Source organism: Opisthorchis viverrini, assembly GCF_000715545.1.
Source record: "Opisthorchis viverrini unplaced genomic scaffold opera_v5_574, whole genome shotgun sequence".
NCBI classification, from domain to species: Eukaryota; Metazoa; Platyhelminthes; class Trematoda; order Opisthorchiida; family Opisthorchiidae; genus Opisthorchis; species Opisthorchis viverrini.
The window spans coordinates 90,268-162,356 of NW_008752239.1; the positions used below are offsets into that span (position 1 = coordinate 90,268).

The 72,089-nt window shown below is 41.1% G+C and overlaps 3 protein-coding genes across 3 annotated transcripts; all 3 read left to right on the forward strand.

Moving 5' to 3' along the window:
• Positions 1–16,160: 16,160 nt before the first annotated feature.
• On the forward strand, positions 16,161–20,941 carry T265_15532 (hypothetical protein; the record flags this gene model as incomplete). Its single annotated transcript, XM_009178523.1, has 3 exons — positions 16,161–16,305; positions 18,248–18,595; positions 20,721–20,941. Coding segments are annotated over 3 exons (714 nt in total), but the record flags the coding sequence as incomplete, so codon positions are not given.
• A 19,373-nt stretch (positions 20,942–40,314) lies between these two features.
• Positions 40,315–46,732, forward strand: T265_15533 (hypothetical protein; the record flags this gene model as incomplete). The annotated part of the gene is made up of 4 exons (XM_009178524.1): positions 40,315–40,565; positions 40,661–40,803; positions 43,510–43,822; positions 46,336–46,732. Coding segments are annotated over 4 exons (1,047 nt in total), but the record flags the coding sequence as incomplete, so codon positions are not given.
• Positions 46,733–54,461: 7,729 nt separating this feature from the next.
• On the forward strand, positions 54,462–58,163 carry T265_11771 (hypothetical protein; the record flags this gene model as incomplete). The annotated part of the gene is made up of 4 exons (XM_009178525.1): positions 54,462–54,489; positions 54,653–54,842; positions 55,908–56,224; positions 57,811–58,163. The coding sequence occupies 4 exons, from the start codon at positions 54,462–54,464 to the stop codon at positions 58,161–58,163; spliced, it is 888 nt and encodes a 295-aa protein (XP_009176789.1).
• Between the last annotated feature and the right edge of the window lie 13,926 nt (positions 58,164–72,089).

Below are 72,089 nucleotides of genomic sequence, written 5' to 3' on the forward strand. Positions count from 1 at the left end.
AGGAAGCGCACACGCACCACATCATGTTCCAAACTCTCTCCTAGTTCTTTACACTTATTCCTTATTGTATGTCCCAGCACTGGCTTCTTTCACTGACCTTACAGTTAATTTACCACTTGATTATTCCAGAACTGAGTAAAACGTGATGGTTGTTAGCCTGGCAAAATTTTATAGCATGTCAATGTACGGGAAACATTGCATTAAGACGAGGGACCCTAATAAATGCACAAGTTTCATATTGTTATGTCGTTACCAAGAGTGGTAACGGGAACTCATGGAATATGGCTGTGAAAACGACGGTGAGACACGTGCATATAAACCACTGAGACCAACGGATCATTCAGTTTGACGTAGGCAATCTAAATATAAAGGTAGACTGATTTTTAAGGTACGGGATAATGAGATATTATGTTTTTGGGTCAGTCTCATTATATATGGTGGGAATATGCAGGGTTATTGATGATTTTGATGGCTTTCACTTTCTGCTAGACTCCTAACTTTAAAACAGAGACAATGAACCCCAGCCGGCACATGGCCCTTTAATCTGATCCTATTAGTGCACACAAACCTTTGTTGTACCGATTGAGGTGCAGCACATCGAAGGCGCAAACTCTGCGCTTATCTTTGTTCTCAATGCACCGCCGCAGAAGAATGATGATAATCCATTACACCAGTCTGTCTGCCGGCAGCATGTGTAGACAAAAGAGGGTGTTAACATCACGCCGGCAAAAGCTGCTTAGAATTGCTTTTTGTAGTTCCCCTGAGGTAAGTAGTTATGGTTGAGAAATGGCGCAACCGACTGCAAATTCAATCCACAATGCTGAAGAATTTACGGTTAGCAGGTCTGTAACTTAGGTGGTGTGAACGCATAATCACCCGCAAACGAACACAGACTGACTTTTAGATTTTTAGGGAACATCCTTGAATAGATGAATCCAAGTTCATAGTTTTCTTTCATTACTGTTTTTCATAAGGTTGAAACATTTGCAATACTCTCTCACCACAAACAATAGATGTTACACGGGAGAGTGATAAGGACCAATGAAATCGGACACCACCATATCCAAATACTGATCCAAAATGCTGAATAACTGTCTGAAGAATTACTTTACCGTAAATTTTTCCTGTGTCGCCGGTGTGCTCAGAGGATGCATCTGTTACTCACTTCACACGCAAAACCAGTGCAAGCTATAGAACCTTTGGAATTTATTTCATCCGACTGGTCGGACCAGGAAAAAGCTATGGTTGCGAAGTGCTAACTTCATACTTAGTTTCGTAAGCCACCCCATCTAATTAAGCAGGGCGATTCAACGGCATCCAGCGCTGCTAGCAGTACTGAGTGTAACGCGTTACATAAAAGTCAACAGAGGATGTAGCTTTTATTTGCTGGTAAAAAGCCTATCTTTACAAGACGCTGAAAATTCCCATTTGCTTCAGTGTGTCGCTGGAGTTGACCAACAAAGTTTAAACTACCAACTTTCTTAGTCTATGTGAAACCATTCGAGCCAAGTGATAACTTTCTCCGATCGGCATATCAGACACCAGACGCGAGGGCGATGGGACTACCACTTTCTGCTTTATCAAAACCAGAAATCCCAAACATCGTCAGGCAACCAAATGCAGATATACGTGGTAACTTTTGAGATGGGTTGCCCACATTAGTTTTCAAGTTAGAATCGATTTCACTCCACCGTTTTGTTTGCTTTTGTCCTTTGTTGTCACATCCTTTTTTGTGAAAATAGATAACAAATGTCAGGTAACACGCAATTTTTTCCTGGAACGTTCGCGTAAACAACGAAGTCCTGCTACGAAGTGATGGAGGCTGGGTAACAGGCGGTAACAGGTGTTAACACTCTGTTGTTGCCCTGGTGACGGCTTGGAAACATAATAGGTGTGCTATGCCACCTTGCGACTGACTCAGAAACCTACATATGCACCACAATTAACCAGATAGTACACAACGGTCTAGTGCAAATTACAAAAAAACTGGTGGAGATCATGTGACGGTTTTTTGCCATTAGCTAGCTGTGACTCTGAATGATTAACGTAAAATAACATTAAAAACACTTACCAATATTGGTTGTTAGTAATTTCACCATTATTATCATCGTTCGATAGAGGCCTCGAGAAAACCACTATGCAGCCATGATGCCTTGGCAACAAATTACTAATTAGACTACATCGTAATGTCGGCAAATTTATCGATTTCAGGGTAAAGATTTGGGACGGTGGTTACAGTGGTCATGGCCAGCCGCTAAGAGCATTGAGTTGTTTGGCTCTACGTGATTATACTCACATTTCACACCACTGGTTGTGGAACAGAAACTAACTTCATCAATTTTTCATTCTGACAGCGGTAAGTGTGTTGAACACTAATATTGGTGAATTAATGTCTAATGACGAGAACTGCTTGTGCTTTCAGGTACGGACTTATCATAGGAAGCCTTAGGCACATTTTGAATGTGAGTTTGCTTGGTTCAAATAATTGTTATTCACAAAAAACGTACATCAAATTTGTATATATTCTGTCGGATGTATGGGTGATACTCGTAAAATCGAGAATGCAAACCACTAGTTCAACTACCTTCACTCTTTTGAATTGTAGCACAATGATAAAAGATAGCACCTAATGGGCTAGAGTTTTCAGGGTCTGGAAGGACATTAAAGTGGTACCAAGGCCTTGAAAAGAAAAACAAGGGAGACCTTGCTATGCTTTCAAATAACATCTAACCAGACAGTGGAATACGCTCATTTGCAAACAAATTTGGTTCCGCGAGAGGCTCCCCTTGAACCCAACTGAATCTCTCGTTTAAAATGTAATGAATTCTGTTTTGGAACAAGTCAGCCTTGTCTGGAAAACCCCTAAGATCCCTAGGGAAATTAGCAAACGCAGCCTCGGTTTGAAATCCAAGGCGGAACTTTTCACGATATTCCAGCTAAGAACTGGAAACATGGTCTTAACTGGGTTCGGTTTGGGATTGTCTCATAGGCACGATGAGAACCAAGTATATCCTGTTCATATTGATGAACACGTCTCATCCTCGAAAGCAGAGACCTTTTGAACCGCAAAATCAACACTTCTACTTTGAAAGGCTTCCTGGTCCATCTGGCCTCAACTCCAAAGAGCTTTCAGCGTAAAAATCGCAACGCAAATATGAGGCCTGCACCAACGAAGGATCATTCTAAAGTTCCGTCTATAACTAGAACCTTCGACAGTGAAATCGTGCCATTTACCCGATGCCCAGTCATATAGGGAAAACAGAGTCACGAGGTTAATGTTTTCCAGCTAAAATGTGGAAGATAAAACTCTCCTATTTAGAGCATCTGGTAGATTTGGGGGGGGGTTAAAATGATAAGCAGCGTGCTTGTTGACAACAAGTTCGACATGCCCATCCACTGACAGTACAGGATGTCTGGAAGTGTAGTCCAGAAACCGCAAAGTGATTTAATGTCGTTTCTCAATTAGACCGGGGGATAATGAACGCCCAGTGGAAAGATATACAATGAGCAGATCCAAGATAAAGCCCTGCGGTATCTAAAGTATGCTGAGTTCGGTAGACGAAATACGAGCTGTTGACGCTTGGTGAAACTGGACTCGCCGTCAGCGAGACACCGGCTGAGACCTACGAGGTAATTTCTCCAATAACTTCACCCAGTATTATTTACAATACAAACCTCATCATTGCCAACTTTTGTCAAGAAACAGTGCTCGGATGATTCCATACGGTCAGATGAAGTGAAGCGCTTATTACAGCAAAATCAACACCCCATGGGACTCAGTACCCAACAGGGAGAACGCTACTAGTATTGGTGAGAGAGGAGAACGAAAACTAATGGTCACCATGGGAACACCTTATAGAAATGACATTTCAGACGCCATTCGAAGGATACTTCAGGATTATGACATTAAAACATTTTTCGAGTCGACAACAACTTAGAGTGACATGCTGAAAGGGTTAAAGACCCCGTCGAAGGAAACACTGCACAAATTGCGTCTGAACTATTCCCCATGCGCAGTATCCAGCTTGATACATAGGTCAGGCGGCTGCGAATCACGATATCTAATCGAATTCAGAAAACTCGAAGGCAGTTCAGCCACTGAATTCCAAGCACCTGATTCAAGCCATCAAATCAATTTCGATGGGACATGTATAGTTTAGTAAGGATTCAAGTCACGTGTGGAACTGGCGAACTTTGAAGCACTAGAGATAACACAACTGAACTGTCTCAACTGCAGGGATGCAACCAGCAGCTTGGAGTTAATTCACGCCTTGGTAGGCACGGTTGCCACAGTTCAAACAGGAGTCTCAACAATGACACTTCACGGCTTATCCCAGCCAAAGTACACAGACAATCACAACACACACCTACATACCCTGGTTACATTTGATCTCAGATTCTGATAGCGGACGTGCTAACGGAAACAAATAATGCTACAACTGACCCGTATTCGGTTGACTGCAGAAATCCCTGATAAAAGGTTGCCACAGCAACCGAAATGTGAAATTGTAGCGGTTTGTTCCACTGCGCTGTATTTTTATCCTAAGTAGCAAAACCCCGTGTACATACAGTAAGAGGCTGATGGCACAGACAAGCTAACAGTGCAAAATGAAAACGTTACGCACCCACCACGGACCTAACACGGAAAACCAGTCATAACACACGATGAGTAACTAGGGTTGAGTCGCGTCATCACCTTATTCTCTCATGTTCAGCGCCGATATCCGAACGACAGCGCGCGTCCCTGACCTAGGGGGGAAAGTTGCAGAGGTAATAATGAAGAAATGGAGTCGCCAGCGCTATGTGACTTGGATTACTTGCGTGTTGTGCACAGGAAGAACAAGGCAACCCATATGGTGGGGCCGTACCATGATTTATGTTGACTGCAGCTGTCTGACTGTGTTATTCGGGGTTTTAGCTGGACTAACTGTCAAGGGTCACACCGTCAAGGCACTCACACTCATACGGTTCTCAATGAAGATACAGACAGTCTTGCAAGAAAACCATTAGACATTGGCGAAGGCAGTTCGAAAACATCGAAGCTTAAATACTCTAGTGTTAATTAGTGTTACCAACGTGATGAGAGATGACCGGATGCGCTTGAGCGGAGTAGGCGCCTTCAATCATTCAAAACCAGAGCTCACTGGATCCGGTGTGTATCGGGTGAGGTAGGATGAACCCTGTGTAGTGAGGAAGAGAGTGTGGTAAAACGTAATCAATTAGCCCGTGACTTAATACTTAGACACATCTTCATAATACACCCAGCACACCAATTTGATTTTGATGGGCGTATCACCTGGAACCCTATTGAATCTCTCGGAGACTGCGCCCACCTGATGAGACCAAAGAAGAGCGAAATCGATCGTGGGCTGTCGAAGAGTTTTCAGGACCTTACGAGTAGTGTATTACATGCACACATCTTGCTTTTCGAGAATAACGACTTAGCCCGACCATGTGCACTCCACAACCGTCAATTTAGGGTCTCTCTTCAGTTGAATGGATCTGATCCTTGGTAATTTGTAAGTAATTTTGTAAGCGAAAGTTTCATCGCCAGGCTGGCTAATGTCACGAGTGTGCTGTATTCATCATTGAACTTACCAAGCCCAAGTTTCGTTGCTCATATCTGATGGAAATAAGGCACAGTTTATGGGACTGAGAACTGAACCTGGCATGAGAGAGACATATGCAGAAACACAATAGCCTAGTAACCTGAAAAAATAATATAACGGGAACGCAAATCTGTAAGTCATGCTGGTAGTGAATAACGTCCCACAGCGACAGCTAAAGAGACAAGTCGGACATGTAGAAGTTATTGTAGCTCAGCCCTTGTCGCCAAGTTTTAATACACGTTTGAGGCCATGGCTAAAATGCATTATGTGGACTAAGGAGACGCGCTCGCATTTGGTATAAACTGCGCATTTAGTGACAGGCAGCCAAGTTGAACCCCAAATAGTAGTGAACTGCACAATGTCACCCAGCTATTGGGGCAGGAAAAGGAACAGCAGAGCAGAGAAAGAGCACCCACTGAGACGCAAAAAGCCAGTTCAAATCGGGTATTGGTGTTTCAGAGAAGGGATCAGTAAATATAGATAAACCAGAATGGATGGCGCGGGAGTACTATGTAGGACCACAGGAATAATGGGTTGATTACCGCTCACAAAAGGTAGTTTGTCTTCCATAGCTGAAGCGCTGAGACTGCATGACACAAAAAGTGCAAGTCGTGTGGGAAAGACTACCACCTATCTGGTTAACACACGATAGATCGGTGAACTCCACTGAGGCAGCATCCAAGATGGTCATGCCAAATTAAACTTAAAACATCAGGTTTAATGCTTTCGACACTCATCCCGCTTCCTTGTAGCCGTACAGCAACAACGGCTAGTATACTTTAAGATTTAACAGTTCACTTCTGGCGTTCCCTTTCACAAGCCCTAAACAAAGACTAACGAAAGACTTTAGTGACATGTACTTTCTGTCCATATTTTGTGCCTTGGTGCCCCAAAGCCCTTCAAGGTCCGAAACTTTTCAAAATGGCCTGAATGTAATCACTGCTTAAGTTTCAAGCCAAATTGTTCTTCACACATGTAAAGACGTGTGGGACTTATAACTAATTGCTTCCGTAGTATGATCCCGCAACAAGTTATTAGTCTTAGTTCAAACAAAACAAAATGACTTTCGCTATGATTGTGTAGAGTGTGCCCACAGTTGAATGCATGATCCATTTAAGAGGCCTCAATATATGAGATGGAGATCAACCAAATACGGGCCTTTACCATACTCAGATACGAATCTGCTTGGCCCAGGGGTTACTTCAGGCCCTCGGAAAATTTTCAGTAGTCCGTATAGTTCACCTCAACGGAAGTAATTGATGGTACATGATCCGGACTGGCGTTTATCCAGAACGAAATGTGTATGATGGTCAGGCTAGATGAAGCTACTGGAATATTTCAGTCAATTTACGGATTGATGGTGACATTCAAGAATGAGTGAACCTTTAATCAGTTTTAATTACATCGAAAGTACCTGGTGATGCAGTGGGTATTTTAAGGCTGCTGACTATTTTGTGATATTTTGCGAGTGGTTATGGGCAGTTTCGACTGTCCTGCTTGGACTGTTCTCAATAGTTCAATCCATCCGTGAGGCAATAAAGGCGAGTGGCGACCCCAACTGCACATAATCAGTCAACTATTGATTTTGTTATGCCAGAAGAGTTGAAACAGAGGGAGGATTCAAGATGACGCGTGGCAGTTCGCCTCAAGATCCTACGTTTAAGCGTCGTCAATCGCTTCAAGCGTCATTGTGTGCACTGAAAAGTGACTGCAGCAAATAAACGAATGCAATCTAGTAAAATACTCAAGTTGTAGTTGACAAAAGTTCACGCGTAAGTTTTTGACCCATTTACCTTCTGACTGTACAAAATAAGCAATGTCTTGAAACATGAAGATTTTTTGGTGTTATGTAGTAGCCCTCTAAGATACGCACCCAAAATCTTCTGAGTTGCAACTTCTGAAATAAAGAAGATTGTTTTTCTCTGTTGGTAGATTTGATTATTTTCCAGAATCGGTCAGCTTATACTGAAATATATATATATATATATGCAAGTGGACATCCCTTTGAATTGTGCTTGATAAACTACGGAGTCGGGTGAAAACCTGTCTAAACATAGTAATAAATGGTCCGGACTCAGTGGACATCCGCCATTAACGTGGAGGTACGCCTGTCCATTTTTTTAAACGACACTAGTGTGTTGTTGGATTTTGAATAAGAAGTAGTTGGCAGGTGTCAACGTTGTGGTAACCGGGTTGCCATGACAGTGGTTAGTTTAGTTTAGTTATAGCAACAAGCGAAGAGAAAACTGGTTACAAAGCTGAGATAAAATCACCAAGACCTTATACTGAATATATATATATATATGCAAGTGGACATCCCTTTGAATTGTGCTTGATAAACTACGGAGTCGGGTGAAAACCTGTCTAAACATAGTAATAAATGGTCCGGACTCAGTGGACATCCGCCATTAACGTGGAGGTACGCCTGTCCATTTTTTTAAACGACACTAGTGTGTTGTTGGATTTTGAATAAGAAGTAGTTGGCAGGTGTCAACGTTGTGGTAACCGGGTTGCCATGACAGTGGTTAGTTTAGTTTAGTTATAGCAACAAGCGAAGAGAAAACTGGTTACAAAGCTGAGATAAAATCACCAAGACACTTTGTTCAGATTTAACTGCAAGCACATATTGGCAACACATCAAGGATTGCCACTGGTCCCTCGCTGAACTAGGCGATTTGACTGCAAACTTTTAATCAACCTTCAAGGCGATGCCGTCATTGTTTTGGGAATGGAATTGCGTACTTTCATTCAAAAGGCACGGACGATGTCACCCAGACCGGTGATGGAACGTTTGCAATCAGCTCAGCGGGCAAACCAGCGGCCATCACTGTGATTTGAGCCACCATTTTTTTAATGAAAAACTTCAAAGATTCATGTTTCCTTAAGAAAACTACGCTTAAAATATGTAACACTTTATTACTCTAGGTTTGCAACAATGCAACTTCCAAATGGTGGCTGTGACAGGAAAAAGCTGAAACTCTTCTTGAGGATGGCTGAATTCTTCTTGCTTCAAATTTAGGTGGTGACAATCAAGTTGCAGTGTTTATTTTCTCAAAAGAAAACTTAAGATACATTAAATTGTATGACGAGTCCACAGTTCGGCTACGAAGTAAAGTGTCATTCAAATATAAGACAGTTGTGACTGTAGCTTTTGCCGCCATCTTCGGCCTTGGATGCATACCATGTAGCACAAACTAGGGCGTTGTCTCGTTTGTACGAATAGGTAAAACATGCCGACGGTTGCTAGGGGTTCCAGCAAGTTAATTCTCTGAAAGTGAGACTGGAGTGTCATTCCACTTTGTTCAAATGTTTGTCACGCTGTCTGAAATTTTCTGTCTTTACATTTTGGGGAGGAATGTATGTCGCGTCGAGTTTAACTCAGTTGAGAGTTGTAACCAACTCTGAAAGCTTGATAACTTTCTCATTTAAACGACAAAATGTTGTACGCTCCCAATGTTTGGAGACGGTAGAGGGTCACCGAATCCTGATGAGGGAAGCTTTGTTTTGGAAACTTGAGATTGTGGACGAAAATCCTTACAGAGCAGTGTTTAGCTTATTTTAACCTGCCACGACTATTTGAAGCACTCTTAGTCTGTTCTTTCAAAAGCTACTTGATTTAAATATTCTAAACAAATTGTCAGCACAACATACGATCGCCGCCCACCTTTTGGTGTTTTGCTGTTGTGCGCACGCTTGATTTCCAACAATTCCTTTCCTATGTTTTGATCTCAACTAAGTTCGTTAGCCAGCCACTGCTAACCTTCAGACACCCAAAGAAAACAAGCACATACGTCTTACTTAAGAGGTTTACGAACCTAGGGCGATATGTTATTGAACAAAAGAGGAATAAGTATAGCGAACCACACCCATTTTTAAACCAATTTTGTTTTGCGGGAGACTCAACTGGAGCCCAGCTGAATCCCTCGTTTATAAGCAACTGAATGTGCTGCAACAGGCTACCTCATGCCGGTTCAAATGGAGCTTAAGGTTAACGGAAACTCGGGAACTGCGCCTACTTGATGAACCCCAAGAAGGGTAAAACGGGTTGTAGGCTATCGAAGAATTATTAGAAACCTCATGAGTGTTGCATTGCGTCTACAGAAATAAGTCTACTCTGAGGAATGGTTCAATAAGCTTGCACATGGGCGCAATCCGCTGTACTACTAAGACTTAGGGGTGGCACAGATAACAGTAATATAACGATGTAGCAAGATAACTGACAGGCCAGCTAGACAAAGATTGAATTTAACTTTAACTAAACTTCATTCTCAGCATGCCGATCATTGTTTGGACTTTTGCTCTTTAATTATGGTTATAAGTAGAACGCTGTCTTTATGGCAGGGCAACTTATTCGGCGGAATGCTAGGGAGTTGTTTCTTTTGTTCGCTTTACATATTCCCTATCCGAGAGTGGAGCGCTTTTGATAAATTCCTAGTGCGTAGAGCAAATCAGTTGTTATCTAGTGGCTCAAACTCGATCTATCCCAGCATTGCAACAACAAATTAAGACTTTCTAGTGCTTATCATGGTGTAGCCACCTTTCTTCTTGAGGTAATCACTCGACCGGCGTAACATCATCTGAGTACTCAATACCTATGCTCCAACCTTATTACTAACTAATTCAGCCAAAGAACCGTAGATATGATAACGAGTATAACTGAGGAAGCAAACGACATGAAGTCAGGCGGGTTTGAGTGATAGCTTGTTTTAGCCCCAGCAAGTTCATTTCTAGGCCGTAGGTATGAAAAAACATCCCAAAACCAAGTGAAACAGACCTGCTAGACATAAAATGAAATGATAGCTAAAAATAGATTAAATAAATAAAAAGCGCTCGATCTTCAGTATTCCCTTTAAATAGTACTCTAAATGGAGACTATTTTTGATTCCTCAGAAGAAAACTCTATAGTCGTTTTCCTGAAAGATTTGACAAGGACAGTAGTGAAGTAATTTTACACGACGAGGGAGTGAGCACAGTACCATTGTCAGACATTAGTGGTAAGGGTCCTGCGATGGTTAACAGTCCACAGGAAACTAGCCTTACTTAAACGCCATCCAGGTACTTTTATCAATTTTTGGTACCTGAATCGCTTCTCTATAACACAACTCACGGCCTCTAAAATAAATTTTTCAGTAAATTCACCCTGGGGGAATTTTTTGAAGTTACACTAGGGGTCCTAGAAAACGTTTATCCGATGATTTTTCAGACGAACTACTATATGATTTTACGTTGCCATGAAAATTCGACAAATTCGGTCCCTTCCTAAGGAAGCATCCGTCCTTTTCACCAGTCAGTTTCTGGTCTTTTCTCACTCACATATTCCATGCTCAAATCCATTTTGCCAGATTTTAATGGCTGAACGTAGACCTTAAATTTTGCTGCGTACGGCCGCGTCAGTTTCGATCTAATGCAAACATATAGGCGTAGACATCAGCTGTTCAACTGACTGTCATTCTGCCAGTTGTGACGTGCAAATGCCCGAAATGTTAACACTGGCAAAACTTTTGTACCGTTGATCAAAGTAGTGAAACGGGGTCGGCTACAATCAGTCGTTTACTGACATTATTCCGTAGGGTCAAAAAATGACGCACCAAATAGTGATTCCGAAGTTCCCGAATAAATCAGTTGACATTTAAGACTAGGATTAGCTAAGTGTACACATGCTAGCAAAAAAAGTTGCACAGAAGTGATATGCTAAACCTGGCCGGTCATCGATTTTAGGGCCACGAAAGATGATTCGTACTGGAAGGTTAGTTGGAAAAAAGCATTTTGGAACTTTGATGAACGTCGATTCATATCGACTTACGCAATAATGGCAGACTGGGTAATGCCTCCGACAAACACAGTCCCCGCAAAAGTTTATTAGCCGCTAACCAGTATGACTCATTACTTACCGCTAAAGGGAAATAACCTACGGATGTACAAAATGGCATTCTGCTTTTTATGATGTGATCCTGATTGGTCATCTAATTTTGCGTACAAGAGCAAAGCCAGTGGAATGACCTGTTACGTTAGCTCCCTTTTTAGCTCATGTTAGAAAGCAAAGCCCCCGATCAAACTCCCCTTGTTTGAACCTATTGTTTACTGCGTCTACTTGATAGGTTCGATGCGGATCCGTAACCCCTAATGAGCTTTTGAACCTTGTCACATTGAACCCATTTTCACGGAATTTTTACGTGCGCTGTGCGCGCTGGCTGAGCGCACACTTTTGGTGCTAAATCAGAACGAAAGGTTCGTACTCCTCGGGTTTTGTAGCTTTTGAAAGACCCTTTTAAGAATTTCTTTAGGCTTGCTCCAATTCGTGCAACAATTTGGACGGAAATTCAAAAAATCTGACGTTTTTATCACTTTCATGTACGTATTTTTTACATATGTAGTAAGACATTTAATTGTTGACTTCCAAGGTCTCGCAATTCTTGGCTTGTGAGTTCATGTGTCACCGAATTGGGCTTTCCCGAATAAACCCAGGTCCTACACTGGGCGGGTGTGTATATCTTTTAATTCATTCGCCTTTCGTAGGAAGCCTTCGTTAGGGGTGCTAGTTCCTCCGTGATCGATATTGACGTTATCTTCACTTCATGGGACATTACAGTCAAACAAAGAACAATGTAAGATATTCGATGTACTGAATACTCTTTCTATCACCCCCAGAAGGGACTAGGTCACATGCTTACAGAAGGTTGTTGTTTTATATCTGGTCCGAATTTCAGCAAAACCAGTACTGCACATCCAGGATTTGCCATCGTGTGTCAAACAAAGATGACATTGATGGAGTTCAAGTGAATACTATAAATATAAAAGCCTTTTGTCTTGTTTCATAAACTGATACTTAAAAACGTGAAATGATTTCACTTGTCTTTGCACAACCGCAAGTTTTATGAACCACCGTGTACACAGCAGTCCAAACCACTCACAACCCATACAAAGTAAAAAGGTTTTGTTCGAGCAGTCTTATAAATGTCCGGTGGATTCCAAGTGTGAACGTCCAAATCCCCCTTCTCTGCAAACAAACGTAACTTATATGAACTCAATGTGCCAGGTCCATGGACTCAAGCTGCGTTAACTTCCAATTTGGACCCTTGTGTATTTTAACTCGGAGCATGACTATCGTTATCCTTATCACTGATCGGCTAGGGGTAAAAAAACTACGTCTAATGCCGACGTTGTTTCAATCATGTTCAATCATCCTTTGACACAAACCGGCGTTCCCTCTGTGGGTTGGTCAGTTCTGGCCTAGCTATCGATATTGCAGCAGTTATATTTTATGTAGACTGAATTAGAGTACTTGGCTTTTTATCTCACGCAGCCTTACAGTGGTATGCACTTGCTAATGCGCTTCACCCGTAAGGATTTTCCCAAATCGGTTTAAGTTCACGATAGAGAAAATTCTGAATATATCCCGGTCATAGAGAACAGAATGCCAGTTATCCGCCTGCGGTTTTGAATCTGAACGTAACTACTAATTTTGGCGTTCCAAGTTGCAGTAAATTTGTAATTTGACTGACACTGCACGTCGAATATTTAGGCATAGTTACAAGAGAATTCTATTCAGTCCTAACTGATCCTCGACACGAAACTAAATAACCGCATCCGGAAGCCAGACGCTTCCTTCATTCATCACTACTCATCGGGCAACTTGAAGTACAAACATTGTTTCGAAAACTTTTTGATCAGGATGTAAGAATAAACAAGAGAATGCATCTCCAAGAAGCTCGCAACAATTTCTTCAGAAGCAGTGTATTATCTGAGGAATATGAAGTCCTTATTGAAACCAGCCATCTCTGTTCTCAGAAAAACTCATTGTGTGGGGACTTTCGTAAACCCTGGTTTGATAAGAGGGGAAAAGGAAATGATAGCGGAGAGAAAATTGAAAAACCTTTCCGTGGTCTGGATACAAAGTGCTGCTATGTATCTTGAAGAGGAAACAGGTGAAGTTTACTGTTAATTGAACACATCTACGGAAGCTAACAATCGGAATGTTGAATAGGATAGGTGAATTCATGAAGCTCTCTGGTTTCGCACTGTCTGGGTAAACAAACTTTCTTAGGTGCACCTAAGATCACGACTTGTATAATAAGATGCAAAGCATCACAGGACCATCAAGAACTCAATATGAGTTGAGAAGTACACTACGGTGAACAATAGATAGACATCGGTAGAAAATCCTCCGTATGCATAGGACAAATTTGCATTCTAACTAATCTCCAACTTACTCTAGCTTCCTCAAGCAGCTTTGGCCGTTCGGTGGAATCGTAACTTCATCTATATCTTAGCCCTTTTGTCCTATAACTATTGGCGTGACTCACTTGTGACTACAACACTAAACGAGCCCCACGCAACGGACGGGACTATATCATGTGGTTGCATAATGAGCTTGTAATTGACTTCATTCCTCATACTGGTTTATGCTTTCCCAACACGAAACCGGCGTTTGGATGGCGGAGAACTATATGTAGTTGTTATATGGGCCCCACTAGGAACGGGGTAGCAGGTTTTTAGAAGAATGTCCGTTTAGCTAACTGTGCGATGGACACCGCCTAAAAGACACGACAGATGGACATGCTTCTATGTCGAAGGTAAAATCGTGTGCCAACATTAGTATCGACCGAGAAATCACTTTATTGAGCACCCTAGCTGCGGCAGATCTTTAAGGCAATCGATTTAAGCCAACGATATGTACCGAAAAGTCGTGATGGAAGAGAGAACACTGTAATGAAGATATTGCTATGAACTTCAACGCACAAACCAGCAATGGAGTTGTGTAGGGTGGAGCAATTTTTAAGTCTTAGGTGAACATTGATCGCTTACAAACTAGCAGTGGGGGCACGTTTTACAGCGACGAGATAGCTCGAGATGTCTCAGTGGTTAAAGCGCCAGCCTACGGACCGGAAGATCTGCGGTTCGAACGCAACCTCAGCATTTCCACTGCTACTGTCTAGGTTTGGGCGTCCTGACAGTATCCGAGGTCGCATGTCTCCTTCCATGCTAGCTAGTCATTGAAAGTGCTACCGCTAAACGATTTTTCATAACGATGAAAAGACATTTGCTTCTCCTTTCAGTAAAATTCTCTAACACAAACAGAAAACCTTGGTTTCGGAAGTCCTATCATTCATGCACTGCTGACTATGACTATTTAGTTCAACAAGTTGAGGAACTTCAACTTATCCACTCTTCTTACTGAATCATCGCATTACGTCTAGGAGCAACTACTGCCATCAACCCGTTTGAATCCATTTTGTAAGCAAGCAATTTGTTCAACCACGCATTAATTTTGGAGACACTAGATGTTTACATCTAATTAATAGATGTTAACAACTATGCTCTCCATTTCAACTTTTCAATGGTTTTACATTTTGAGCTAACTGTTTCATTTCTATTGTACATTTCTTACATGTTTTCAGCTGTGGTCCCTTGGTTACATTAGTTCGAACGCAAGTAGCCTTTTGGCAGCCTACAAGTCTTCGCTAGGTTTTCGGTGTTCAACCACTGTAGTGGCACACATATTACCACGTCATTGAAGACGTCACACAGATAGCACTGAAGCAGGATGACAGATCGGTCAAATGAGTACAAACACGTAATCGTGCGCAAAAGCAAATACCGTGAGACACCACGTGAGCTTGTTGTACGTGAAAAGCGAATTCTGTTACAACTGTTGGGAATGGTAAACGTAAGACTCTGCAGGAAATATGCACACGTGGCCTCGCACTGTACTCAATCATCTGTAATCAATATACACAGCATGTGAAATAAGGCAAAGATTGTCGCAAAACTGTGGTAAAAGAAGGAGTAAAACAGAGAATTCATTTCAAGCCCATTTCTGCCTTATTTCGTATTAATTTTTTCCATACTGCAAGGATGTCTAAATGGCATGCTCGATTGTTGCTCCTATAAGTACCCGTTTTTTAATATCCAACTTTGAAATTCCAAACAGCTTGCATAACACTTCTCACTAAAGCAAAGTTGAAGTGGTTAGATCTTCACATAAATTGCTATTCCTCGGATGATAATGACCGCATGGATTTACGGTCTCCATCGGTCCTATTTAATTGTACCTCAGCATCCTTTGGACACTAAATAAATATATGTATTCGACCTTCGGATATTCACTCTGCAAAGTCCCTGATTATCCAGAACTGCTACACCAAGAAAACGTCTACTGACATTCCAAAGACGCTATATGACTTGGATTACTTGCCGTGTTGTGCATAGGAAGAACAAGGCAACCCATATGGTGGGGCCGGACCATAAGCTGCCTGCAAAAGCTGCATTATTCAATACAGTGATGTCAGAAACGACTCACACAAGATTTGCGTGTTCAACTGAACCGATTTTACAGCCAAATTTTATGAGGCACAACTGTGCATGACTGGTGCATATCTTATTCTGATATTACGACCAATCTTAACAACACCAACTTCTATGGACCCATCGATAGCCAAGGGTTGACTATGTGGTGATTATTTAAAACAACTTTAAGCAACAGACAAACGAGTAACATATTGTGCGATGTCCTTAGTATGCGTTTTTAATATGTGTTTCATACGTTTTTAGAGAAGGCGAAAATTTCCGTCGAACAGTTTCATTAACTGCTTCCCGGAAGGCATTTTCCGACCGTATTGTCAGACAGCTTGTACCGTTAGATCATGTGGTTTGAAGCTAAGCTATATCGAGTACATGCTTGATCGATATTTTCAGGGTAATGTGTTGCCCAAATTCAATTTGTGTTGACCCTTCTATAATAACCTTGGAAATCATCAAAATTCCAAATTCTCATTGGCGAAAACCCACTAGGGATACGAAGAAATGCAACCTCTAACGGCAGTGAAGCATCAGTGGCAACACTGATGTTGCTGTCTTCGATGGTGATGAACCTCTAACGGCTACTCAGATCACATAATCTTATTTCAGCAGTAGTCAGGAAACTCGCGCTCAAAACGTGGCAATAAAGCTTCACGTTTGCTATGCAAGTAGTTGCGTTGAACTTTATACTAAATCTGGTTTATATCACTTTGGATGTTAGACTGTATTTATATGGCAGAATAAGAGAGCGCTTGCTCAGTCGACTGATGTGTGGATTTGACATGCAGCGGAATAATTCAATAGCTGGTATCCACTCTCAGGCACGGAAGCGGAAATTGAACCAACTTAAGCGAACTAGCGGAATGGCCTCATTATGAAGGACAAATGGCTTATTTGTATGCGATAGCCGTGCAGGGGAAAGAATGTTTTACTGGAAGAAACGTTGTTAAGAAAATCGCTGGGAAGAAAATACTTTACCACAACCATCTCTTTATTTTTATACTCCTGTTAGCCGGTTCTTGAAGAAGAAGCGAAACATGTTTACTGGAATTTGGGCCTCCAAAGAGTGATATCCCTTCGGCTAGTCAACTAAAATGACCCTATTGAGGGAGGAAAGTTACTTTAAAAATTATTTACAGAGTCCACTACTTTGCATAAATTTCTATGAACTTCGTATCCGACTTTCTTACTAACTTAACATATGCCGATTGACCAAAAATGGTGAGCACGTTTGGAACACTCCCTGAAGAGGAGCCTATGGAATCCACCTAAAAGGACTAGGAGAAGAACACATGAAAAACATTCCCCCGGGATAAAACTTTATCCTTGTCATTAAACAAAAAGAACGATAAACACGGAAGCTACATACGAAACTTTTTGAGGCAGCATTAAGTTAGTTGGGACGTAAGGAAAAAAAGTGATAGGCTGGCTGAATTCATTTAAAAGTGTGGCCATCGTCGGAAGACAATCCAACGTTTGATGGGTAATAAATGTGGTGTGACTTGTAACGGTATGATTATAACTAGTAATGGTAGACCACTACATGAAATATTTGTAGCTAGCCTACAATTTATGCATCTCAATTTGTTCAATGGCGAGCTGCATTCAATTAGGCACTAACCGAAGGTGCATAAAATACACACATTCAAATAAGTCCCCTAGAAATTAATCCGGTAAAAATGAAGGGAAGATGAACAGCCCTTTTACCATTCTTGCGATACTATCCGTGGAAATGTAAAAAGACGACATGTGGTTTCTCATCTTATTAGTACTACTTCGTGACTGTGTAGCATGCCTTTTATATTTTATCCATGCGGCCAGGCAAATTGGAGTAGTATAAATCTGGCTAACAGCGCCTTCCATCATAAAACAAGCTAGTCTGGCATTGTCGTTTAGGCACTGTTCCGCCACATTTCACACCGCTATTTCGACTATATTCTTACCGAACGAACTTAAACCGCCTCGCTACACTTCCGTAAAAGTCAGAACTTTGTCTAGCCCATTTCGTGCAACAATATGAAACCAAGTGTATTTCAAAGTCCCATGTGCGTGACACTAATGATCTTCCCATAGGTCGCTTCCGCGGATGGGGTTGCTTTTATGCGGGCTGAGAATTCGCGAAATTAAGTAGACAAATATAGAATAAATTTTGTTGGGAAAATTGCTCACATCACCGCCCATGTTACCGCAAAAAATAATTAGCTGGGTGAAGGCGAAAAAGTCAGTGCTAATTCATTGTGAAGAACCGGTTGCCCAAAAGAGAAGCCGTGTTAATTTTTTGTCCTATTAATACACCTCTTTACCGAAATAAGCTAATATAAGGTCTCCTTCAATTGCAGTTCTCCTGTTCGTCATACATCAAACAATCAGTGATACGCAACCCAGCGTCTTGCTTCCTTATTTGAACATTAACGGTCCTGTTCATCAAAAGAGCCTTGTGAACGAGACCGTCAGATTGCGCTGTCACGTGACTGTACTGATGTCTAATCACTCATCAGCTGTATTTACTCCAAAGCTCGATTTTCAAAACCAAACCCCTACGAAGTGGTACGCCATTACACCAGACAGCTTGAATCCAACCGTCAAACTTTCGGTCCAGTGGATTAAGGACGGTTTTGGCTACGATGCAGATGCCCTGTTGCATACATTTGGAGGGCGTTACAGAATGTTGGGATCTTCAACGAAAGGTAAATTTTTTGTGATTCCTGGGCTCAATCTCTATTGCCGTTAAAATTAAACCATAAAACTCTATTTTCAAATATTCACTGAAGCGTGAGCCATCAGTTATCCTATGTAGATTGCATGATCCCACCAACAAAGTAACCTTGATCAGTCATCGATCAACATGTTGCTGAATCTCATTCTGATCGCATGATTTTCCGGAGCTTGGTTTCCAACTTTTTCTTACATCATAACATTTATCTAGTTTTCACGTAAAATGGCTGTCTTTTTAGACTCCGTATGAATGTAGAAAAAACTCTCTCAGCCGTTTCAACCTCACAACAGTAAGTAGATCGATTACAAGGTTCTGGTTCATTGAAATTTCGCCTGGCGGTGTAACTCAGAAGTTTTCACCAGTATTAAGCTCTGGTTTGCACTTCAAGAACAGCCCAGAGGCCAGACATTTATGGTGGAAAAAATTGATACATCTTGGATCCGGTAAGGAGCTTGGCCAGCAGAAAATGACTGTGCCTCACTGAAGAACAGTCTAGCCGGTGCAACTCATTTGCAAGAGTAGGTATTTTTCTCCTTTTTAGTAATCATCTTAAGCAATATATGACATTATTGAGATGCTTTTGTGGAAGCGGGCTATGCTTATGTTCCGCAGCGAAATTAGTTTTGAGACCAAGCGTTCAAAATTACACTAAATGTTTTGCACGCAAACGTTTGTGGCAAGATACCCCAGTTGATAATATGATTCGCCGGTTCTCATTGAATGAATCATGACTATAACAACTTGAACATGGCAAATTGCCTATTTTTTATTCGGATTCCACTAGGTTTGTCACGCAAAGACTAGTTTAGACCTGATAAGACATGTACGCAGATACGCGCCTAACTAGTTTAGAGTGTACGGTACGACGTTCCCACCTACCTAGCTTAACTTGATTCTGTCTAGACAACGTTCCCTCTTACCTAGCCTATTCGACTAGCACCATCAGTTACACCTAACTGGTTTCATTTCGGAAGGAACGTAAAAGAGGACAAAAGTAGTTAAGGTAATTATAGGTTGCACAAACTGCGCTGGAATTTTTCATTCTGAAGTGTCAACTGGCCAAGCATTAGACAGCACGAAACTTACGATTTCTGATTTCTCTCAGTATCTCCTTCTAATTCTAATATTCATTATAATTTCTTAACATGGTTCAACCGACATATCGGATTATCTCTTCAGTATATGAGTTTTAGCAGGTTACGCTGTTGATCAGAAGATAAACGTAGATTTTTGTCTTCCTCTTAAACAACGTACGTAAGATCAACTTTTTCTTTACACGGACTCCAGACGGTGCTGTCGTGTTGTTGCCCATATGCGGCGTATTGCGGAGTACGGGCACCAAGAGAGATCGGCTGAGAAGTTCAGTGGAAGCGAAAATGCACCTGAAAAGGGGTTTAGGCCGGCCTGTTGCTGCGTCGGTTCGTCTATAACCACGTTCATTGTCCCTCAAGAATGTTGCACGTTGGAAAGATGATTCTAGATTCTTGGTGACATGGTCCACTTGGTCGAAAAATTTGTTGCTGATAGTGTTTAGTGTTCTACTTTTATGCGCTTCCCACACAAATTCTGTTGTTGTTTTTATTATCAACTTTTCAACAAGAGCAATTACCTGTAGTAGCTCGGACGTGTGATTTAGTTCGTCTGCGGTCCAGAAGCCCTTGCGCAGTGCTTTCTCCATAATCTTTAGTCAGTGTATTATGGAACCCTTCTCGGTTAAAGAGGATAAAATTGGTGCACGTACCATCTCGATGTGGTCTACTTTTCCAAAACTGATAAACAGTCACTGATCAACATAAGACAGAATATATTCTCCATAATTTACTCATTCTGGATAAGAATTTGCAAGTGAGAGTAAAATTAAATGCACTCATAATAAGTACTCATAAGTACTCATAATAAGCACTCATAATAAGTAAAAACGTCTATAAGACGTTTTTACTAGTTCTGAGAGCAGAGGTTGACTGTTCGCATAAAAGGACGTAAACACTAATATTATTAGCTTATTATCTTATTAACTTATTCAAGGACTTGTTGTTCGTTAAAATATGATATGCAGGTATTTATTATCGTCCGAATTTTTGTTTATTATTCCAAAGGTGACTTCACGCTCACAATCAATGAATTAACATTTGAGGACGAAGGAGAGTATGCATGTCAAGCCAGTTTGGTACTTCAAAACCCTAAGCTCTGGTCCTCGGATAGGACGGAACAAGACCCTCAAAAACGTACACCAGACAACGACACTCTTCGCGGTTCGACCATCACCATGCTTCCAATGAGTTTGATCAAAAGTGAAACGGCTTCCGTTAAAATTGTAGGTAAGCACTTTGTTCTAAAAATGAACAACGTAGAGATCACACAAGGAGTGTTTTTCTGTTTTATTGTTCATTGATCCAGTATACAGATGGCTACCATACCTAACGGAAAATCTATTATCAGGAGAACAGTTGGTAAACGATACTGTTGTTTCTTTTCCCCCAGAAGCATGTGGAGACCCATATCACTAGGCAAAGCTAAGGAAAAAACCTCTATAGGAAACACCATTATTGCCTTTGCTACGAGGAAAGCTCTGATAATGAGTCATTTTAAGGTTGCATGGCCACTAGAATGACGACAAACGTGAAGGTATATGGAAATGACAAACTGGTGATGATGGTCTCTTTCCTCCTCTTATTGTAACCTCACATGTAAAGTGATGATATCTCTAACCATCATTCTGATGGAATGTTTCTGGTTGCTAATTAAACTGGATCGGAGTAGCTCAACATACTTAAGCAACTGGATCCCAGAGTCACACACTAAAGACAGCAATTTGGCCTTGCTAAATGGGACTTCTACTCACATATTCTTGTTTTTCAGCCTTGCGCTTTGTCTGGTAAGCTGTCATGGACGTAGACCCATGTCGCACACATAGACTTTATCTTGTTTTTCCATACCTATTTATATTGGATTTTACAAACTCCTTTCCATTTACTTCCGTTTAGATTGATATTTTCCTCACGTCCGGCAGATAGCAACACCTGACCTATTCTGTAATTCAACTTACTGCCACTTAATAAGACCGGCGTACTTCCATCGAAAAAGAGAGCATAGAACAAACGCGAAGATCGTTTGATTCATCGACTGGCAACAAGGAAATTCATCTCTCCATTGATACAGACGAACACGCGCAGCCACAGCAAGTTGTGGCTAGACGAGACACCCCGTATTGGAGAACCCCTAGAAGCCACGAGTACTTTACTCTTAAGATGGATGGTTATACTGCAGTTTTTTTTGTGGGACATCCTTGATCAAAATCGGAGTTAGCGGGGTAGGAAACTCAGTCGTATGGGATCCCAGTGAATATTCACATTCTACCTGAAAATATGCCGAGGTTCAGCACAAAATTTCTGCTGGTGCCGCTGTTAATGGATATCACACAAACAAGTAAATCATGACCCTCGAAAGGCAGGAACAACTATACACCTACCATTCACCGACTAATCCCGAATAATTTGTCGAAGCAAGAATAATTATAACTAGACATTACGATTCCATCCCTAAGCATTCATGCGTAGTCATGGTATGCTCAGAGTACTTGAGTTGTCGTGAGTAGTGCGAACCTTAGTGAACAGCACACGTTTCCTACGGTATCTCCTGCAACTTCCCATCTTTTAGGCGGAAAACCGACCGCGGTAGTTGCAACTAATCTTCATGGCCGCATTAGTACTGACGAGGAACATCACTATTGAATGCATACGAAGTCCTGGATAGAACGGTATGGTACGGTTGGGTTGAAGTATGGACAATTGATTTGATCTTAGCAATATAAAAACCTGAATAAGTAGGTAAAACAATTATTTGATGATTAACGTACGGAAGCGAAAGGCTCACAGAACTCCGTCTGTATGTCTTAAATGAACACGTCACCAAAGTAGCGTGGTTTGTGAGTCATCTAAACACTGTCTCTGCGTCCCATTCTGTGATTCGAAAGCATCTGGTTTAAGCCGTTTTTTCCTAAAAGTGGATGAATTAGCGAGAAACTTCAGCTTTTCCTGCAAATCAGTGATTTAGGAAAAAAGAACGGAGACAGTGTGCAGTACTCTACCGTCTGCATCCTAGTATGTGGTACATTCTGCAATTAAGTTGTCGCTACCGCTAACTGTCTGTGTCAAGACCGATAAGTAAACAAAATTACCCATCCTCGATATTTATTGATTTCTTTTGTTATTTGTGGGCAAGCAAGGTTGAATTCCACAGTTTTTAAGCTTAAGATAAAAACGTCAAAATCGCTCCCAGTCCACTTATTGTGTAAATCTTCTATCCTCACTTCTGAGTAAGAGAACGCCGGATGAAAATTTACTAGCTTGTGTCCGATGAAACAGACTGAGGGGACGGCATACGCCGGAGCTTGTGGCAAAGTTGTAGGGTATTGAAAAATATGGTATATGAAAAACTTCTGTCCACATTCTATCATGGTATGGTGTCCGCAGCCTTGGTAAACGAGTCAATAAAAACATGCCGCAAACTTTACTTTTTGCCATGATGAAGCTCACTTTAGACGTCAAAAATTTTGCCGGAACACTGCGTCATTTATCCCTGTTTGACTTAAGCAAGGGGTGAAGTTTCGGAGAGCATGGCTGCCTGCTAGGCGACGCTGCACTCTTCAATGCCGAAGGAGCTGGTTCTGCGACCTCAAGATGATTGGCATCCTAGCCCACCTGGCGAACAGTTGAGGGGAACAATGGAAAACAAAGCGGCATACTTGCAACCGTTTCCAAAAAAATGAAATCAATTAAGAACCCCGGGAAAAAAGATACCTTGTTGCTGCTGCCGGTTCTAACGAAAATATTTCAAGCGATTTTTCGGGTGATAGTATACCTGAAAAAGTTATTCCGAACTAAATATCATTAACTGAGAGGTCATTAAGGCAGGAAAAGATTTCTGCGTATCATACGTTTTTAACAGGTGAATCCTACTACATCAGTCCTTCTAGTGCTTAAAGACAAGGTATAAGCATCCAAATCAAGATTTCAGCATAATCAAATGATTTAGATAGTATGCTGCAAACTACGTATATTGTTGCCACTCACGACTCGAACGTCTTTGTGGCACGGCACCATGGAGATTACTGATCACTGCAGAAGAATACAAAGGGTGCGGGGGGTACTTTTACTAATTTCCACCAAAACTCTACCAACTGAATTCCATTTGGTCGCTTAGAGACTTTAAAGTTGGCATTGTTGCAATTTATTTAAATTTTCAAGGACGGTTTGCAACAAACTAACCTACTGTTGTGAATGTGCGCATACAAAATCATTTTAAAAGGTAGTCGAAAGTCAGTTTTTTTACTGCACTCTCACTCTGTATATTGGCAAGCTCTTGTAGACTCTTACCAAGTATTCAAGTTTACTGATTAGTTGACTTTTCGCCCCTTCAGTTGACTTAGCCTTGGTTTTATAAATGACCAGGTGCGAATGTTAGGAGCTTTTGATAAATTTTGGCTGGAAATTATCCTTAATGTGTAAACACAGGATCGGCCGGAAAAAAATGTGGTCTCCACTTCAGATTAACAAGTCACGTTCACTGTTCTGATTAAGTATCCTGCAGATCTAAAATAATGAGACACGAGCAAAGTTGGCTGTTACTCGGAGCATAGATAAATGTCAGCAGGTTGCATTCTACAAAGAACATGTAAATTGGAGATATATTCAAGAACCTGATGCTTAACTTAAGTTGGAGGAACAAAATATGTTCCTTCCGAAATTTCCAAGTCATAACTAACGATTTGTTGTCGTTCTAATCAACCGAAAGTCTGCGACAGCGGTTACAGTAAGTGTAACCAGACCAAGTGGAATGCTAGATACGCCCAAGGCTTGGTTCGGCTGTGGTTTCTACAAGGTTATTATGCTGTCTTATGTCTCGCCCCGTTACCATAAGCGAATGTTTTGCCAAGGACTCTTACGGCGCGTAAAAGAATACTGGTCTTGACACTAATCTACGGTTTATCATTGAGTCTTAAATTTCGCCAATAATTGTACTTCGGAAACAAAAAGTTTAGTACCAACGCGCTTGCACCACTCAGCTTTCATTAGGTGACTTCTCTCAAGAAGCAATAAAATCAAAGAGAACAAATGAACTTAAACAAAAATGCTGAGTATCAACAATTCAAAAAGTTGGAGAAAACCCTGTTTAACGCAGATTTCACATGACTGAACGGGAAATTATAATTCATTTGATAGCTGCGACGTCCTAGCGTCGAACACGTTAAGTGCATCAATTCTTACATTCCATCCCGGTGATAATAAGTTAGACAGTGGGGTATTATGGGCAGAGCTAGGGTGAAGAACATCAGTTCAAGGCCAGCAGTGGTTGAACATCCGAACACAGGTTTCCAACAGAACAAACTACGATAGCACGTCAATCATAGTGTGACAATGTCTTCGTATTATGAATGGTTTTATCAGTTCCTCCATTACTTCTTTGGTTTTGTCCAAGCCAAAACATTCCTTTTCTTACCATGGTTACAATGTCCTTAGGGTTCACACAGGCAGCACGTCGTCATTTAGCCGGATAGTTCCTTCCTCTCCTCAAAAATTCCGAAAATACGGCCTTTCTTACGACCACTTGATTTAACCTACTTTTGCTATTGGTAGATTTTGGCGTACTAACGGAAATCCGCTTGACATGTTACAAAAAACTTACAGTGAATTGCTTCAATGTTGATTCTAGTCATCAACTGCAGCACCCTAGTGATGTTTGGTTTGTTCCACTCCAAATCCCAAGCAAGCCTAAGGAACTTAACTCACTAGCAGAACGCACTATTCATAAGGTTGCTTAAAACTCACAGCTCATGACCGGCTTCACTTCCTACTGCCCATCGGATGGGCGCGTCCCTACCCACCTTATGTTCCACTTCAACACCAAATTGCACATAATTAAATAACTACACCTCATTTGCGAAATGTAACCGAAAAAGACTGAAGTAAAGCTACTGCATACGAAATTTTTCAAATGAATGGCAGGATATTCAGGATATCTGAGCACCATAAATAAGAATGTTTTCTGAACCTCATGTTAACACCAATGTGATTTGAAAATGGGTGTCTCGCCAAAATCAAACTCTGTCTGCTCGAGCACTTTGTGTCCATTTCCGGAGATTGTATTCCTACGACATTTCTCTCGACAAATATCATTATCCGATTTGGGATTAAATCGTTATTTTCTAGACGGAAAACACCACTGAAAAGATTGATGATCGGTTAATTAAATGCTTTCTACTCAATGAATAAGACACGCTGCTGAAAACTTGAAAAAAACATCAGATGCCTCGATCAGTCAATATTACAAATCCTGAAGTCTGAAACCCACTTTTACAAGAAAGCGTTTTCACATCTTTAAGAGCCCCTGGTCAAGCTACTGGGAGGCTCTTGGATGCACACAATTGTCCAAGCGCGGTTAATTTGCCAAAACAACATGACCATCTGCGGTCACAGTTTTTCTGGTTCGGATTTTTGTTACCGATGGTCTTGATTCCATGGCCTCATTTGGGCTGTATTGCTGTTGTGACCAACTCAACTACGCAACACTGTTCAGTTTCCGGGCGTTTGTGTCGCAATTAGAGTTTATTCCTGCATGTCAGCTAGGTGCTTCCTACCCTGTTTGGATGAATCATTTTACTTGAAACGATTGACGACTGCTACAATCGTCCATTTTTACTAAGAATGGCAGCGTGAACGGTTGGCTAAGTTTTGCTCTTGAGTCTGCACATATTTGTGATGATGTGTAGGCAACTGCAGTCCGTCTGAAAGGCATAAAGTAACAAAACATACCAGGTCACCCGTATTCTGTACGAATTTCGTTAGCATGGGTGGTCTTATGCAAATGATGCAAATGTTTTGCTGAATCTTATCGGTTTCCTTATAGATGCTCAATTGATAGCGATGACAGCCTTTAAGGGAATGAAAGACTAGACGGCTTCCTGTACCCTACAGATAAGGAAGGGACACTTTACACACAAACGTAAGCTATAAATGATGTGTAAATATTGTGGAAATATAGTACTCCTTTTGCAGCAAGACCGTGCACTATGGAAGCAAACGTTCGGCAGTACCCATGACCCATGAGCAAGTTGTAAGGAAGATTTCAAACCTGCTCATAGCAAAACGGGATTTCTGAAATAAACTATATGCGTACTGCACAAATTGCTTCAGGAGATGATCTGAGTAAATCGGCGAAATACACTCATCCCCAAATTTGGTTAACGTCTGGGCTTAATCCCCGAGTTTTTGTCATGCTTATGCGGGTGTTGGCTTGGATTCATTTCAGCCCTTCATTACCATCTACTGAATTTGAAACTAGGCATTCCACCAACTGCTTATTCAAGTAGAATATGAGACTGACTTAAACTCGTGGGGTGCGCCAATCTGATGGTCTACAAGAAGAAATAAGCCAGTCGTGAGCTGTGGTCAAACTTTTAATCAAATAAAAAAAACTCCAGAAAACCTCAGTATTAACATTCAGTCATAAGGATGCTGTGAAGTGATTTTTCTTCCGTCACGATAAATAACCGCTCCAAACAGTTTTTGGCATTGATTTGCGATGTGTAACGTTTCCGACTGATTTACTGGATCTAGCTATGGTAGTCGGCAGCCATGTAAACTTTGTGGCGATAAACTATGGCTTCTTGTGGTACAAAATTGAAAAAATCTTTTTCTCCTGACTAGGCTGATAAAAACCGGCTTCAGTGTTTGGCCGTTACTCCTGTGATATCGTACATAATCTTGAATTACGATGGCAAACGTATTCAAAGGTGGCGAGGCCTTTTGAAAATTTACGTAACTAAATTCTTTACATGGTGGGTCATCTAATTTTGGCTTTGCCTTTCTCACCAAACTACATGAAGAAACCCTAGCTCACAGTAGGCGATATCATATGTGGGTAACACTAAACCACTTGTACAACTAGCCAGTAGCCCTTTTTTCGTACGAAAAACAGAAGGGACGATTCTGAATTCAGCAGTACACCCGGGTGGTTTTTCATAAATGTCTAATCATGTGAGTACAGTTAGTTTGGTGAAGCGCCACAAATAGGACGCATCCTAATCACACGCATATAACTAGCTAATACTCGCCAGTAATCACTACCGCGGATTTGGTGGGTTGGCCTGCGTATCCAGGTTGGCCGTTACATCGAACTAAGCCCATGGACACCCGCAAGCAAACAATGATCTCAGATGAACGTGTGTCCAATATAAGATCTGCATCCGGTGTAAGCCCGAGGGGATAAGATCGGATGGTAAGTAGGAGGAAGCAATCATAAAGCCATCAGAACGACCAATTAGTGGCCCGTAATTTTCACCTCACGTGCGTACGGCCAAACAGCGGAACCCACCATTGGACACAAAAAGACATCCGGTGGCTCAGCACACATAGATGTACACAAAAGTACCTGCTTTGAATTGAATGCTGTGAATGATTGCTTTGAATGAATTCTTTACTTAAATAAGGTCAGAAGAGCCACGGCTAGGTCCTGAACGAAATATCTGACCACAATACAATCCAAACTCTAGCACATACTTAGTTTCTTCAGCTTGATGTTTTCTAGTTTAAACCAACGTTTTCCACTTTCTCTTTTCTAACAAAATCATTTCTAAGTATGAAGTAGCTAAGGAAAATTTTGTTCTTTTGATTTGATTTTCAGTACCTCCAAGAAAACTGGAGCTCTACCAAATGGTGGAAGTTACTTATCCAAATGGGACATCGGACCCGAGGCCAAAAAAGAATGGCCACAATGAGCCACTGTGGATACACGTTGGCGAAACCTTTCACATGCAGTGCCATAGTGACAGGAGTCGCCCAGTAGCCCATCTTAAGTGGCTGATTAATAATTGTCCTGTAGACGAGTGGGCATCCAAGCGCCAAGACTCCGGTCAGTGGGAGGAAAACAAAATGGAGTGCCATTCAAGCGCCAAGACTCCGGTCAGGACAAACAGTGGGAGGAAAACAAAATGGAGTGCCATGAGAAGACGGTAGAGCTAATAGAGCTTGCAATGCTCGTAGAAATATCCACGGATAAAAAGCCGAAGCAGTTCACTTGGAAACCTTGGCAAGGTTCAAACAGGCGAAGCCAAAAGGTCGGTAATTTGGCCAGTGGTCCAGGAAACTTTGTGTGAGTTTTTCTCTCTGTGATATTTTTTACCTGTTTCCAGAAGACTTAATGTTATTTTGCGCAGGTCCCAATTCTAACCAAAATTAAGTGTTCTGCAGACTACCTAGGTGCATGTGCTGGCGTTATCATTTGTAATTCCATACAAATATATCTAAATTACTTGTTCGAAGTGATGATGAATATTTGTCATCACTTGGTGCGCACTAGTACCACTAGCATCTTGGATCTCTTTCTAACAGTCAATGAAACAGAAATCTAGGTGGGAAAACAACAGTTTACAAATGCTTACAAGTTCGATTACCATCCGGAAATCCCTAACAGCACTCGGATAAGTAACTAGGGTATTCCATAGTGGAATGATATACCCACACATGACTTTCCAGAATTATAAGTAAGCAGAGAATTGGTGGACTCCGTGTGTGTAATCATCGCTTTTCAGGTTCATCACAATGAGCTCAATAATTTGAACCCTACTCCATTCCTCGTACTAATGAAAAAATGCAATAAGATATATTGCGGGTAACGTTCTCGTGTTAAGACCATGTTTAAATTTTTGGATCAACCGGAACTTTGTCACGTGAAAAACAGAAGGCAGCAAAAGGTTTCTGTAAGGAGCATTTCCCCTGAATTTTAATTCATCTAAGATTATTACTAATAGATCACATTAACTAACTGAAATAAGTGCGAGCTGACCCCGCACGAATGCCTCGAGGACACTGCGAGACCTGTCAACACCAAGCAGAAACCGGCAGTCACCTAGAGTGCGGTCCCTAGTCTGCGCAAATCGATCTAGAGACGGAACTAAGTAAGACTGACATAACATGGTCATCCTCGTAAAGTGGCTTAGAAAACATCCAACTCGCTTGCATGTGAGCGCTGCTAAAAGGAATTTTCATTACACACTGTGAAGGCACCATAATAAACATCAACTACTCATCTTCTCGCCTACAGATGTTCTTTAGCCAGCATTCACTTGCAAAGAAGAAGGGGAATTGCCATTCATATAAAAATCCACACCCTAATTGTTGTTTCACATGTATGTAGCGGTACAGTGTTTAACGACACAATGAATTTGTTCACTGACGAGTAGTCCAGAAGCTTCGTGGCATTTGATGAGCCATTATTTGTCCCACATGAACAATGCGGATACTGACTCATCGGAAGTCGTTCGTTTGCAAACATCTTTTTGTGTTTATCTAGAGTCAAATAAATGCAGGTCGAGCGGATTTCAGGGCAGTTTGCCGTAAACGAAGGTAAGTCTTCCTTTCAAATGGATGTCACGACATCACAAATGCACCTCTGATGCAGTCCAACGGAGGTTGTAGGCTAAGTTTAGTGATACAATATAATGTGGACTAACCAGAAGCATCACGTCAGGATATGGATATAAGTTCAACAAAATTTATGGAAAGCAAACGGCAATGGATATCACACTGCATGCCTTGAATGACACAGCATTTTTGTGTTAGGCTATCTACTAAGTATGTTCAATCCCATGGGCCGACCTAGAATTACATGGTAAGGAATCAAAGCAGTGTTTTGTGTGCGTGTGCAACGCTAGAGAGTGGATTAACGATCTCAGTAGCAAACTCAAGTGTGTTGGTAAACAGTGTATGGTTGTTATGTGTTTAACTGACACTATAATACTTGTTTTCTTTCCCTTGTTGTTTGATTGAATACAATGAATCTGTCGAGCGTGACGTTGCCGTGATAATACTTTTGGCTCGCCGACACTAATTTACTTTTGGATAGCTTAGTTCAAATTGTCTCTAGCATGAAAGTCGCAGACTACAAGGTAGTGATCATGAACTGTGTTACAGAAGTAGAGGGTTCAAAGTGTAAACAGGATATGGAGATTCAGAAATCTCATGTAAACTATATTCAATTGCTGAGGTAAACAAAATGAAGTTGGTAGGCGAATCCCCTTGAATAACATTAAGTAAAGACCGTCTGTGAGAACTTACAACATCCCGTCATGATTCGCGTTACCAAGAGTTCAACTGGGATTTTTCTTATTTATTCCATGGTAAATGAAATATGTTCCACTGGACTGCTTCCAGTTTACGACCGAGTCAACTGAAACGTATCTTCAAGTACCAGGTTGGTATCAAACGTCCAGGTACTTTTCACAGCACTAAACCTTTCATCAACTGTAGAGGGAAACAAGCGGTCGAGATTTCAGTGTCTATTCACTGTTACCCTATCTGGTCCCAAGCACTGCCGAAACACTCGCTGAATCAAACTGTATCAGGTCCACATAAAAAGCCTGCGAAAATTCAAGCGACAGTAACTTACTAATTTAAGAGATGCAAATATAGAGCTACAAATTATTTTGTGCTTCGGTTAAAGAACCTCGTGAGAAAGAGGGTTTGTCGGGTGTGGATAGAGTTCTCCTCACACAGTCGTTTATAACGATACTGTTAAGTCTGGCTTGCTCTACAATCGACCGACGGTACGTTCACCTGTTCAGACTTCATAGTTCTGCTGCTTCTAGTGTTCGTTGGATGAGTTATTAACACGTTCGCCTCACGTGTTAGATATCCAGTGTTCAAATTCCGGTGCGGCCAAGAATATACAGAGCTGTTTATACCTAGTAAGATTGGAATTGAAGTCCGGTACTTCTTTTTTGGTGTAGACTCACGAGAAGGATTTCACCAGAACAGGAAGACCATTTGAATGTGCGTGATGTGAAAGTAATACTCCCGTGTCGTTATGAGCCACCTGATCAAAGGAGATGGAGACTTCCGACAAATAATGAGCAAACAAGCAGCAGACTAGAAAAAGTAACTTTGAACTGTTCCTAATACACAGGCTTAAGTTGATGGTATGTGGACCCAAGTTTTTGCCTGCGCGTTTTCCGTATCGGCAGTAAAACTATCTGTGATGAATAAAGTGATGATACGCCTTAAGATAGGGATTTGAAATGTTGCGGTCAGGGGATAGAAGTTAGGATGTACACGCATGGAGCAGAACTGTGAGCTTTTTCTCGGACAAACAAGCAGCTCGAAAGTCTAACCTGGTAGGGACATTTTAGCATTCCTTATTCAAGAGAAGACAGAGAAGTACGATCACCTGTTTTGACCGAAATCATTGACACGACGTGCAATGTCATCAGACCGGACCACGAAATCCGTTGAGGTTATAACCGAAAGCACTAGAATGCAATGTCTTTTTCCGTCGGTTTCTGATACATTTTCTTGCAGTTAAGCCCGAAAGGCTATTTAAAATGATTTTACGCCATTTACTTTATATATGTAACAGTCAATTCCACTGTAACAATCAAACTGGGAGTCGACGGAACGCAATTCAGCCTGGCCTTTGCCTGTTTTATTTAGTTCCGCCTTGTACAAACGTTCTTAGGTGGTGCATGACAATAAAGAAAATCAGTAAAAGGTTGAGTTTATCTAATAGATTTCATTTTAATTTAGATTACACAGCACTAAATGTTCTTAATCTTAGCCAAAACATTTTCAGTCACTTTGGGGGATTTTGTTGAACAACCATGTACAATATGTTAGTGGGATTCGACCCATGGTGGTAATGCACAAAATCAAACCACTCGAGATACAGGATAGTGAACAGTTTCCAGTATTAGCCTTTGGTTGGGCTCTGAAAAATAGTCAGAGTTCCCATCCATTCCCGATTTACCCAGCTAATTCTGATGCTGTTTTTGGGTGGTCCTACCGCTTGGGTCCATAATGTGGTCTTGCATTCATGCTGAAGTACACGCAATTAGTTATCAGCATTTCACGTTTCTAACTTGATGGTGCTTGAATCTTTAGCACCAGCAATCAGAATGTCACTTTGAATTCCCATCACTTCAAGGTGGATAAATTGATAACAACAGAAAAACAAAAATTATCACGCTTAGCGCCGTCATAATGCAACCGTTTGCCTAGGGTTTCATGTCTGGCTCATACGGTACCGTTTAGAGGCATCTGATGATCGTACTCTCAAACTCTTCGTGGACAGAACCGCATGGAACCCAAAAACAATTAAACAGGCGAAACAATGTGTTCATTGCATAACTTCCCCGGAAAGGAATGACTAAGCTTTAGAATGGTCATTTGGCACATCCCTCAAACCGAACCCACACAAAATTTGTAAGGATTCGGTCATTTGGAATGGTGAAGTGGAATGTGCAGTGCCAAACTGAGTTATTGATTCTGTTGTATTTTCAGCTGGGAAGCTGTCACCGATATTAAAATTCTGCCCTTGGAAATTCCAATAGACAGTTTCACCATTCGCTGTGAGGTGAACAACAATTGGGATTTCTCAACTAAAGAAGAAAACGTTCCCATGGTGGACGGAAATCCGGTACGGCCCTACCAAAGGAAGTATCTTGGCAATAAAACAAAGTTGTCGATCAGCACTACAATTTCTTTTCACTGTGAGTACCGTCCTTTTTATATCTTTAGACCACTGAGCAGACTTTCACCCTGGGTATCCCCTGAGGACAATAAGAGAAACAGCTTGAGTTGTTTTCATTAAACGTAGTACCATGTCACTGGGCAGTTTTAAGAAATATTATCATCCAGATACATTGGAATGTAGGCAGTCAATACTTTTGCCATGGAAGACGCAGGAAGGCAATTTAGGCACATGACCCTAATACATAAAATTGGCTCACCTGATAATTTTGGTATGCTATTTCCCTTTTTTTGCGGCTTCCATGTTGATTTGACCAGCCACTGGTTACTAGAATTAACCATTTTTGGTTGGCTTGTTGCGACATCGCGAATGGATGGACTTTAATATACAGAAGCAAAATCGATATAGATTCACACAAGGATCACAAAAGTTACTGGATCCGCAGGGGTTATAGTGTCGTAAGCAGCACTTAGGTGGGCAGAATAAAAACCGTTTCATTATCCACTTGTTCCTTGGTTCTTCAACGGGAGGGCCGTTTTCATCTTGGAGTCGCCGTTAGGGTAACAAGACAGCCGGTGTCCAGTCATCCTAAAAGAAGATATGTATGTGACGCCTTCAAGATAGTTTACTCTCGATAAATCCTGGAGCCCAAATACAAAGTTGGTCTATTGAATTGCCTGCTTACTTGTTTGGGTTCTTTCACCCTTTAAACATTTTTTCCGATAACAATATGCTTGGGGAATCGTGCCATAATCTCAGATAACTAATCAGCTTCTGATATATTCACTGAACTGTATCTCTGATGCGTAATGCACCTCTTGAGTGATAGGCAGAAATGGAGTGTTGATACACTTCAAGGTCAGTTATGCCCTTTGGGAGTTCACTATCAGGTCTTCACAGTAGAACGTGGAAACAGCGCACACGTTGGTGCAACCTGAATCTGACCTTCTGACAAATAATGCCTTCACTGTCTCCCCCACAGAACGCAACTAGTGACCGGAAAAAATAGAGGATTCGGAGAACGATAACTAAAAGGACAGAGAGCATGTTTAAACGTGCTGTCCAAGCCCGGGTGACAGCGCACCAACTTTTCGTGGGGCTGACAAATGAAATGCTAATAATCAGTCGATGCCGACTACACAATATGTGAAGTAAAGGAAAGTAAAACAAGTATCCTGGATGAATAGCCACCGCCATCACAAAACAGACAAACGTTGTAGTAAATCGCATTGCAAGAGTCATTGCGTGAAACGATTGAAATCTTCAACTGAACGTCAAAATGAAATAAAGGCGTCCCAAGAGACGCAAGCACTTTTGTCATACATAACTACATAGACTAGAATTTGGAAGACGCATGGACTCTGTTAGGCAGTACAATGCTGTTTGAACACACATTTGACAATATTCCTAACAGAATCAGTCACTGTGTTACATGTGTGAGGCAGCTCTTGTTTAATTCGGCTGAGCTGGTGGATCTACAGCAATGATTCCCAATCCGACAGTTGAAGATCACTTACTCATTCCGGTCATCTAAAACCTATTCGCAAACATGAGTGTACATGTAGAAGAACGCATGCAGGTGAAACGTTAAGGCAGATATCCCTATGAGCGTCGGGACCTGCAGCAAAATGCTTGTTGATGAGCAGTCCAGGAAATCCGTGAAAAGCACCTTTTAGACAGGAACTGCACAATAACTCCAGATGTGTTTTCTGCTTTTACTTTCATACCTTTACTTTTACTTTCGAGTAGTGGGGATGCACAGCTTGGTTGTTGGCTTATCTCCACCTTGTTCACCTGGTTTTGCAGGCTGGTGAGACAAACAATCCTTATGAAAAGCAGCTCACCAAGGTACTTTAAAATCCTCGTTATAGTGGACATTCTGTAGGGGGTTTGGAGTTACACCAATATTCCCTGAAATTCTCTCTCAGGTCTGCTAGAATCTGAGCTTGGCTTAAATCATGCATGCACTATGATCATTTTTCACGCCGAAATTTTCAGTTTCACTTCGCTTGGATTTACCTGTGTCCGTACGGTGTCGCCATTGTTAGACAAAATCTGAGTAGATCCAAAGAATGTCGCTCCTTTTGAGAGTGGATGCCCCCTACTGGAGTGCCGGTAAAAAAATCAAACGTTAAATTTATTCAGATACTCTAAACGTTAGCTTCTGCAGTTTTAAAGCAAGCCTCATTGTTTTGGCAATTTAACCCTGTATATTCACACAAGTCCTCTGTAATCAATTGAACTGCAGGACGTTTCAAGTTTTTCATCCACAAACCCTGACAGCGTCCCAAGGTGTTCAGAAGCTTTGGTTATTCCGTTCACAACAAAATGATCATATCCTTCACTGAGACACGGAACAGGTGTAGAAAAACTTGCTTATCATAATTTACTCGAACAATAAGACATATGGTAAAATTCGTTCCAACGTCTACTTGGATGTCCTAGATAATGTACTATGGTTCTATCGTAGCAACAAGAGCTATACCAAAAGATACAAGAGTTTGGGTTTCTTATGACGTATTTTCCCAGTTAATATCTCTCCTCCATAAGGCCAGGTTGCCATAATTTTGCCTGCAAAGGCTTCACAAAACTTCGTGACACCAATTAGTGCCAGAATTAATTGTACATCAAATAAAGTGTAAGAGTTTTGAATGTACACGTACAAAATAATTGGCGAATTCGCCTTCTATCACAAATATGCCTCAAATGGCTAATCTATCAGAACACAATGTGGACACTAAAAATGATAGCATTAGGCATACCAACAGTACCGCACAAGCCAACGCGTTTACAAATAGAATTACCCTGACCTCTAAATGGTATGGACGGACTGTCTGAAACCAAAGTTACGCCTAAATTCTTGTAAATGAATACGCTTTTCTTTCAGAAAGGGAACTAAGAGTTCAGTTTTCATTCAAAGCTTTCTGCAATTTATGGCGATCTGACAACCCTTCCCAAACAAGAATGCATAAATTGTACTTTCAAAGAATGATAAGCTAACCACGGTGGAAATGCTAAAGAAAAAATAATTGTGCTTTGAGAAAACACCAGATAAGGACAGCGCACGAAATTGAAAGCAATCAAAAGTCAGTTTTTGGTCAACTACACGAGCAAAGTGCAGCTGTAGGTTTTGAATGAAGCATTTTCACTAAAAACAGCTACTCATCCAGATGCATTACGCGTTTCAGGGAGTTAAACTCAATGGGATTTTTTAATTCCTCAGAGCGTCTGTCGTTTTTGTCGCGTATCATGGACTCGAACATCACCATTAGGTTTTTGGTCACCAAAGAACAGCTCATTGTTAATGTACTACCACCACATTCAGAATGAAGGCATTTAGGATATTTTTTATTCAGTGACTCCAGCCATTTAAACTGCTTTCTGTACCGCCGAAACGGTGGATACTACTGGTGAACAATGGTGGTAATCTGTGTTCAGACACCAAGCTCCCACAGCACTTGATGAAAGCTGAATTTTATTGCAAAAATAATGAAACCGCTTCGCGGTGTTAATTTACTATTGCGTGAAATTTATGAATATCCATGGAATTTCAAGAGGACGCCTAAGAATGTTCAGTTATTAAGGGCTAGGTGAATATGAGATGCCTACTTTCTTGTCTAGTGACTTATAAATGCTTACTTCATGTTTGTTAATGGATGATTTTGCAGCGAATGGTTTTCCTTTTTTCACCAGTACATCATTCAAGGGAGCTTTTGATTAAACTGCAAAGCTGTTGTTTTCTGCTAAAAGTTCTCTGACAGTGAAAGACATCCGTGATGGTCCCTACTGTCAGTTGGAGTAACAAAGGATTGCTCTCTCTGGGGTGTAATTCGCAAGAGTCGATGGCTTTTTACTCCATGTGATGTTGCTATTTAATCATCTATTTCGACCATTCGTAGTAAACGGTGATATCACGGTGCATTTATTAGTCCACCCTAAAGAACAATATGACCAAAAGAAGCTCTATCTCGAGACAGTTAGATCTAATCATAATCCATTCTGCTGCGCTAGAACTATGATGGCACATTTCAATCAGGAATCCAAAGTAATCACATCATCAGAAATTGTCCTTTGTTTATCAGTAGACAGCAATGTCGGGAAAACACCCGATCCACGTAAATCGACCAGGAACGATTGCGCAAATACATAAAAGCTTCAGCATGACAATCTGTTTTTGAAATCGTTTCCCTAATGCATACGATTAAGATAAGCAGAAATAAGCATTCCAAGCGAATGTCCACAAATGGACACAAACATCCACCCTTTCCTAATTAAAAGACCATTAAGGACACAGGAACTCAAACCCGAAACTTCGAATCTCTTGTGTGGTTCTATTTAGATACACAGTATCTTGGTATTTACTTGGTGCTGAGAGATATGTTAACAGTTTTATTTTGCCTAAAACTTCGCGTTTCCATAACTTGCTTCACTTGCATGACAGGTGTCCAAAGATCACATCACATTGTGGCCGATGATATGCAGTGCTTACGAGCCCTAATAAGAGGGAATCTCGAAGCCAGTTCTTCCTCACCCGACAAACTCACGAGAATGATTGCCCCAGGACAGAAGAACAACTGTTCAAATGATAATATGAACGTACATTTCAGAGATCCGACAACCACCTATGTCTAAAAGGCACACTAATTAGATCCATGTAGGCTGCGTTATTGGTAATCGCGTTGATTTTTCTGGGTCATTTCTGACTCGAGGAAGAATGTTGACGGAATATGAAAAAACTGTTGATAACCCTAACAGAAGTAAAGAAAGGAAGGAGGAAATGATCAATCAATTAATTGTTCTCAAAGCAATGCCAGTTGCTTGTATTGATAGTTATCTCTTCTTGCTTAATGACAATTCCCGGTCCGTTTGAATGGAAATATCTACAGTAAGTAGTCTCTTCAAAACCTCAAATAGCATAAAATGCCTTTATCGAGCCCAAACATTCAGACCATATTTTACTCCTTGATATGTATTATACCAGCAAATGCACGACTAAAGATCTATTGTAGGAATCATTCCCATCTGATTATGGGGTGCATGGTAATCACCCACCAGGAAACTTGCAACACCCGAAGTCCAATTTGCCAAGATTCAAATAATTTAGATCAGGCAATTTAGATTAGGCAATCAAGACGATTCCGGTGCTTTTGGCGAAAGCATCAGGAAAGTGAGGTTTTAAATGCGTCTACCAGAGTAGCTAAAAGACACTATTACAAAGTTTGGCCCAAAGGTTGAGTAGCAAATGTCAGTATTTGCTCACCACTGTTGTGTTATTTCTCGATCAGTCAACAGTCTAGGTATGGCTGCCAGCCGAGATAATTGGGCACTAGACCATGAATAACACTATGACGTTATTGTTCTCAATGAAAGTGGCATCTCTATAAGGGATTCTTATAAAATGGACTACTGTATTTTTTCCGGAAACACGGGCCTTTACAGAATGTTTCTGCGAACTTACTCTGCCATTATGGTCTGTTAAACATCAACTGTGAGTTCCTATTTGGAATGCTCTGAGTAACCAAACTGCGTTTGCTTTTAATTTAACGGGGCAGTAAACATAAAACTAAGTTTGAGACTTTTGTGTTAAAAAGCGCATCTGACATTACGGAAACCGCTGAATTGGATCCAATGCTCGTTGTGAAGTTCTAAAGCATAATGCCTCTATAAATTCGAAGCGTACCAATCGTAAATGCTTGCACTTGTTCATCTGACTCCTTATCTGACTTTACTTCCTTCGACATCAAGGCGAACGACTACACAGTCGGGTACAGACACCTTCTTATTGTGGGCAAATAATCATGCTGCGACCTGTAGAATTCTCCTAATCGGAGCCCGCAAGTATCAGAAACGTCTTATTACATATCTGGCCATTCACCGTAGATGGTGGTTAGTCTATAGATAAAATTCATTGTTTGGCGTGTTCCGCTTAATCATATACTTTTATATGTCCATAGATAGCTATACAGGTAGACAGATTGGCGGATAGATAGATAGACAGACTTGCAGGCAGGTAGGCAGACAGGTAGACAGATAGATAGATAGATAGATAGATAGATAGATAGATAGATAGATAGATAGATAGATAGATAGATAGATAGATAGATAGATAGATAGATAGATAGATAGATAGATAGATAGATAGATAGATAGATAGATAGATAGATAGATAGATAGATAGATAGATAGATAGATAGATAGATAGATAGATAGATAGATAGATAGATAGATAGATAGATAGATAGATAGATAGATAGATAGATAGATAGATAGATAGATAGATAGATAGATAGATAGATAGATAGATAGATAGATAGATAGATAGATAGATAGATAGATAGATAGATAGATAGATAGATAGATAGATAGATAGATAGATAGATAGATAGATAGATAGATAGATAGATAGATAGATAGATAGATAGATAGATAGATAGATAGATAGATAGATAGATAGATAGATAGATAGATAGATAGATAGATAGATAGATAGATAGATAGATAGATAGATAGATAGATAGATAGATAGATAGATAGATAGATAGATAGATAGATAGATAGATAGATAGATAGATAGATAGATAGATAGATAGATAGATAGATAGATAGATAGATAGATAGATAGATAGATAGATAGATAGATAGATAGATAGATAGATAGATAGATAGATAGATAGATAGATAGATAGATGGATAGATAGATGGATAGATAGATAGGTGGCAGGATGCGTAAGTGTATACGCTGATAATGATCCTGCCCATTCCATACTATGAGTTACGCAAGTCCCAAAGCTTCTCTGTACTAACGGTTTTTTTAACTGCATAAAAATTGTGGAAAGTATGTGACAACTTAGAGCGTCCTCTGTGTCAAAATTTCAGAAGTATCACTTGTGGATTTGGGGTGCCTTATAAGTCCAATATTTGCCGGTTCATTTCGATCAATTTCAATCAATTGCAGTTTTGTCCCATCTAATCATCGTTACCGACCCACCCACACAACCGAAGGAATCGGTTTTCATGGAAGATCATCCGGTCCGATTTGAATGTCGAGTAGGCAGATTTCAACCAAAGACTGCTTTATTGACATACAAGTAAGTCATAATGTTGCGGCTCTGTGAAGTCCAAAGTATTCCTATTGTTACTTCACTCTAACCAAACACGTGTATTTTTCAGGTGGTCCATAGCTGATTCAGCCTCAGAAATCGTCCCCGTAGACGGACTGCTTAACATGATGGCCAACAAATCTGTTAACTTGATCAGCAGTAGTCAACACAATTCACATATAGAGATACTGATGAACAGAGAAATGCACAAAAAAATCCTCCGGTGCACGGTTCACAGTCAACTCAAGCAGCCCGCTGGCCTACATGAGAGTGGGCCGCCGGCTGTCACTTCGTCGGCCTCTTTGGAACTGAAAATTTTATGTAAGTTGAGAACAAACTAGGTTTGCTTTACTTCCATTTGGGATCACGGCTAACTATCGCGGCCAGGCTACCTCTTTGAAAACCTCTCCTTACAGACGGACCACGAATCAAGCGACAAGAGACAGTCTACGTTCCGATTCGTTTACCCAATCCAGAAGATCACACTAGTAACAACCATCTTGTCTTCCCAGATGATGAAAGTGGGTTTTGGAACTCGACCACGTTGGCATGGCTCGAAGTAAGTCTAATGGCACAGTGCTTTGCCATTCTGAGCAAATAGATATGACAAAGACGTGTGGTTTTCTAAGTCGCACCTTTTCAAATTTTACAATGATTTTCAAAAGTGTCTTTAGCCCCTTTAAAGCATTCCAAACATATCATGAAGCCCTAACATATACAAGACTGCCTCCGGATCAGTTATGCTTTATTCTGAGGTGCCATTTAAAAAGCTTGCTTAATGTACCCTGTGCAGGGTGCTTAGTTAATTTACGGTCATCATTTTCGCAAGGTAGTCGCACTATTATCGATGTTCCCTGGGGAGTTTCCCAAACAAATCCATCGCAAATGGTCTCTTTGCAAGTTCTCTTTTCCTGTCAAAACAGACAAACTACCTATTGTGGTCTTTTATAGGATCTAATCTTTCGCACAGAAAAACTGTTTCAGATAATAACTGATAAATTAGCATTGGGTAAAGCCATTATCAACGAAGAACTCAAGCCGATATTCAGTGGGAATTACAGTCCTATACGTACAAAGCTGGAAACAGGAGTGTCTTCCCAAAGCTTCAACTTGAACGTTATTCGACCCTGCATTTGGAGTGCCCTATACCTATGTGAAGCAACTCAGGAATAACAGAAATATCTGTAAAATGTTAAGTGCTGGAATGTTGGCAATCTTCTGGAATACTACCGCTGAGATACGGTTTCCCGTCTGTTATGAAAGGCAAGTCAGACATTGAAAAGCCTTTATTCATCAGTCCATGATTTTGTCATACCTTGTGAAGAAACTGGCAAGCGGCTGTTTCTAAAAATAGGTCCGCTTGGCACGCTTAGAACGGAACGCTGCTCATTAGTTTCTCGCGAGTGCATGCAATTTTTTGCTATGTGACTTCCTTGACTGCCACTAACGTGGCACTAAGAATCTGTAAACAATCAAAAAGTGTATCCAAAATTATTTTGACCTGTTTGCGGGAATTTATGGAGGCTGCACTATTGTGAGTGTTTTCCCTCTCTTCGGGGAAATTTTCGGATGCGGCAGTTTCCGGCAAACAGCTTTTGCTGTAAGCATAAAGGACACGATGTTCGGTGATCGGGCTTTTTTAATCTGCATTCCATGGTCGGTAATAAAATAGCGCTTTGGTAAAACAACCACAGACAACGTGAAACGGTTCAAATAGTTTCTCATAACTTAAATAACAACCACATATCTCAGGCACGTTTCCAACACTATCTTTTCTTTCCTTGTGTTTATACGGGGCTTTTTCGATAATGTATTTTTGGTATCAAAACCACTGATTGCTTGAGATTAGGCAGCGATGCTACTCATTGAACTACCGCGGAATCACGTTGTATTGCTGTCAGATAGTACATTCAATGAGTGTTTACTCTCAATCTTGTGTTTTTTGTCAGTCCAGACAGGATCGTGATGGGTTGTGATTGTGTTTTGTGTATGGAGTCTAATCTCGTTTCTTATCATTGCCTCAAACGATTACCAGATTTGGCTGAAATCAGCAGCTTTGCAATATACGGCAATTGTTAGATTTAATTGGTAATTGTGAGTTCGAAAGCGAGGCGGCAGCAAACAGTTTGTACGGTACCGGCTAAACAAATAGAGTTCTGCTCATTTTGGATATTGAAACGCACGCTTTCTCTTCCAACCGAAAAGCATTTTGCTAATCAATTCTCAAGAGGAGCGTTTTGTGACATTTACAGTAAATGACATTTATTATCAGGCTGGTTCGAGCTTAAAATTCTGATTATTGTTCGATGCCGAATGATCAACAGACTATAATAAAACCAGGGAGACGCTTTTAGACAAGCTCACTGGAATTAAGGCGTTACCTTTTGAAGTATATTTCTGAATTCCTGAAAATGGTCAACTCCAAGGCTTTACGCTCTGGCCCTTCGGAATTATATTCAAATAATTTTTAGCAAGATTCCTGAAATGATCTGATGGAACTCAGAGTGTCTGAAAAGATTTCGCGGCCTCAGCCTGACTCATATATATGCCCAAGACAAGAAAACTTATACTTCAAACCTCTCAATAAAATGCACATATGACTCGAAATCATGTTAAAACAGTCTGAGAATTGTACAAGCATTTTTACTTCATCCTGGATGCACTGAACTGACAGCACTGCTTTTCTTACTGACCTGCTTAGACTGATTAGGGAATCATGACTCGTTAGACTCAACCTAGTTGGTGCAGAATTCCCAGAACAATCTTGGTTGACATCCAGTTATTTTTTAATTTTTGCGGAGATTAATCCCAGAAAAAGAAAACTCCACAGCGCCGACTGCGGAAACTTTTCCAGTTGGACACCACTGATCTGGAATCGTTCTGTGGATGAATCAAGTCTGAGGGTATATTGCTCAGCAGAAATCAAATCAGCGCTGAACCCACGCATGGATGCTTAAACGAGGACTAACTGTTGTTTCACTTTTCGGATGAAGTGATTAATCCGACAGCTCGTTTTAATGCGCTCCCTGGCCAACGGTAGATTAGCCACTCATTGTGCCGAAAGATGCTAAGGTTGAGGAACTGCCCTGACCGATGACAACCAAATACAGTACAATATAAACACAAGGGTCAAAAACGGATCCGTATGCAACAATACTAGACTCATTCCTTATAGATAACCGCGGCGAATTTATGACCAATAAGAACACTATCCTAATGTACCTGAAAAATTTGACTGGTGATGCGTTTCTCCAAATTCTTCCAGTGTGAGACGGACTCAAACCCCCCTGCACATATTTCCTGGTATTTCCGTCTTCCAAACGGGTCGATGCAGTTAACTGGATTTGAGACAAGGCAGCCAGTAAAACTATACCAATACGGCAACCTACTTCCCGCCTTGTCCAAATATTACGTTTCAACAGTTTCCACTACACTTGGAACAAAGGATACCAACAATGAGGTGGACCAACGCAGCATTCAAGAAGAGAACATATTACGCAGTCTCTGGAATTTCACATGCGAAGCCTATAGCTCCGGATTTCCAAGGCAGCGAGCGAGCAGACTGGTGGGGCTAGCGGGTAAATGACCGGTATTTTGTCTACTCCTGACCATTGCACTTATACTTCGGAGTTCATCAAAAGTAACCACCCTTAACAGGATGTTTGGACTTTTTTCCAGAGTCAGGGTGAACTTCTGTGTTCCTCCAGGATCCCATGACTTTAAATTCCTTGCTGACCGAAGACACAGTGATGAATAACACAAGCAGTTTGTCCTAAAAGCAGCCACCGATACGTATTTTTGCTAGGTAGTCTGCAGGACAAATCTCGGTCTACATTCCCAACATGGCAGAGCAAGACCATGTATTTTACATATATTGCATATACTCAGGTAATTTAAATAGCTGTTTGAGGGAATCACAATTAAAATAACAACCACTACACAGATCTTGCTCACCTCCAGTAATGCGCAGATGACATCCGGTGGCGAATGTTTTGCAATAGACTCGTCATGTTCTGCGCAAAAGCAGATAGCAGGCTTCGAACAGATTTTTGAAGTTCAGAAAGCATACGAGGAAAACGATCTGTTTTGGTCAGAGCAAACATTTTGTTTAGCACAAATTTTTGCAGTGGGTTTAAATAGACAATTTTAGTTTTGGTGTAAACTGGAGGTCGATTTTCTCACGGCGAGAGGGGAATGACAAAACATGGGGACTTAATAAAAATCAGTAAATTTTTGTGTGTGAGACACTCATCCTTTCCGCCAAACCACCAAGGAGCCGTCCGGCTTAATGTTTGACAATGAACTCATCTGTTTATCATTTTTTCCCGTCGAGCACAGCACAGACACCTTGAGTTGGATGAGGAAGCAGCAAACATGGAAGTTCCCCCACCAATACGATTTTATAATAGTCTCCCGTACATTTCGTTGAACTGCGATGTCTTGTAAAAACATAATATTTTGGTCAGTGAGCGTGCTTTTGTTTGATTTTTTAAAAGTATCATCAGTTAGTCAAGGCGTTTTCAATCTAACCAGTTAAAACAAGCGAGCTCCGTAAGTGATCTTCACTCGCATATCCATATGACCAAGAGGCATTGGTCTGACTTAGTCCCATTGGAATATGCTTTGGTAAATACTGAAAGGAAGACTTAATTGCACATGATAAGAATACAGTAGCAGCAACCACGGAGTCTTTAGTGTTCAGAAAGCCAGTGCTGTGTCTCGTGTTCTATCGCTGTGTAGACGAACTAGTTTGAATAAATAGCCCGGAGGTAGACAAGGAAATAACACACACAAAGGTGGTATTTACCAAGCTTGCTTTCCTTCTTTCCGCTTGTAATTCCCGTCGAGCGCAGCACAGACACCTTTAGTGGGATGAGGAAGCAGCAAACATGGAAGTTCCCCCACCAATACTATTTTATAATAGCCTCCCCTACATTTCGTTGAACTACGATGTCTTGTAAAAACATAATATTTTGGTCGGTGAGCGTGTTTTTGTTTGATTTTTTAAAAGTATCATCAGTTAGTCAGGACGTTTTCAATCTAACCAGCAGCATGCACTATAGTTGCCATTTCTGGTGGAATTCGGAAAAAGTCGAAGAACTCGAATCTTTAAGCGAAATTTTTCATTCAGTTTCTCCTCAAAAACGTCTGAAAACTTGGAAGCACACAAAAGATCATTATCCAGAGAAGACTGAAACAGCGCTTCAAAATTACATGCGTAAGAAATTGATCGATATTAATATGACATGACTGAGAGTATGCAGACCTTACTGCTAATCGTGAACGTACGGTTTAGTGTTCAAATTCTAGCAGGGATAGGCAATCTTTATGGGATACACTCTACTGACCAGTTCCAATAGGAATAAAACAGCTGCCTAGTGATTCTCAACTGGTAGTTATAGATCAAAGTTACTTACGGTGTCAAATCTCAGTAAAACATCTTCGAATCTCCTCATACTCATAACTAAACTTACGCATATTTTCAAGCTGGTACGAGGTTAACAGCACCTCCAAAAAATAAACACAAAGGACACTGGAATGATCCTTACCTTTGGTTTGCTTCATTTAGGACAAGCAAAGGTATATAGATTTCTTCTTGTTCTCTATTCTTGTGATTCATATCCTTGTGACTCGAAAATTCTTTCTGAATGTGTTGGAACTCCGGAAATACATACCTCAAGTTACTCACTGCTAAATAATTTCAGGTTCATTTCCTTAGCACCAGGCTTACCGAAGTAGTATGCTGTTTGCGATAAATTCAAGCCCACCGGTTTCTGACCTTAAGGTTTTATTACTCGAATTCATAGCAGATTTGCGTTTGAATGCAGCTAAATTGCCTTTTACTCCCGTAAGCCCGCAGGTTTTGACAGGATGCCCTCAAGAAGAAAGCTCATTGTGTTTTTGGTTCAGTTGAGTCGATTTACTTTCACGATTCTAAATAAGAATGTGCTGGTAAATGAATGCCTGAAACAACAATGGTTTTAATTGTTGGCCCACAATTTTTTGCAGTTTCTCGTAAAACCGCGGATCCCGCTGCTTTTCATACTTTGAAGCTGTGTTATTTTTTTGCTAGATGTGCCAATGTTGACAGGCAGAAACCAAGTTTTTGTGCGGACTGGACAATCTGTGGAGCTTCAGTGCGACATACGTAGTTTACCTGCCCCCTTCGAATCAAGCATCCAGTGGAACTTTCACGCCATCTTCTTCAAAGAAAACCCAAGGAGTTTGAATCTATTCACACTCTCGAATACCGCATTTGAGAAATACGGGGCAACTGATTCAAACATTTTAGAGGTCCATCAACTCTTGGTCAATCGACAGTGGATGATCACAAACGAGGAAGTAGTTCTTGGTTGGATTAGTCGACTAAGGATCCAGCATGTAACCGAAAAGCACTTTGGTCTTTACAACTGTTCTGCTAGAAACGAATTGGGTGGTGGGTGGCACATTACACTGTTACGGCAGGCACAGAACGATGGAAAAGGTTAGTTCAAACTTGTCACTGACGTCATTTGCACGCTGAAAACTATTACGACTCACCAGTAAGCGTTCAGTTTCTCTTGTGAAAGTTGTAAACAATATGTAGTTCAACCATGTCTGCAGCTGACTTTGTTTTGGTGAAATAAGATAGCGCACTATGTATATATTCTCATCCACCGTGTTCTTTGATATGAGAAGGTGTGATAGCCTGCAACAGAAACTCGAAGATTATGTTTAACTGATGAACCCCAAGACGGGCGAAATTGACAGTGGGCTGTCAGAGTTTTCAGTAAAATTACAAGCAATTTACTGCCAAGAGGATTTTACACTCAATCAATTGTCAGAGTCACTTTTACCTCGTTTGTCAATATGTTTATTAACGCTGAATTGTCTGGAAAAACCGCACCGGTTAATTGCGAATTTCTTCCTCAACAAGACTTCCTATCAACTTTCACTGTGAAACTCAGATTAGCTTCTGACTAACCAAGAACAACTAAAATAGACCTGATGACAAGATCAACTTAGCCGTAGAAGTATATGGTCAAAATACCCTTCAAAAGATATGCTACCGCGCAATATATCACGAAGTTTTATTCACACCTGAAACCGTTGATGTGGATAGTATCTCACTTCATATTTTGCTTATGAATTGATCCACAACTCACAGTAAGAACATTTATATTGAGAAAATCGTTCAGCTGTATAACCCTATGGGTGCTTAACTGCCATGCCGCTCGAAGGAGGTACGACGGCTAGAATACTACCAGGTTCCCCAAGCCTACACATAGGATGTCGAGAGGCAGAGGTCGGGTTCGAACCACGGACCTTCAGTTCAGTAAATTCGCGCTCTAATCTTCTATTGCAGCCTGAATCTTGACTTCACTGAACCGTACAAAGCTTACTATCCGGTTCAGATAAAGACAGCTCTTACCACACCCATCAAGATTTACTCAAGAACTGTACGGTCAACTGAGCAGCAGAACTTGATCCGTTAAGCTTCGCTATGTCTTCGGTGTGTAGGTGCGCCAACCACCAGATATAAAACAGAGGATAACATGCTGCCATATTACCCTTACTAAGAGAACAGCGGTTCGAAAATCCTGGCTAGACTCAAATTACGTACTTTTTAATTTGCTGCTCATACTTCGGTAAGTCAAGTATCCCGGAGTAATCATTATGCCAGGTAGCGCCACATTAGGACACCTTGTCGGTATTAAGTCCAACTGATTGTGTGCCACTACGTTAGGGTAACGCGTGACCAAAGTTAAGCTAATCTACTGACTAGTTCTTAACCATCTTCATTTCCGAAAATGGCGCTATAATATAAAGGAGTTTACTGTCAGATAAGGTAGAGGGCTATCATCGGTTCCGATGTACACATAGAATGCAAATCACTCTTGCGGGCTGATTCATGATGGAGATCTACCAAGGCCATCCGTTTTACAAGAATTTCGTCCTTTATTTTCAAATTGTGTGAATGTTAGACATTGTTAAAAATTAATGAAACCCAAAATGGGTCTTAATGTCGGTTGGTCCCTGGCGTATTTTTATCCGTTAATACATTAGATCCAGGATGAATAATTCAACATCGTCAATAGCTCCACAGAGCTGTCCTTTAAGTTTGAATGAAGGAAACAAAGTGCCAGAAGAACTGATTCACTCAAGCTCACATTTATTGATGGGTTTTCAACTCCACAAACTGGTCACAAAATTCTGCCACTTTGTAAATCCTGAAACACCACCTAAAGTACCTGGGATACTCAGTCACTGCTATGTGGTTTAGGAGTGCTGCATTTCCGAACAGAATTCGGAATACTTTCTCGTTGTTCTCTCTCATAACTTTCCTCAAAGGGGACAACACTCTGATTCTCAATATTTTCTTGGAGGATTCGCGGCAACAATAATTACTACAAATAATCACTACTACTAATCCATTGAAAGTAAGCCAATGATCAAATCGCTGACAGCTGTCACACGCACAAACACGCCACTACTGTCGGTTAAATGTTGCAACTGATCAGGAACAACAAATACCCTCAGACTTACTTCGGCGTGGGCAAATAGGTGTGCTGCCCAATGCGATTCCTGGGCGTTTCGCTCTCTTGGATATCAGACAGCATGCTGCAACGAACGTAAAATTTGAGCACATTTGGAATGGTCAGTATATCAGTCCCCACTCTTTAGTACGGCTAAAAAGCGAAAATTACAGAAGTGATTTGAAGACAAAGGCTCTTAAGAATCTCCCAACTGAGCTACAACTTGAGCTGAGGAAGAAAGGGATAATCGTTATTCATTTTCTGTGCACATAATTCAGAAGCACGGATGCTGAGGGTATGACTGAGAACCAGCATCAGAAGCACATCCAGTAACACTCGATTAGTATGGTAGTAGTGCTTATTGCCATAAACAACAAAAATAAGTCTCGGCTTTGACCTTTTACGCACAGATATTTAGCAGCCATCCATTCTCCATCGGCCGCACAGCAAAATAAGCTCTCAGGCGCTCGATGGAGCACTGTCCACACCATTTACCCCGAACATCAGAATAGAGCAAGATAAGTAAAACGCTCCATGACTTTGAATGCCTCCCCCTGTATTGTAAGTGGTGAGCTCACTGACTGCACATCCACAAGCACTTTGTGGGTGCAAAGTGCATAACAAAGGACGAGATGACTTTGGTCAGTTTATCCAAAAACCCCTGCGCCTTCTCCTCTTTTTTGAAAACGATGTCGTCTGCATACCCCAGATCGACAAGGTTTGTGTCACACCTGTTTGAACACCAGGGTTTTGAAGACCTTCCAGCGTTTGTCTCAGTATTTCAGTGACCACAAAGTTAAATAGGAATGGATCGATTGGGCACCCATGACGAACACCGCTTTGTGTACTAAAGCTTTTGGAAAGCTCTACGTATATTCTCACACGTCCAGAAATCTGAGGATACATGGAACTTATTATTTTCACAAGCTTACTGGTATTCCTCGATGGGCAAGCTTGTCAAGGAAAACAGATCGACTGTCCGAGTCACATGCGTTTTTGAAATCCAGGGATACTAAGATTTTTGGTCGTTTATGTGTATTGTGTTCTTCTAGCACCTAACGGAGTGTGAAGGTTTGGTCAACGCAGCTCATACCAGCTCGGAATTCGCTTACTGATCTCGATTCAATGTTTCACAAGCCATCATAAGATGACGAAGAAAGGAGTCCAAGAGTTTTGCTACGACCGGAGTCAAGATGATTTCCGGGCAATTAGCTCACTCTTCACGGATCCCGGTTTTCGAAACTGACACTATCAGCGGTTTTTCGAGTTGGCTGTGACGGTCTCGTTTCCTGAGATACGCGCAAATAGGTCAGGCAAGCGTTGACTAAGGATTTTGCCCCCACTTGTGAACAAAGTGGGTGGTACGTCACCCGAACCGGCAGCTCGGTGGCGCTTGAGAGGACATATGCAGTCACGGATCTCTGAAGCCGTAGATGGACCAAGTTTAACTGTCCATGTTTCTACATTATTTGTGGAATCCAGCGGGTAGCCACGAGAATTACTTTTCGATGTATTCGACCCAGCTGTTGAGGCGTCTTTCGTTATTCAAACTGGTCATGCCACTCTGGTCCTTGATGGTTCCGCTCACAGGTAGTCTCATGGATCAACTGAAATCACCTCCAGGCATTTCAGTTTTCCGGAGTTTCTTCCACTCCCTTGAAATTCACTGTTCACGAGCCTCCACTGTCAAAGCACACGCTAACTTATGTGGAACCGAATTGCTTTCTGATCCAGCGGGAATAGTTCCTCAAGCTTTAAGCAATGCCACTGAAGTCTCTGGTAGCCAGTGCCTCAGCAAACCTGGAAACGCCTTGCCACGGGCAAAACTCTCCGCACTGTGCAAAGAGCTGGCGAGCTCATTCCGGTATGAATTTACACCCATCAATGAAAGAACTGGAAGGGAGTTCAGAATACTATTTTGGTGCAGTCGTCCAAATTCTGGACTTGTCAGTCTCTCAGTTCCCAAACAGTCCGTCCTCACCTTACACGAGAGAGAAGCTATTCCGGATGAGTGCCTCGTCGGGATCTAAATGTGTGTCCCGAACCGGCTGACAGTCAGTTACTGAGCCGCGCTATCGGTAATTGGTGGCGAAGTAGTAAATTTTGGTTCATAACTGGCCAGCTGTTGAAGGACACCATATGACCAGACGACTTCCTTTGTTTCGTAAGTTACTACTGAACGAAACCAGCCTGTGTTCAACACATAACCAAAGCAACCTTTTGTCATTTTCCGTACGCCTGGAGTCCGGTCCATGTCTACAACTTGAGTCTCATACACACTAAGCCCTTACACTTGTGCATTCAGATCAGCCCACCGTTACGAAACATCCAGGGCGCCGTAAAACTGTTCTTTGCTGATGTCACAGCTAGAGTCGATTGAAGCCTAAGCGGACTGAACAAACAGATAGCGCTCAAATTTCCGCTTGCTAAAATTTCACAGACGTTGCCAGGCGAACCACATAGAGGCGACTATCAGCAGGAGTCCAGTAAAGCAGGGAATCTTCTACCGGATGACCCATGACGATGCCGGCTTTTGACGCAGGGGGTGTGCAGCTGGAAGCAAGTGGAGTGACGGGGCAGTCATCTAAAACTCCTGTCCTTGTATACTGAATTCTTGTTTTTTGCTACACAACACACATCAAAATCCAACGGGAAAACAAGAACAGCTTGTTGTTCTGTTTGCTTCAGAGTGCAACCAGATAGGCTAGGCGTCGAAGCTTGAAGAATGATTTCGAGATATCCCAGGCTTTCCGTGCTGGTTGACGAGCAGATTTTACAGACAAAGCCGCTGCAGAACGAGCGTGGTTGTCAGTCACAATGGACAGACCAGCAAAGGGAGAGGGGAAAGCGCAGCAGTAGCCTGTTTTCGCTTACCGGCCGTGCTGTTTGCAGCAAGTAAGCCGACCAATGTGATGACGCCACACGATGGCCGAAGTGACAGGACAGTATTGTTAGTTGTAGTTTTGTTTGTTGTACGTGGGTTGAGACAATGCCAAGTCACCCTAAAACTGGACAGAAGGACGCCTACGGTCACCAACTGAAGCGTTCGCCTCCAAAGTCTGACAGCAAGCCAACGATATTTGGCGGAAAATGCAAACACAATACCCATTTAACGAAAACGGGTCACCGCAGATATTTAAACCTTTAACCTAGAGGGGACCAAGAAACTCTGTCGGTTAGACATCGAAGCAGAGCCCAAACCAGTATGTAAGACTTTGTGAGTGTCACATGGATAGCCCTCAGTGTAGCTCAGTGGGTCACGGAAACGCACAAGCCGTTAGATAGTAGACGGAAAAGAATAGATAAGTCATCCTGGCTAAAACGGTCATAAAGTGAGGACGAACTGAGTACGTGGATTCGTTGTGAACTGAGAAGAGAGAGTGCAGCATTTGTTGTACAAACATTTGTATTAGAACGGGTGAAGTTCGTTTTTTCTTCTGGTGCAAGACGTATCAGTGTATCCAGACTTTGATATGTAAATAAGATATGTACACACCGGTTGGCGATTGACTGTACGTGCACTGGTCTTGTGCTGACCAGACTTCAGGATTCTCGGCACCAGCGGGGAAACAAACTCTAGAAGTAAAGATACTTGGGCGTTTTTACATCCAAGTTCACTAGCAACATGTGAGTAACTCTGAAACCTGAATTTGAACTTAAGTATTTGTACAAAATCATTTTGCCCCGGATCTCTGCATAATCGTTTGGTTCTGGTTGATGCCACATTCGATACCACGTGAAAGTGAAACGGCTTAAACTTGGGCTGTGCTGTGGAGGACTAATAGTCTTTGTTTCTCAGTAAGTTTCTCCGAAATTCTTTTAACTTCTTCTTGTTTGTCCCAACTCCGTTTGCCTAAGGTGAGGTTTATTTAAAAACATAAATAGAGTTAATCAATCAAAACACACTTTAACAGCCGGTCGTAATCCTATGACGTTCAAAACAAGCGAAGCGTTCCCGTTCATTTAGAACCAACCAAATATCTGCGAAGCTCATTTGCACACCAGTTTGGCTTTGACCGGAAGCTCAACTGACTCCCAGCTGAATCCCTCTTATATCATATTCGTCAACTGATTGTTCTGTACACAATTCACCTTGCGTTCGTATTATTTCGGTACATTTTTTTGGTTGCCGAATAGTTCCCGGCAGACTACTCTCAGAAGGTTAACAAAAAATTGGGGCCGCCCTACCTGATGGGACCAGTTGTAGGCATTCGAAGATTTTATGGCAACCTTGTGACTAGACTGTTTCAAGAAAATCAAACACTTAGTTTTACTTTTATTGCCACTGGCTACCTGTTCGCCATACAGTCATTTTCTGAATCTTTTTTGTGGAGCGCACTTTAATCATGTATCATCTAGAGGGGAATGTTTCTGAACTTAGTTCGGAAGAGTTTATTGAAGAAAACTACGAAACAATGGATTTGGTTGATTTATTATGAGACATAACTTCCAGAAAATTGCTAGAAGTATCCCAAAAGCTTAGAATGTTTCAGCAGAATAAGTTTTCTATTCCAAACGAAAAAACTCAGTGTTACGAGATTTGTAGTGGCATTTTAAACATCGGAGGTAGGGGAAACAGGACATTTTTGCTTGTTCTGCAGCAGCGTTATGAGTACGTATGAGGTGTATTGAAGTATCTGTCTTTCCATTGAGTCGATAAAGGAACGGATATGCTTCTGATTACCGCCGAATAGTGACAGAATCCCTCTGTGTTTGGGTTCATCTTGCAGCTAGCGGTATTGCCAGTGTACGGTTTAACTATCTTACTCAAACTTTCCACTGGCTCGGCGAGTCCAACACTGATAAGTAAGGAACCACATACTGCGATAATAATAATGATAATAATAATAATGCTTACTTGATAATGCTTACTGTCACTAAGGAGATTCCCCTTCTGAAGCTAGGGTGTTCAGCTGCCATAGTCGTGTTTGGCTTTGCATGTGGAGCTATGCTGAAGGGTCCGGAATCACTGTACAGCTGCATCATTCATTTTGGGAATCAGCATCATGATCAGTGCGCATCTGACGAGACTGGGGCAAAGAGTTTGAAACCCGCGACCACCCTACTAGTGTAACGGTGGATACTACTGATGGGACATGCGAATAATGTGGTCTTTTTGTAACTCTATCTTGGTCCAGTGAAAGGTGGGATTTATTACGGAATTTGCGAAACTGCTTTGAAGCATTCGTTTACAATTGCGTGATAGCCAATGAACATCCAGGGAAGTTCAAGAAGACACGTTCAAGAAGGAGAAAAACAAGGTGCATATGAGAGTTTTACTTTCCTGTCCCATAGTCTGCGATTGTCCAGTTGGTGTCTTCCAATAAACAACCCCGTTCAACCACGAGCACTGGACCAATTTGCACCTAGGCGCGCTATAGTTTCACTGATCTTCGAATCACGGAGCCCATATCACCTGGTCCCAAAGTCCCGTGCTCATGGCTCTTGGACTGACCAGTTATCAGATGCACGTTTCTTCATTCATCTTGTGAAGTTATCCTTCCTTGCTTGTAGTATGAGAAAACTTGGGGATTTTTCAATGGAGGATTCGTCTGGGAGGTCCTTGAGGTGCAAACATATGATGGCTTCCACTGAAGATGAGACAGCTGTCACGTGCTTTTTGTCCATTCAACATAGAATGGTTTCCTTCCCATGACAAATCCGCATTGAAAATTCCTAAATCTCCTCACACTACCAACAAATGCGAGCTCCGTTTTCCCAGTCGACTGGTATGTTACTTGTTCTCCTTTGGTTTCCGTTGCATCTAGTGTGTCAAAGCAGTTTTATGGTTTCCGTAAATGTTTCACTACCCAAAAGCCAAATTTGGCAGCACTGAACAGACACAACTTAACCACCCATTATGTGTAACTTTTTTGTGTGTACTAATTGCAGGTTTTCTAAGGATGGAGTACATGGTACACCTATTGACCGGAATATTGTTTGTTGCTGTATTCGGTTGCCTTTGTTACCTGATATGGTTTCGCAAGCTTATCTGCCACGGATGGTTATCTCCGCTAGCGTGGAAGTTCACATGCATGAGATCACAATCCAATATGAGAAGCCCTGTTTCCACTAAGAAGGGGTGAGTCGTACAAAATTCATTGCATGAGAGGCAAATATTTCGACTTCCCAGAATCGATATGACTTAGGATTTCGTAAAGTTTAACTGTACGCAGTTAGTTGTAGGGCACTCTAGCCCATTCTTCGTTTTCATCCAGCTAACGGTATTATTCGTACAGCCAAGAAAACTGTCGTTTCCAGGCATGTCAACCAATAGGCCACAGTTGGTTTTACTCAGTTTGTCTGGCTCAAAAATACAGACGAGGTCATTTTCGGGCCAAATAAAATCCTTTATTTCTTAGAAATAACTCGCTCTGACTGTAGTGATGAACAGAAAAAATCGGTGGTTCTTAAACTAGAGCAAAAAGTTTCTATGAATTCTGGCCTGAAGCACCGCGTGATGCTTCCTCCGTATATGCTTCACTGGCATATTCATCCACTCACCAGCTGACCAATTTTTATATGCAGTATTACTGTCTTTCTGAATATAAAAATGACGACTGATAAAGAAGAAATGTATTGAGATAGCGGCAAGCAATTTGTTTTCACCGCCGAAACCGTAATACAATCTATTCAACTATATGGATCCACTTTCAACGTTGACCTTCCGTATGCATTTGAAACGTGCGGTGCGGGTTTGAAGGCTGACCATCTGGTAGGGTTTTAAGACATTGAAAACTAATGTCATATGTCATCCTGTGGCTCCAAGTGAGAACAAAAGGGAACTAACATAATGCGTGAAAGTGTTCTAATGGAGTTCATCATGCTCCGGCTACGACAAAAATTATTACAAGACAGTACTTCTCAGCTGCCAAAGAACTGAGCAAATCAAAAAAACAAATTCCACAATCTCTAGGAAATTTTCACACAAACTGTACTCACAAAATAGCAAGGGTTTCTTTTGGAAAACACCCTCGCCAGGGTGATGGTCAGTTCTTTAGATAACTGCAGATAACCACAAGCGGCATTCTAAGAAAGAGAAAAATAAGTTAAAGTGCCGTCAGTTTTATTTTGCGAGCAGACATAAGTTTTCTGATCTTACTCTTTAATGGTTTTTGCCACTGCCGTCTTCCAACTGTTCATATAGATGCAGTGTCATCGTGGAGAATGAGCCCCGATTTTTCAACAGAACATATCCAAAACACTCTTATGTTGAAACCTTCCACGTGATCGCAAACCAGCTGGATGGCCCCGGTTTGCGCGAGTGTGGTTCAAATTTACTCTACACAGAACGGCAGGGAGAATGCTTGGCAATTACGCCTATGGAATTTCAAATTATACGCGGTCGTTCGACGCTCCCTACCAAAAAACCTAATGACGAAAGGCGTAAGTTACAAGAGACCTACCAAGAAAGCACTGAGGAAAAATTAACACAACAGACATCCAACTCGTTCTCTTACACTGGTGAGTATAACCTGCTCTCTCATTAAGAATAGAGAAAAGTTCAGTAAGAACCAAAATACTCATAGTAATTCACAGACTGACTCGATGAATGAATGATTTCCCTGGATTTTGACGAGCAATCAATTGTCTGTGGCATTGCAATCGTACTTTCCGTATGAATTTTACTTAGAATCATGTACTATATTGTATTAACTCCTGAGATGTCTAAGCTGAGAAGACTGAAGTTGAGAAAATTTTACACGGTAAATATAACGACTATAGTGCATTAATTTTATTTTCATTATCAGTGTGCGCTGTCGGTGCTCCCAACAAACACCCCCATATCACAGTGGGTGCATCCGCTTCCTCCGGCTGGTCACGCATGCTCTCGGTATTGTTTCCATCAGGAAAACTCACAGTTTCTTTGTTCCTATAGCACACATTACCATATAAATGTAATGATTTTATACATAAGCCCCAAAATTTCCCAGTCGTTTCCTGCGGCTCGCATCATATTGCTGGTTGCGGTAGTGTTTTAGCTGAAAAAAATCACAAACATAAAAACAACTCAAGTCGTCTTTTCCACAGAATGGTATGGACCATTTGATTTATACGCGTGCAATTCGCATGTTATTACACAGTGATCAATAATCCGTACAATGGAACTCTTATGATAGCAGAATAAGTTTCCACGAAAAAAAAAACTTATTTCACACGTTCTCGCTGAATGCATGTTGCTTGTCTTGTGTGTTCTGGTAATAGACTCTCATAAATGTTGCGTCCACAGTTGACAGTAGCCTGAGTAGACCATTAGCGTTTTTTCTATTCATCAAAATATTAATCCAATTTCTTTGATTTTGTGATCAAAACTTATTCACACGTTCTCGCTGAATGCATGTTGCTTGTCTTGTGTGTTCTGGTAATAGACTCTCATAAATGTTGCGTCCACAGTTGACAGTAGCCTGAGTAGACCATTAGCGTTTTTTCTATTCATCAAAATATTAATCCAATTTCTTTGATTTTGTGATCACTCTGACTTGGGTTGAATGCAATTTTTTCTGAGAAAGATTCAACCTTTCAAGACACTTCTATTGTTAACATACAGGTTGCCAGGCAGAATCCAATGGACAGCCGACAACACTTCTACATGCTGGGAACCGGAACAACTTTGTTGAAAGCCAAAAAACTGGGTTATCAAGACTTCTAAATTTAAGTACATTCCACGGAACATCAAAAGCGAGTTGGTGATGACTAGAGGAATTAGGCACTGGTGTCAACTGAATTCAAACTGTGTTGTCAAATTGTGTTCTAGCCCTCAATTTTATATTTGCGGAAGATGGAGGCAAGTAAAACCTGAAATTGAGGTTGAAAATTAAGAATGTTACTTCTAACGCAAACAGTGAGGCACTTTTGGGAGTTGAAAGGTGCCACTAGTTTTAAAATGTGAGAATGTTGGTCAAGTTTGTACCCTTAAAGCTACATTTCTCTGCTTTCCTTGTAAAACTCGCACCAGAGTAGCTCTACAAGTTCCGAGTCTACCGTATATTATTATTATAAGCTTTCTCATATTCTCAAAATATATCCCTCAAACATTCATTGCAATATAGATTTACTGAAGAAAATGTCCTTAATCAACCGCGAAGAAGACAGCTTTCAGTCCGCGAACAAACCTTACTTCAGTCGCAATCAAGCTACCTCGCGGAGACTTCAGCGGCTTTCGCTGGCACACCAAATGCTCTCGTTAAATGATCAAAGTTCCAATACGACAGCAGCTTTATCTCAACAGCTTGATTATCAACATTCTACCAGGTTTCACACACAGGCCACGTGGAATACGGAGAAACCGAGGGGTATAAATTACGCTATGGGATGTCAACAAGCGACGAGGCGAACTTCCTCTCCAGAAGTCCAACCTTACAATATCCCGCTTCTCCTTCCTTCAACTGCAAAAGAAAAATGACACGCAAGGTTTTCGCATTTGGTATTAAATTCAGCTGCAAGTGATGCGTCCCTGCCAATACGATTACTTTCTGAAGGATGAACGTAGACTTAACTCGGCGACGTAATGTGATAAACTGAAGAACAGTGATTTGCCTTTTCCACAATCAGTCATTTTTACAAAAAAATATTCTTTTTAGACTGGTATTTCTGACATGACATTTTAGATCCGACGATAAATGGAAGTGAAATTTCGAGTGAAGTTAATAAGTTTCACAGAATACATTTGCCTATGTGTTTGTTTTTTGCTCGGTAAACGAGAGTGAGATATGTTATAGCAAGGAAAGTTGAGGTAGATCTTGTATGGTGATCGACAAACACAAGATTACATACCAGACTATCCAAAGTCTTGGATTTGACCTCAGTTGTCAGTTCCCCATTTTGCAACTTTGTTCCATGAAATTTTGATAGCTGTTAACAGGATAGTTGCACTTCTACACAACGGAGACTAGCAGAAATCCGGTGAAGCAATACAACTTACTCATACAATCCCCTATAGCTTTTTGCCCCGTCGAGTTAGAGGCACGACGTAGTGCTTTGTCGAGAGGAGGCCGATCGGGGTTTGATCTGGAAGTAAATATCAGTCTGAGAGCAGGCGATTTCTTCATTGTAAGCTTCGTTTAAACGACGTCCTTTTCACTCATAGAGGTGCTTTCTAGGGTGGGCAATCACAGTCAAGGTCCAAATCAAACAGGACATGGTTCTGCTTAAAATAAGGCCTTTTTCAAAGTCAACGCGAATTCGAGACATCACATACGTGCTGCTGAAGTACAGAGAACAAACACACTTAATCCGTTTGCTCACATCCACCGGTGGAGCAAAATAGGAAAAAGAATGGTGTCCTGGTTCCCAGACCTCTTCCCTTGGTGATGATCTTTTGCTGTGTGGGGGTAAACAATCAAAAATCAATTTTAATTGTTTTACAAACCACATCATTGAAGTATCTTCTGACGAATATAACTGACCAATATAACGTCACGTCTTTTAGTATTCGGACCAAGAGAATATGTAATTTAATGGGACCTTATGAATGACGCTGAATGAATTTCAGCATGCAGAATATGGCTAAAAAACTAACAACCGTATACTTGGACGAGTTTTGGGAAAAACCTGCACCCTCGAATAGACAACGAGACCAATAGCCCTTTGCAACTGTGGAACACAATATATAGTAGGGATTTGGAAGCGGGAGATCAACACTACGCTGTGTAGTTTTTGAGTTAACTCGAATTCGGGAACCCACACCTCTGCCCGCTGAAAAATTCAGATAAGTAGACACATTCCCGTTCCAAAGAGCTCGTCAACGGGTAATCAGTTAGATCCGCATTTTCAGTTGCTTTGCACTGCTAACCTCTGGGTTTCTATTCACTTTACCCAAATCGAATACAATCGCCAATCACGGTACTTTTTCCGATACGGACGTGAGAAATTTTATTGGGTCTCAGCAGGTACGGAGCGGCCTCGGCCCCCCAAACAAAGTACAAATCATGTCATAGGTAGCTTTTGTTTGATTGCAGCAGTACAAAAGCTGTCCGCTGCGGTTGGCCGCATAAGTGACTTTGAAAAACGGTTGAAGCAGGAGGAATTTGTTATTACCAAATCCTACCATCTGGTCGCCTACATGGTTGTCATTTAACTGTAGATCATTAGTGTCCTATGGAATCACCTTTCCTACCAAAACAGTTGGTTCCATCAAGACTGCCAAAGAAACTGTGGCCTAGTAGCTCTACACTCCATTTTACCAAAATCCGCCACGGCGTGTTTACATAAGACTGTTATTTCAGGGCCATCTCCCGGAGTACAACGGTGGAATTATTCTTGAAGATGTGCTGCATCGACTACTTCAGCATGTCATAGCTTAGACGTACTCCTTCACAAGCTGGATTGACAAAATCAAAAGTCCGAATGCATAAAACTGGACAGGAACGTACCAGACGTCTTTCACTAAGTATTCTGGGAAAACACATTGCAATTATTTACACAAAATACATGTTGGATGAGACTGAACGGCCCAAAAAACGACTATACAACTTCCTAGTTTGTCGGTCCTGTAAAAAACAGTGATGCTGGTATAAATATGTTCATTGGGTTCCGAGAAAATGTCATTTCACAGTTTCGTAGCGGGCGAAGGTGTAGCAAGCAGTCAGTCTATTAGATGCTCAGTGCTTTCCCGGTGGTCTGCATTGACGGACTTCTGAGAAGCGTAACCTAGCCCGTGTCGAATATTCTGCGTGTATCGCATCTGTTGGCATACTATAGTCAAAATTAGGAATGTCTGTATCTTGGAACAAAATTTTGCACTTAAATCTTGTAGGATGGTGTGGTTTCACCTTGTGATTTTCTTACTAACTGATAAGGTTCAATATAATTGGTGATCAAGGTGACGTGCTCAACTGACGTTGCCACCACTTACATAACGCTGTGACGCAGTGACGTTTAACCTAGACGATTCGCCTTGTCGTACGCAGGGAGATTCACAATAACTACATAGTCTTCAGACTACTCTCCCAGAAATCTTTAAAAAAAACTGCAGTTTTTTTGGATTCATGCAACAGAAACACCCACTAAGGTTTTCCAACAGCATCGTCTTAGAGCCTTGGGAGAGAGATCAAAAATGCTGAATTGGGAGTAGTAATTTCTGACCTGTTGTACTACTCGTAGTCAAACCCGGTAGCAAAATAACTGGCATCTCAAACCTCATTAATCCACTCATGCTGTTTTAAAACTGGAAAAGTGGGCTAGTGACGGGTAATAATGAGCGTAATCATTAGGTAACCAGATGCTGGAATAAAAGCTACTTGGGGTGATTCCGGAGATTGTCGAAGTGAGGTAGTATGTAAATTGTAAACAACTTCTTCAAGTAGCAATCTGATCTGGTGGATCGTCCCTAGTTAAAAAACATGCATTCCACTATAGAGTGACTTTCTGACCGTAGAAAACGATCGTGCTTCACTGGGTGGTCCAAGAAAGGTTGCGCTTAACTGGATTTGGATGGTGTAGTAATCGTCCGTGAATAAAAGGATCATGAGGCATAAGGCAGCGTATGTATCGCACTCAATATTCACCCTTAAACTCATCCAGGACATTATACCGCAAGCGCACACAATAGAAGGACATATTTTTCCACTTGAAAATTTATAAATTCAATACCTTGAATATATATTTCAACAGCAATTAGATGAATGTAGCCAGATCAAATCACTCAGGAACACCGCTCAGGACCACACCTCATGTTTTGTCGGGGAGGTGACTAAGCTGAACAAAAGCGCAAAAACACTGACATGCCTAGATTTATGGCTGCTAAAAAAGAGTTTATACGTCACCAACTTCGCATATGACGCCATTTCAACTTTTTCGAAAACACTGCACCTTAGATCCCAAGGCAGTTGCACTATCCGCCTTGTACAAATTTTCAGGGGATTTCCACTGGCCTCTGAGGCACAATGCTCCCGGCTAATGCTAAGATGATTTAAAGGGATTTAACTGTACTAATAAACTACTAGTGACCCCAATTGTTACTAACTGTTTGTTTTACGAATTCTCAGTGTTTCAGGCGGAAACATCTTGTGTTCAGGCTGCTGGAATTTTACTTTTTACTACGTTGTATTGCCTTTGGTACTGCTCCCGATAGAAAAACCAAAAGTGCAGGGTTCAGCTAACATTCGACGAATAAATCACATAAAGGTGATTTGTCTTACACTAGCAAATCCTTCATTTATTCCCAATGCATGGAAGCAGCACTCGCTTATTGTTTAATAAAGTCTGAATGGAACCATGAAAGAGTACTTGACGAATGGTCCCTGGTGTCCATGAAGATGTTCCAAGTTCTCCTTGCAGTGAGGGTTTTGGAGTTAGTCATGAGAGACAAAGACTAGAAACGAAAGTGATATCGCAAAACCGTCTTTATTTGCTATGGGAAGATTACGTTGATCAGCCAGCCATTCATTTGTTTGATAGTCTGCACTTATTAACTCTACTTTTAGTGTTGGTTTATTGATAATTTTTTGTTCTTTCTACAAGGGCTTTCACTCAACCCCTGCTCCTCTTATCATGTTTGCATAAACTGAACCAGCCACGCACGCATTCGTAAAAAAGTCTAACACATTAAATAACTTGCTGTCGCAAGAGCTGAATGGCTTGGTCTCACTGCATTGAATTTGTCTTTTACTTACTGGTTGTTGTTCTGAGTATATTCGTGATAATTTTTCTCCGACAACGGAAAAGATTTATAGATGATTTTAAGCACTCATCACTACCGAATTACTAATGCAACAGGGCCGGCCTTGCTCACAAGTAGAATAATCTTCAGAATTGTGTGCAAAAAGGCTAAGGACCGACCGCCACCTGGAAACCAAAGCCGTTTACCACAACATAAGCCGCTTAGGAACGTGTCAGTGTCGTGGAAATGAAGTAAGCTCTCTTTCATTCCCCTCAAGTACCATAAACTTGCTGTCCATCATCTCAAAACGGGAAATGCGGGTAACAGGATGCTATCCTAACGAACATCGTTGCCTTGATACCTATATCTGCATAACTGAGTGCGAGAACATTGACTCTTTATACCATTTACGCTATAAAGTGAGGAACTTCAGTGCTTCGCGACTTAACACAAAATGTAAACATTTATATACTTTTGTCAGTTGTTAACGGGAAACTCAAAAGTTTACAATAAATTCACATACTTGAATAAGTAGAAAAGAACAAGGCAGTGACCTATGTAAGGCGAGAGATATCAGTTTAGCTAGTTGCCCACAATCACTCTTTTAGCCTTAGCGAGATGACTTCCAGAAGTTTGAGAGTGGGTTAACAGGCCCTATCCAAAAGATCTTAGTGAGCATTTCGGGTTACTTTCTTTACCGTTCTTCAGAAATACCAGTTGGTTCTGGTGATGTGCGTGTTAATGCATCTGTTGATAAGCTGTTAGTTAACGCGTAAAGCAAACTCTGGAAACAAAACCGACAGACATTTATGCCAGTGTCTGAGATAAATAGTGGTTGCGCTGACAGATAGATCTGGTCCAGAACTGATTTGATATTTCGCTTCATATCTGTAACATATCTATACGCGGAGAGGAGCTTCATTGACGGTTTGATTCTGCTGTTCGCCGGTATGGTGATCCTGAAAACTGGAGAACGTATAGCGAAGCCGAGTTTGGTTTTTTCGGAGGAAATTGGGTTCGAACAAAGATGAAAATTTAAATAAATTTAAAGTGTACTGGCGAAAAATGCAAATAATTTTCCCAGTCTACATGTAATAAAATCGAAGACCGGAAAATAATGATAGAAACTATTTGCAGTTAAGAGAGGAAATCTTTTGCTGTCTTTTGGAGCCACGTTGCCTGTCAATAACCAACCGTCAGGAAAGGAACACGGCATAAGTGTTTCCGTAACCTAGCTGCAAAATATAAATCGACGCAACAGACCACCACACTTTCCAGAAAGTTACAATTTCAAGTTTATTCAGTGAAATGGTTTTTAAAGTTTAGGTGTTTAGCTAATTAACGGGACATGCCCTAATATCTTCAGAAGAACTTCATTCAAGGCGTTCCCCAGTATGCTGCTTTCTGTTACCATCACCACGTCACAAAACTACTGAATTTACCGAACAAGCTTTCCTCCTTACTTCGCCACAATCATTGGTAACTGGCAAGGTCGCTCCTCTTATAGAGTGCCATGAATCTTATAGCTCTCTGGATTCTACCGGGAAAGCCCAGTACACTACGCTGCCATATCAAAAGTAAGAAAAGTAATCAGATTGCTGCAGTGTGAACAAACTGAGTCAGCCGGAAATTCTGACGTGGAAAAAACAGTTGTGCTCGGGATTGAATTCGATAGTCGTTTGGCTATACTGATGGGTAGAATGACACTATAAGCCAAATCTCATTTGGATCGCTCTATTCTGTCATCTATTGGGGATTTTCTTGCTTGTTTATTCATTGACGTCCATAACTAAAGTCCGCCTAAGTAATGCTTATCGACAACAAGAACTTCGATGCCGCAACTGCCGGATTGCGGGCATATGTGTGGACCTGTTTCAGTATTTCGGTTACCTCTGGGTGCTGAACGCACAGGAAAAGCTTCAAGTGCATTGTTACAAATAGAACTTTTCTACAAACGATGTAGCTTCAAATGATGCAACTACTACACTGGCGTAGAGATGTACACTCCAGAGATGCCGCAAACTCTATGTGATAATTTTCGTGTTTCAAACTGGTAAAGACAAGATGAGAAATCTGTGTAATATAGTTTGTTGGCTTACTTTTAAACCTACAAGAATTTCATGCCCTCTGGAAAAATACCAGGAGTTGCTTCGAGCTCGTATGTCATCATATATTACTTCATATCGCCCAGATTTATGCCTCCTATTTAGCTTCTTTACCCACTTCTCCAGTAGCACGGACAGCAAGCAAAGCCTTTGCATGTTTGGTCAAAAAACGCACTCAAGTGCAAGCAATTTTATTTAATAGGATATATTTTATTCCGATGCCTTACAACTTATCGGTAGATTTTTATCTGAACCAATAGCTTTATGATGCGATGCCACCTTACAATCCTTGGAACTAATAAAAGCCTATAATTTTTCGGTGCCCTCCATAACCTTGTAACCAATGCGTCACGCATCGTAAACACACCCCAGCTGAATCGCAAGATCCTGGCAATGAATTTGGTTGCCGAAACGCTCCACCAACAAGTACTGTACTTTAACTTTATGCTGGCCAAAACAAAGGTCTCGCCGAAGCGGAAAGCTCATTTTTCGAAAAATTCTCATCGATGACTTGTATACAACTCAAGTTCCTTCTGGTCACACTTTTGTGAGCTTCTTTTTAATTTCGAATGCACTATTGATGAGGGCTCCCTCAGCAATACCAATCCAGTGTATTTTTCTTCCCTGGACTTGCCGTCGGCCATTATGGAATCGGCTTCATTCCTGTTGATACTATTTTCAACGGACCTGTTAGCTTCTTCCATTTTAAACGACTACTAACTAAAATTTATATGCTTCAAACTTGAGGAGTTGAGCCATATATTCAACGAATGCAGTCTGCTACGGTGACTGATACAACACTCGATTTTATTCCAAGGTGATTTTCCTTGTTTCCTTTTCGTGTTGATGTAATCTTCTTGTTGAGTGCTTTTCGTTAATTTTTTGCCTACCTTTCTTTTTAATAAGATAACTCTTACTAGATAAAATTCAGTCTACCTCTGTTGTTCTTTCTCCTCCGATTAATTACTATATATCTTCTAGTTTGTTCACAGAAATGAAATGATAATTATCCACAATACTATTGTACTACTGCCTGGCGATTTTTCATTTTGTGCATGGTACCTGTAACCTGAGAATTACCCGCTTTGCTAGCCTATCCAAGTATGCCGAAAACCTCACTCCCTGTTCCGCTGTATCGTTAAATTTAGACATCCTGTAACAAACAGCCTTGTTGGACTAACTTTTGACTTTTTCACTAACCCCAAATTTCCAAGTGATGAAAAAGAATAGCGACAAGTGCAAATATATTTTTATAACTCAACTTTTGATCCTCATGGATGACCATGAGGGGCAGTTATTTATGTTCTTTTCACCTCTCGACCAAGTTTGTGACTGCTGACACAAATACATTAGTCCGGTCTTTTTCTTCACACGGTATCAAATCCGTAAAAATTTGAGAAGCTTTTGTAGGATTCTGGATCAGTTTAGTAAAGACAAAATGTTCGGTAGTGACTCACGGAAAATTTAAATGACTGAATAACGTTCTGCTCTCAGAATCAGCCATTTAAACAGCTTCCCTGTTCATCCAAATAACGCGAATGTTGGTTTTTTTGGTTTACTGAAAATAAACTGATCTGTTGGTTTAAAAACTTCTCAAGCTTCGTACATTTCAGCAACACATCTACTCTGCGCTCCCTGATAACTCTTTCATAGGCTGGGAAAGTCAGATCGCCAGGACGGAAACGCTTTTGTCACCCACTATCCCAATAAAAGGTACTAAAAGAGCTCTTTGTTCTAAACCTTAAAAATTTTCCTCGTAAATTAATTGTACAGATCCTGCAACTTACGTAGCAACCGCTGTGCTTATATTTTGGCTGAAATTTGCAGAAATGCATATCTACCTTCAGATCTGTCAAAATTGTCATCCTTTACATATGGTACTTATTTATTTTACTTTTGTGGCATTTCACTACCGACAGGCTGTGCTATACTTAGCAGTCTTGTTTTGTCTGATCAACCCTAAAACCTGTATGTTTTCAATTCACAGGTGAACATTGACTTCTCGACACTCCTTAAAGCGGTTAACTGTGTTCGCTTTGCTGTCAGACGCAAACGAATCGATAAGCAAAACAGTTAGGTCAAATTGCAAATTAAAGCATAGATGACGCGGCATGCTGATGGCCAGAAAACTGGAGACATAAAATTCCGTGATGAAACAGTACTTTTCACTGGGCAGCGGGTTTTTGCTGCAGTGTGCACTAGTTCCAGTGAATAATAACCGATAATAACTGACCAACGCTCAATGGCGGCACTCTCAGACACGCGTGCAAAACAACGTGCAACAGTGAGCAAAGCAACGAAGGCTTAAATACCCAAATCATCCATCATCGGTGCTTGGTATGATTTCACGGCACTGTCCCCAGACCGGCCTGACCGGTATCTTCCTGTAAGGTGAAGCACACATTGCCCCAAAGGGAATACAGATGCACAGACAGACTTAAGTCTGTCTGCTGCTGCCCTTTGACAAACGGAGAGAGTGTTTTTGAGAATCGGGCATGGCTGAAGATTCATCCATTTATTTCACCAAACAGTAGGTTAATAAGTAGTACGGTTTCATGGTTCCATGGGATATATATGTCTATCTATCTAGCTATCAACACATCAGTCCTGGCCACGTCCGTACGACAGATCACATCAATCTTCCTATGCGCTCAACTGTTTACCTTAATGCGAAAGTCCCGTGGCTAATTCATTCCGCCCAAAGGAATACCTCTATTCCAAAACCTTGACATAACACTCTTTTCCGCCAAAGTCAAACGAAGGGGAAGATCCCACGCCAGATTCAGATACTTGGCACAAACAATATTGGTGGATTCCTGAAACGCCATTAGAGGTTTCGTTCCGGCATCTGGTTTCGGAATATCACCTACCCTAATCCCAGAAGAGTGAAAAATGCCCACGCAGCCAAGCACACAAGAATAATTTTACGTGTGTGAAGAAGTTTTGCAGAGAATGCGTTAACAAGAATTACACACCAGGTGTTCTGCTGCGGCCATGGCGATGGCCAGATTCCCTTCTGAAAATAAACGTGCTCCAGACATTTTGAATTGGTAAAGGTAATTATACTTGTTTTGATTGTTAATGCTCATTGGAGTGAATCGAGGCAGAAATTGTGTCATCTCAATCAGCTTTGTTAACACAGTTATCACTTCGTAATCGGTGTGAGAAATCCAAACTTTATTATAATCAAGCATAGAAATTTTCTGGCTTTATGTCCAGCATACTCATTTAATAGAGGAAAAATGCATCGCAATGGCAATCGTTTAAAGACTGCTTCGGTCTCAGTGTCCGTGGACAGAACTGATGATAGGTATGCCCTTACTTGTCTCAACCTATTTTGTGTAGCGGCAGTAAACTACCCTAATCCAGAAAATAATTACCCCCCTGACGATTTCACAAAAGTGCCTGCAGGCGGACGGTGACAACCAGTTTTGGTGGAAGATCCATGAGGATAAACGGAACAAGCCTGGGTGTACGCACGTACAGACAAGGTTGATTTCTTCCCAAGTCACCTCCAGTGATAAATCAGAGATACGTGACAAGTTGTACGCCCGGCATAGTAAACCTGCCAGACGTTATCAGTCCACAAGGTTGACTGGTGATGCATTGAAATCCCTTATCTTCGAACCAGTCCGTTTTATCACTAATTCCACTCTCCACTCAATATGCATGTTAAGTGTATTGCCGGACAAAATGTAAGCGCAATATGGGTAAAGCATCCACATATTTTACACAGAGAATAACATGAAAATTAGCCGGAGTTACAACGTGACTGAATGTATTGTGCATTTTTGAATCTATTCTAAAAACTTCATGAATACGCGGGTATCTTTGAAATTTGATAAACGCTTCATACAGAAATTTCCACTACAAAGTTTCCAATGATAGCTGTTTTGTGGTCTCAATCTGCTAAACAATGGCTTATGCGGAAACCATGTTTGTATGTTTAATGAAGGCAGAAAAACATTTAACAGGGTTTTACATTTGAGGATTCTTGGACTATAAGTTTTTATGCTGGAAACTTTACAACGTGCTGTTTTTATTACATTCAGGCATAAGAAGTACGCTAATAAGGTAGTGCCGAAATTATCTTTAGTAGCGGTGCATATTACAATAACGTTTAAAGATTTTATAATGGGATTTACAGGGAATGGTAGTGTTTATTTACCTCATCCAATTCTGCACTCCTTGGGAGGCGGCCAAAATCTGTTTACGTCTCCTGCAGAAGAATAATCATAGATCTCGGAATAACTATGTTGATGTGCATTTATGTGTACGAATATATATGTGTGCGGATAGTCCTGGTCCCCGAAGCTTTTTTTCTTTCATAGCAAACACTCCGCTAATAACTGACCTTTTCTTAGAATCACACCAGTGCTACGTGAGAGTTAGAATATCTGTGGGAATGTCAAGCTTTGAACTTTCAGTGTAAAATGACACCTTGTACGGAATGGTGGCAAAGAATCCGGATATTTCACTCATTATTCGCCCTCATCAACTAGCGACCCGCAGCCCAAGGTCTTCCACGGTCAGTGGTTGAGACTGTGTGCAGCTGATAAACGCTCAAAGCAAAACGTCAGTCGACATGAGTTTCCTTAAGCTAGGACGACCTGAGCATGCAGTAGCAGGGCCGCAGGCCAAACTGGACCGCATACTCGTTGCGTCTAAAGTGTGGTGGGATACCGAAACTTGTTTGAGACCCTTAAGCAACGTATCAATCCAACTCACTGTTTATTTCATACCACCTAGCTATCTTATTAAGGGAAATTTTGTAGAACTCCCATAGTTCCGTGGGAATCACACTGTGTGTGAGCACGGCTCCCATAACGTTATCAGCGGTAAATCTCACAACAAATAACACCTTTAGAATGACCATCGTCATAATCCACCAACTTTAATTCGACGGTGGTTTTAGTTTGGTACGTGTTTTGGTTAGTTTCTTGAATCATTTGTGTAAATTAACATGGCGTCCGGATCTATGGACGATGGGATAACCTACTGGGTTTCCGGTTTGCAATCCAATATTTGCCTATTTTTCTTTTCCTAAATTTTATTATAGCCATCTGGACAAGGCAATTAGTTTATTCAGGTGTAACTCAACAAGGATAACACCAATCTGCTGTTAATTCGTAACTAAAAAAATGTAAGTTGGGGCGAACGAAAAAACAAGACATATAACCGATTGCTGCAGGTACAAATTACTTTAAATCCAAGGAGATAAAATAAACACTGGCCTCACTGAACAAGTCTTGAAGCATGCAACAACCAATTTTCACGCTGCTGAAGATGGCATAACCTGTCTGCGTTCCCACAACAGAATCTTTTGAACATCTACCTAAAATAACAAGTCTTCAACACCACAATTGGTCTTAACAGAGGAAACATCAGGAACAGGCAAATGGTGAAAACCTTGGAAAGATATTGTCTCCAGCCCAATAAAGGCCAGTTTCCAAATAACCACCAACTTCTTTGTTCACTCGGGTAGTTCACTCACAGTAAAGAGTACCGTTTAATTAAAAAACTACTCATATAAATGAAGTGGAGGATAAATTGTTGAGGCATTCAACTCATCACTATTTTTCACTATCCGTGTCATCAATCTACGGTTTGAATAACACAAAGTTTGTAATAGCATTCGAAATGCTATCATATATACCATACCTAGTATGATCTAAACTTAACCAAAGTCTGTCCTTTTAGCCCGGCTGGATTTTTTTCAGGATTTAAAGAGAGAGAAAAACGAAGGTTTGGTATCCATAAGTAGCAGGCTGAGTGCTCTGGATGAACTCTTTATTTGATCTCCTTATCAGTGTTGTAGGAAAATATTCACAGAATTTCCAGTCGAAAGTGAAATTTTCCATGAAGTTTTCTGCTTACCGGCAAATAGACTCCTCAAATCGTACCAGTCAACACAGCCACATTACGAAAATATGCTTGAATATAAAGGATCCTGAGGTGTGTGAACATTTCACCAAGCTACAAACCTGTGGGGACTAAAAATACTACAAAATTATTACGCAATGGTCATTTGGACCAGTTGGTTTGTTATTTGAGCAATGGAAGCTTGTCCATCGCGTATAGTTTGACGATGAGCTAATGATTTTATCGTTTGAGGATATAGGGTATGAAGGAGTGTTATTGAGTATAATAGTAGATTATATATCTAATTTCGTGCGTGTTTATACGCATCCATATCCTTTCCAATGATGGTCAAATGAATTGACGTGAAGGTAGAGATATGGATAAGGTGAAATCAACACTGAAAAAACCGTGGGTCACCTCCATAATCACCGGCCCACCTGCTAGTTGAGAAGAGCTGGAACCCAGTTAAGGTTTCATTCATCCAAATCAGTGGCACTTAGGCATTGTCAGTCCAAAGATGGGGACATTTTTAACGTTATGGTCAATTAAATACAACTAGGTACACTAGTGGGATATTTCTGGGAAATCTTGTATAGTGTTGTACTGAGGGAGGTGTCGAAAATATAGTGATCGGCGGTGGACGCTGATACTTTGAACACAATAAGTAAGTAACTAGTACCAGTGCATGTGGATTCCAATCATCTTTAGCCCGACAGGTCGCTCGCCATAAGGTTCCACACATTATTTTCTTCGGTCTACATCGGTATCGAAGGTCTGTGTGTCGCATCACATTCGATTCCGCCCAAACCCTTTGTGGCTTTTAACTACGTGCAGACGCCCAGTGGTTTGATCATCATTGATCGGTAAATCCAAATCGGATACCAGTCATTCACATGAGTACATATTGTAACAGGCACCAGACAGACGAAGACAAGAATAAAACAAGGTGTAGTACAAACTTAGACAATTTACTATGGATGTTTTATTTTTATGCCGATTGGCCTACTTACTGTATATTCCAAACTTATCCTCGCATTCGCCTGCAGATGACAGTAATGATTTGGAAAAGTTATCTGAACTCCGATACTGGAAAAGTCACAGTTAAAGTAGGGCGAATCCAGCAGGTGCATAGTGTCTTTTTGGAACAGAAGGATAGAGTGACTATCAGTGAATATCAGGTGTGTTAGTCACCGCAATATTAAGCCAGGCTGTATAGAATCTACCGCTTGTTCTTTGGTCCAGTTGTCCAGTTAAAACGCTCAGTGTATTCCGCCGCATGAAAGCAGTTAATTCGACTTCTGGATAGAGAAAGCAAGAGTTTTTGGAGTACCCTTTTCAAAGCGCTTTAGCCGAAAAGATGCTGCCTAGTTTTGGATAGATCTGATTAGGCAGGTCAGTCAACGTGTTACTTTGGGAACCAGGGCTAATACAGACTCCTTTGTCTGTATTAATTTAAGCCATTTGATCTCGTCTATTCACTGGTATCCTAAAAAATTTGTAGAAACCCACAGTGTTTTATTATGCTAGCCTACTTGAAGAAGATTTCTGCTGCCCCGTTCACAGATCCGGGGTCCATTTTAGGTTCAACGGTTTAAAGCTGTAAACGTTGTTTCATGATTCCAACCACATGAGTTTCCGTTAGTGAGACGAATCTGAAAACCACTCTGAAGTAATTCATTACAAAAATCTAGCTACTGAAATTTATCTTTAAGATAAATTGGGTGACAAACAGGCTTTTTCGAGTTGCTATCATAAAGCGTAA